Below are 72089 nucleotides of genomic sequence, written 5' to 3'. Positions count from 1 at the left end.
TTGCATTTTTAAATTGTCCTTGATTTTTGAGGGATCAACCAAAACTGAAACTAAAAAAAAAATCCTATTTTAACTTTATGTCATATATTGTGCCACCAAGAAAAAAAAGTCAGGTGTCAATTCTTGCCACTCCCTATTTCCTGTTCCTTTCCCTTAGATAAATACTTACATGTGCTATTTCAAATTCCATTTGAGTCTTGCTCTATACCTACTTGTCATATGCTTTAGATTATCCCTGCCAATGCAATACATAGGTTGCATGTTATCAGATCAGATTGCCATATTTTAACTAACAATATTAAAATGATTTTTCTAAATTTACATATATAGAAAGTAAATCTTTGATATTTGTATTTTCCCAATATATGGTTCATGTAATACAAAAAAAATTTTTTTTTCTAAGTGTCTATAACTAGTACTTAACTCAAGTACTTAACCAATACTTGCTTAAAACTAGTACTTAACCAGTACTTAACACTAGTACTTAACTAGTACTTGCTCTTTGACTTCTTCTTCAAGAGCAGAATTGTGTGAATACGTGTGTGTGTGCATATATTATGTGTTGAAATTACTTTCTAGGCCCCAGATGGAGCTACTTCTACCTGGGCACCACCTCAACAAACTGAAACTTAGGTAGCTTTCACATCCCTGTAAATGTTCCACTTGACCAGAAATGCAGGATATTTAAGCAACCAATCTCCAAATGCCAACCCAACTCTGGGGTTTATACTTATTTCTTGTTTCTTCTCACTCCAAACATGGTGGCCCCAGCCAATCCGGTATTTCATATTTTTCTCTCCCTTGCTCTTTATTCTTTATCCTGTACAAGCTTCCTGCCCCCCACCCCATTTTGTGGTTCTCTGGGCTCTGAGGAGAGAATGTCTGCTTCATGAAGCATTAAATAAATACTTGTTTGTATCACCTAAATTGTCTTTAATCACTTTTAGCCTGTGTGTGTGTTTCTGTGTGTGTTAAATTAATTTTCCAAATAATTTACTCTACATTCTGTATTTCCAATTCCAGTTGGTCTGAGAAGTGATTTGAAAACTGATCACTGAATTTTATGGTGATTTAGCCTAAGTTATTTTATACATTCAAATTATTTTACTTTGATTCCATATTGTATATGATTGAAACTTCCTGAAGATTTAAACTACAAGAAATAATGTATTATTGTATTTTTGTGAAAATGTATGTAAGGGAAATTAGTTCCCAATTTTCCTTATATACTTTCCTAGAAGATAAATTCACAAGTATACGTAGTGAAATTGACCTTGATTGATCATTCATGGCATGTTATTTCTTATTTTAAAACTAGAGTTAGTGAGGGGCGCCTGGGTGGCTCAGTCGGTTAAGCATCTACCTTTGGCTCAGGTCATGATCTCAGGGTCCTGGGATTGAGCCCTGTGTTAGACTCCCTACTAGGTGGGGAGTCTGCTTCTCCTCCTACCCCCTGCTCATGTTCTCTCTCTCTCTCTCAAATAATAAAATCATTAAAAAAAAAAAAAAAGAATCACAAACCCAAATTACAAGATTATAGTAAGGAGAAAAGAGAATTAATTGGGCTTATAAAACTTAGACAACCAGAAGCTTGCCTGTTCAGGCATTTTTTATACCAGGCATTTAAGAATGCTATTAGTTCTCTCTTCCTTTCTGTTCCTACTCTGAGCACTTCTCTCTGAGTGTAGGGCTCATTGTCCCCTACTGTACACAACTGAACATGTATGTGGGGAATACTGGCACATGGGCCACCTTACATAGTTTCAGAATTCGAGGTCCTAGAAAAGAAAAGAGAAAAATCTTTACTTGTATATGGTTCCAATATACTGACTCCAATTGGCCTAACTTAATCATTTATCATTTGCATTGAATAAAAGAACCACGGATCCCTAAATAAAGGCTCCTTGGAAGACAAGAGAAATGTTCACATTAAATGAAATGGGCTATGGCTGCAAACTATGATTTAAATTTGTCAATTAGCATAGCCACAAAATAAGCTTGAAAAAATCATTAGAGCCATGAGAATCCCATTCAGCATGCAAAATGTTCATTAGCCCCTGATGCATTTATTCAGTAAAACATTTATCCTGTATGATACTGCTGGCTTTTCTAAATGGGAGATTGTGTGTAAGCCACTACGAAGAACCTCATTATGGTCTTTTTTTTTTTTTTTAAGATTTTATTTATTTATTTGACAGAGAGAGACACAGTGAGAGAGGGAACACAAGCAGGGGGAGCAGGAGAGGGAGAAGCAGGCTTCCCACCAAGCAGGGAGCCTGATGAGGGGCTCGATCCCAGGACCCTGGAATCATGACCTGAGCTGAAGGCAGACGCTTAACGACTGAGCCACCCAGGCGCCCCCCTCATTATGGTCTTATTTCACTTTTATTTAAAGTAGAAGAGCAGAGATATGTAATAGGGCACTGAGAATATTTGAGTCTTTATGCTGCTTCAATTCCTTTCAAGACTGTATGCCTGGACAGCAATGGTATCTCCTCCCCAGGGCACTATATGGTAAAACCAAGGTCGGCAAACTTCGGTTAATAGGGCCACATGACAAATGCTTTCAGCACTGCAGCTATAGTCTCTGTCTCAACCAATCAACTCTGTTGTATAGCAGGAAAGAAACCACAGACAACTTCAAAACAAGTGAGCATCGTTGTGGTCCTATAAAGCTACTGTAAATGAAAGTAAGATTTTCCAGTAAGAATACCAAGAATAACTTAATATTCCATCTATTAACACATGTCAACTTCCATAGTGCTATGATTTAAATGCAAAAAGAGATGAAGCATAGAGGTAAATTTGTAGAATTTAAAAATCATAATATAAATGTACCTTACTAAGCTCTGTCAAATAATCATAGCTAACTCTATTTATAGTTTTTATTTACCTTAAAGTTTTGTGGGGGTTTGTTTTGTTTTGTTTTGTTTTGTTTTGTTTTCTCTTGGTCTTATTTCTTACTTTCTCTCTTTTAAGCTCTGAGTTTTGGAGAGTAGACTTTTTATAAAAGCAGTCTCTGACTTGAACAACCTTTCAGTCTGTCCAGTATCAACAGGAATAGTTTTACTCTCAGCTGCAATTGTCACATGGCATACCATTACTTCTAGAGACCATTGTAAATGACAATTTTTTTCTCTAGTCCATTTAAAGCTTTGTTCATTTCACATAGGTTTTCGGCTTTAGTAAAACAGATTTACAGAAGTAAATTATGAATGTGATAAACAAAATAAACAAAAATAGAATCCTTCATTACTGCATTTCCCATTGATGAGAAAATTCCTATTCCTTCTAAATTTGTACTTCATCCTGGGTGTGTATCATTGATTTATTTTATTTACTCAAGATTGTAATCTCCTCATTAGGTAGTATTATATTTTAGCCTATTTCAGATCTTTCTGCAAATTACTGGTTTAAGTTTTCTTTTATTTCTCTCCCTTCCTCTTTCTTTCTCTTTCTTCCTTTCTTTCAACTTTTCATTGAATATATATGTATATATGTATACATATACATATATTTGCATATGTGTATATATACACATACATATATATTATACATATATTATACAATTATACATATATATTATACAGTATGTATAATATGTATATGAGAGAGCATATGTATATAGAGAGAGCAAGGTTTATCTCAAAAAACTGGTTTGTGTGATCATGAGGGCTATGAAATATGTATGGCAGGCTGGAAACTCTTGGGCAGAAGCTGGTTTTGCAGCCTGAATGAAGAGTTTCTTTCTCTTCCCAGAATGCTCTTTTATTTATTTATTTATTTATTTATTTATTTGAGCTTGAGGCCTTTGCTTTTGAGGCCTTTATTTTTCTTGAGGTCTTTCATCTGGTTGGGTGAGACCCATCCACATTACTGAGGATAATGTCTTTTAGTTAAAGTCAACTTATTATACATGTTAATACATGTTTATAAAATACCATCATAGTAAAATCTGTACTAGTGTTTAATTAAACAACTGGGCACTATAAGCCAGTCAAACTGACCCATAAAACTAAACATCATAAGTATCTGTCAACTCTTGAATAGACTTAGAAATTTCAAGCTAAAATTAAAAATTATTACTTAAGTTGGCAAGTGCTTACTATCTTCTCATCTATGCTATTCTCCACATCTTGTCTTCCATATATCCCAGTTAGAAGGTCTTTCTCCTTGCTGAAGAGATTATGCTCAGGAATCAGTTGAAAATTCTATATACTAACAGAATAAACAATACTACATTGTCTTACATGACAAGACATTGCTAAACCACTTTAAAGATATTCCACCATGCTTAATCCTACCCACCCCACCTCCCAGACAACTCACATCAACTCAGCTCTTATTTTGGAATCTCCCTTCCTTAACTCTGCTCACCCTTGACTTTGAATCCTGTTAGGCACCCACAGCAGTCAATGACAGAAGATTGGAGCAACACTTTTAGAATTCTAAAGCTTTATTTATTTATTTGAAAGACAGAGACTAAGAGAGAGCATGAGCAGGGGGAGGGGCAAGGGAGAGGAAGAGGAAGAGAGAAATAATTCTCAAGCAGACTCCCTGCTGAGCATGGAGGCCAACGTGAGGCTCAACCCTAGGATGCTGAGATCATGACTTGAGCTGAAATCAAGAGGTGGCCACTTAACCAACTGAGCCACTCAGGTGCCCCAACACTTTTAAAATTCTAAAAGAAACCTGATTTTTATCTTGAATCCCATATCTCAGTCAAATAATATCCATCAAATATGAGGTTTAAAAAAGGTCATTTACAGAACTGCTTAGATGAAAAAAATTTTATATCCCACAAAACTGTTCAAAGGAAATGACTAGAGGGTGGAAACCAAAAGTGAAGACACTGTGGTATATGAAAAATCACATAGCTTGTCCATTAGTTCAGTGAAAAAAACTAAGGAAAACAGCAGGCCTGAAAGGTAATTGGGCAAAATTAGAGCAAGATTCATAAGCAAGGGTATGTTCACTTTAAAGATTAGAAAGAATTCTAAAAACCAGATGAAGTTTTGGAAATGACAAAGGAGAAATATTTTCCAAATTACAAAGAGAAATTGGAAAGGCAACCAGAAGTCCTAGGAATGAAAACAAAACAAAACAAAAATCCTGTGCAACAATGCCATTGTCTAAATATGAATGGAACTAACATGTAATGTAACTTGAGCAATTAGTGGAGTTTAAAAAGAAAATCTACTTGACCTTGCTCCCACGAACTTTCTCCTTTGAGTGGCACAGGGCATGAGCACTGATAGCCAGAGAGAAGATGCAGCCCATCAGATCTCACTAATTAGATCTGCAGTAAACAATATCTATATAAACATATCATATTAAATGTTATTTATCCATACTAAATTTTTAGATAAAAAATACTAAGCACAAAAAATTTAATTATCTTTAAATAAATAAAAATAAATTTTAGTAACCAAATGCAAATAAATGTAGATTTGAAGTAATGTAGGAGGGGATATATGGAAGAGGAGAGGCAGAAGGATGGGTGAAAATTTAGATAATCTCTTTTTATTGGGAAGAGGAGAATCAATGGACATTTATATTGATAAAATAAGATACTCAGATTTAAGTTTATTGTTTGAAGCTTAAAAATTACCAGTTAAGGCAATAAAAATAAGGCAATTATCAGAAAGGAGGGGCTTTCAAGCATGGGGAATGTAAATCAATTAGGTCTCCATCAATATCATTAATATTAGGTCAATGGTTAATGAATGAACTTGATTAATCAGGAAATAATAATCTCAGAGTCTTGAAGATGTTGAGAGAGTAGGAGGACCATAGGCTTGCACTGTCCCACAAATACAACTAGATAACTATCAAATCATCTTACATACCCCAGAAATCAACCTCAAGAACAAACTCCACAACTAAAGGTAGAGAAGAGGCCACATAAAAGAAGGTAGGAAGTAAAGCAACGCAGTTTGGGAGAGAAACAGATCTTGACCACCTAGATGGGGAGGGAGCTATGGTAACAGAGAAGGGTAAGAGACAGTCAGGGGAGCACACAGGGAAAACTAATCCCCATAGCAATTGTCTTAGAAAGTGAGACGGGACAAATTTCATGAGTTCTTGCAACCAGAGGGGCTTAAAGCCTGGAGTTTAAAAGGTAAGTGGGTTTGACTTAGGCAGAGCCTGGAGGCATTGGGGCTGTTCTTAGACAGAAAGAAGAGCAAACAGTCCCTGGATATACAGTGTGGAAACAGCGATCTGAAGAGCACCTGGGACGTACAGTGGGGAGGTTACTTGCTCATCTTGGAGTGTATCCCAAGGAAGCAGCATTCGTGGAGAGACCTCCTCCAGGAACAAGGGAGTGGCTGGCACCATTTGCATCTCCCACCCTTCAGCATAAGCAGAGGGTCACCTACAGGAACCAGGACAGCACCAATACTCACTACACAACTTGCTTACACAAGTCCCACCCCTCATGCTCTGGGAACCACCCTTCCTTTTCTGTCTCAGTGAAGCAACCCCTTGCCTAGAAGATTGGCCTAAACCCTGCCCATACTGTGTCTCCCAATCTGAGGGTTTTGCAGAGCCTTGCTTCCAGTGGTAGTGGTGACAGGTCTCATTTCATAAGCAGACCAGAGCACACTTAGTTAAAACTCACCACAATCAGACCAGGGACCAAACACTGTGCACAACAAAGAGAGTCTCTGCAGATGACTGGCTTGAAGAATAAAAAGGCCAGAATAACAGAGTGCATGCAGCACACATTTGAAACACTCCCTGAAGCACCAGGCCCTGGAGAACAGGGGCCAGTACACTTCAGGGCACTACAGGACGTCTCCTTCATTACTCTCAAGAACAGGAGACATAGCTGACTTTCTTAACACACAGGAGCAGGCACAGAGACTTAGACAAAAGGACAGAGGAATTTATCCCAAATGAAAGAACAGGATAAGGCCATAGCCAGAGATTTAAGTGAAACAGATATAAATAACATGCCTGATAGAGCATTTAAAGTAATGATCATAAAGATACCACTGGACTTGAGAAAAGAGTGGAAGACATGAGTGAGACCATTGATACAGAAGTAAGGAATAACATAGCAGAGATAAAGGGCTCAATAAACAAAATGAGAAACAAGACTGATGGAATGAATAGCAGGCTGGAAGAAGCAGAGGAACAAATTAATGATCTGGAAGATACAGTAATGGAAAGTAATCAAGCTGAGTAGAGAAAACAGAATTATGCAGGATAAGAATAGACTTAGGGAACTCAGTGACTCCATCAGACATAATAACATTCTCATTATAGGAGTCCCACAAGAAGAGAGAGAAAAGGGGGCAGAAATGTTTATTTGAAGTGATAATAACTGAAAACTTCCCTAATCTGGTAAGGAAACAGATATCCAGATCCAGGAAGCCCAGAGAACCGCCAAAAAATCAACAAAAGCAAATCCACACCAAGACATATTATGATTAAAATGGCAAAATAGAGTGATTAAAAGAAGAAGAAGAAGAAAAGCAGCAAGACAAAAGAAGACAGTTAACTATAAGTGAAACCCACTAAGGCTATCAGGGAATTTTCAGCAGAAACTTTCCAAGCCAGAAAGGAGGGGCATGGTATACCTTGTTAAATGCATGAAATCTTATGTGATAAAAACAAAATAAAAGCATACACACATAACAATAACTACCACCACCAAAACAGCAACAAAAAATTACTTTCACAATGCCAAATTAACTGACATTTCTCTAGTGAAAGATGTTAGGACACCAAGGTCAATGTTAAGAAAACATCATTTAGACCAGCAGGATCCTAATACCTCAGTAATTTATATCCTTAATGTAAGTACATATAGAAACATTAGAAAATAAAATGTTTGTAATAAAAGTAGAATAGGCTCACAACTAGACTGAGAGAGCATAGCCTTTTTTTTTTTGTAATTCTGTATTAATTAATCCATTATTAATTTAGAAATCTGTTCCTTTTTTAAAAGATTTCTTTTTTCTTTTTAAAGATTTTATTTATTTATTTGAGAGAGAGAGAGAGCACAAGTAGGCAGAGCGGTAGACAGAGGGAGAGGGAGAAGCAGACTCCCTGCTGAGCAAGGAAACCAATGTGGGGCTTGATTCCAGGACCCTGGGACCATGACCTGAGCCAAAGGCAGACGCTTAACCGACTGAGCCACCCAGGCACCCCAAAATATTTATTTCTTTATTTTAGAGAAAGAGAGGGAGAAAGAGAGAGAGAAAGAGAGTGAGCACTAATGGGGGGAGGGGCAAAGAGGGAGGGAGAATCCTCAAGCAGACTCCCTGCTGAGAAAGGGCTGGACTACGGGTTCCATCCCAGGACCTTGAGATCATGACCTGAGTGGAAATCAGGAGTTGGAAGCTTAACCAACTGAGCCACCCAGGCGCCCTCTTAGAAATATATTTTTTAAAAATTGTGGATTTCTAACTCTCCTCGGTGAGTATTACTTTAAAATTATGATGCAGTGCTAGGTAAACATGGATGGCACTGTGGTTTGTGAGGTGTGCAATCAGAGACTGGTAGATACGGTGAACAGCCCACTTTGAGAGATACATGGCCCCATTGTCACTTATGTCAAATTGGGTCCCAGGTAAAAAAAAAAGGATACGGGGCGCCTGGGTGGCTCAGTTGGTTGGGCGACTGCCTTCAGCTCAGGTCATGATCCCAAGGTCCTGGGATCGAGTCCCGCATTGGGCTCCCTGCTCTGCGGGGAACCTGCTTCTCCCTCTCCCAATCCCCCTGCTTGTGTTCCCTCTCTCGCTGTGTCTCTCTCTGTCAAATAAATAAATAAAATCTTTAAAAAAAAAAAGAGGATACAAAATTAACCAATACTACTATTTCCCTATGATTTTCTTATTAGTTAAGATTCTATTGTTCAAATTTATTCTTCATTAGAACTGAACAGTACTGTACTAGGTATCTTATCAAAATTCCCTCAGAAAGCATACCCCATGAAGCATTTCTTTATTGGTTATTTTGTAACATTTGTTATAATATAAAAATGCTAATTCCCTACCTTTAATAACTAGCAGTTCAAAAACACTACAATTACAAGTAGTATGATCAAGAATCCCTTTTACATTCTCTTTATTCTTAACTTTGTGAATCATTAATTTCTCTTAAAATAACAAAATAAGATATTTTGTTTTAATAAAAGAATTGCAACTGAAATTGAGTGATACTATTAGTCATGATTATTCTCAATAGCAATTGTCTTTCATGAAAAATATTGAAGTCTCACCTGAGAAATTGTGTAAGATTTAGAAATGAATTTTTTCAGCAAATGTCCTTAAAGTTGTAGAATATAATAGATTACTTTAAAGGGAATTATCCTTTGAGTACAACATGTTTAAACTATATGGAAGCCAGCCCACATTATTAAAGATGCTCTCAGAGGAATTCACAGTGTGATTTTGTGTATCAATTGACTTCATCTGGATCTGAAGTTAATTTGGCCTTAATTTAGCACATCTCTTGTGATGGCAATTAATTTGGATGAAAGTTCTTTGTGTTAAAAATTCCAATTCTAATGTTAATAAATTGTCATAATTACATTTTCAATATGGACATATAATTTTACATGTTTATATTCTTATTTGTCAGGCATCACATAGTAAGACTAAAGCCAGGAAATTTTATCAAAGAATGCCTAGAAAACGTTTTGGTAGAGGTGCCTGAGGCAATTGATCTAACCAAATTCCAGAAAGCTGAATTAGACTTACATAATTTTATGTATATATATATATTTTTAAAGATTTTATTTATTTATTTGAGAGAGAGAGAATGAGAGAGAGAGAACACCTGAGAGGGGATAGGGTCAGAGGACGAAGCAGACTCCCTGCCGAGCAGGAAGCCCGATGCGGGACTCAATCCAGGGACTCCAGGATCATGACCTGAGCTGAAGGCAGTCGCTTAACCAACTGAGCCACCCAGGAGCCCCAATTTTATGTATATTTGTATAAGATATATCAATCTAAATGATTAAACATAGAATAAATTATTACATTTATTTGAATACTCTCAAATTTCTAGTGGACTGGTATAATTTAGAGAAGAGATTGTTTTAAAATATTATAACGTGTAGTTATAATAGTATAACATGTAAATATTATAACATATGCCATTGAAATTTCTAAATGTCATTAAATTAGAAAATGTTCTTAAGCCTACTTCTCTTGCCTTTTAATGATGTTAAGATTGATTTTTTTTTTTTTTTACAGTTAGCCAGGAGAGAATCAAAACATTTCAAAGTTGAAAACTTTAAATAAGGTTAAACCGAAAAAAGTCCAAGTAAGTTTAAACCACAAAATAAATCCCCACTGTCATATAACGTATTTCCAAGTAGTTTTATGTGGATCAGTATAGTCAGAAAATAAATATTTTAGAGAATAAAACAGCAAACATTTTACTGAATAGTTTTGTCTTATTACTTTCTTTCTAGAAAAATTCTGATTTCTGCATTTCATCAGATTAGTATAAAGTTCATCTACCTTGGCTATAAATAAAGACAGCAAAGCGAATCACCTATTCTTTGACCAAGAGTCAGGGATTTCTCTCTTGCTTTTGCCTTTGCCTAGCCTGCTCTTCTCTCGGGAATCTGCATGACTTCTATTTTTTTTTCTATTTTTTTTATTATGTTATGTTAATCACCATACATTACATCATTAGTTTTTGATGTAGTGTTCCATGATTCATTGTTTCTGCATGACTTCTAAGCTCCTCACTTAGCTCCACACCATTCATTCCATACTCCCATGTGATTTTTTTCAGGGTAACTTTTTCTGACTACTTTATGAAATAGCCTAACCCACCAGGCACCCCAAACATAGCCTGTTCTCCTTTTTATTTTTTTCTCCAAAGTAGATACCATTGCCTAATGTGCTAAACAATTATATGGTTATTTTCTGTTTTTCTCCCCCAAAATGTAAAATCGATGGCAGTAGAAACAGTCTTTTCTACCCTCTTGCTATCCTTTAGAACAATATCTAGCATCTAATCATTGCTGTATAAATGCTTTTGAGTGAAAATAAAAAAAAAAAAAAAGAAGAGAGGGAGCAAGGAAAGCAGGAAGGAAGGAAAGGAGGAGGGAGAAAGAAAGAGAAAATGGTGAAAAAAAGAGGAAGGAGAAAAGGAAGGAAGGGAAGGGATAGGAAGGGAGGAAGGGAAGAAGGAAGAAAGATAATGAGCTTAACTTGTTATTTATGAATATAACCTCTGATAAATATGTATACTTGCTGACATATGAAGAAGGCTTTGAATCTCTCAGCGTCTTAATCAGGAATCAGATGGAATACTGAGAAAGTTACATGAAGAGACTAATTACAACAGGATAAGAGGTGTGTAGGAAACCTGGGAGGTAGCACCCCAAGGTCGTTGACAATGGGGTTCTGTAATGATGCCTAGAACTGAAGGACTTGACCAAACCCTCCAAAGGGAAGTAGGCATTCCGGGCCAGGGCCACAGGGAGAGATGTAAAGGAATAAATAATCTGACCAGTTGGATCCTTGCCTCCAGTGTTCTTCTGATGCTCCCCTTTGTGGACCCCAAACAGAAGCCGGAAAGTCAGTGAGGTGTTGCCACAGGTTAAGTCCCCGGTGAATATTTGAGGACAGATTGTCGGGTTAGACAGATTAATTCACACTTAAGGAACTTTCTTTGCAAATCCTGGGCCTTTTATCCAGATGTGCAATGCTTGCTTTTTTTTCTGACTACTTTATGAAATAGCCTAATTATAAAGAATTATAATTCTTTAATATCTAAGTCAAAATGAAAATGAAGGGAGGTGATCAAAAAGTAATAAAACCTAGAACTGTCCCACAGATTTTCTCAACTTAAAGAGATTCATTTGGGGATATTTTCTAGAATATGTACTAGTATGTAATATAAACTTCTTAAGTTAAAATTCATGTAAATTTCAAAAATGTTTGCCTTTGTAAATAAAGCTTCTTTAAAAATTTTCTTTTAACACTTTTTTCTTCTTGCCCACCACTTTTTTTTTTTTTTTTTGAGAGAGAGAATGAGAGAGCACAATTGGTGTGGGGTGGTGAGGGGCAGAGAGAGAGGGAGAGAGAGACTCTTAAGCAGGCTCCACTCTCAGTGTGGAGCCTGATGCGGGGCTCGATCTCATGACCCTGAGCCAAAATCAAGAGCTGGACTGCTAGCCGACTGAGACACCTTGGTGCCTCAATGCCCACCACTATTCTTATCAAGCATTTCAGCAGTCAAGAGAAATCATGATCCTTTTTTCATATGCTTTGCCTGTTAGAATGAATATATGGAAAATTTTTCCCACTATGTTGTCTTATTTTTAATATATCCAGTAAGAACGTGCTCAATATGGATGCTTATAGTACTTAATTCAGTTTATTTACTAAAATTGTAAGCTGGAAGATTTTTTTGTCCCAAATCTGTAAACAGGATAATATATTAAAAACAAAACAAAACACAAGTCCATCACCTCTTTCTCAATGGCTATTATCCTTTTCCCCCTTCTAACTCCAGTTGAATTTTTAGTTTTCTCCTCTGGAAGATATTCAGTCTGATATTGATATTCCATATGTAATTTCTTTTTTTAAAAGATTTTTATTTATTTATTTGACAGAGAGAGAGAGAGAGATCACAAGTAGGCAGACAAGCAGGCAGAGGGACAGGGAGCAGCAGGCTCCCTGCTGAGCAGAGAGTCCTACATGGGGCTCCATCCCAGGACCCTGGGATCATGACCTGAGCCGAAGGCAGATGCTTAAGCATCTGAGCCACCCAGGAGTCCCGATATTCTATATATAATTTCAAAAAAGTATCTCTCTGTTTCTCTCTCTCTCTCTTTTTCTCCTTCTCTTTTTGCTTTGGCAGGCAAAGCACAGAGTTCCACCAATGAGATGGGACTTCATGAGGGGAAAAAGAAATAACGCTGTGTTTGGAACAATATAATTGGTATGTGTGGTCTGAATGTGAAATTAAATCTGCCCTCTTGGTTTGATATCCCAGAGAGGAAAGAAGGAGGGAATTGTGGATTAAAAAAAAGAAAACCAATCTCAGATATGCCATCTTTGCACAAAATAGTAAAATGTAACCCAACACAGAGGAAAAATGTAAGTGGAAAGACATCTGCAGGTGCCTTTGTCAGCTAAGGATGTACGGAAAATAAAATGCTACAGATACTCACATTTTCCCATGATATGCTGTGGAATGTTTCTAGTGATTCAGAATTAATACCTGTTAGCCTGCACAAAGTAATGCCTAAAAGTAAAATTGCCAAAGAGAAATTTATAATAGTAGAATGTAACACCAAATTCCTCAGCTCTAGGTGCCTGGAGCCCTTTATCTATCTTCTGGCTTTACCCCATCACCAGATTTCTGGAGTAAGATTGGTCCAGGATGAGCTCTCCCCATTCAATTATGTGTAGTGATAGAAAAAGAACTATTTGGGAAACTATATAAAAGCACTACACAACTAAAGGGAAAAAAGGAGTGTGATAATGATTTTCACAGAAATAACCCCAAACCAATAAGATGACACTGTTAAAAATGTGAAAACTTTGAAGAAAAAACCATTGCTTATGAAATTTGAGAACCTAAATGCAACATGGCCTCGGTATTTAATGGTTTCAGAGCAGATCTGCTCCAGGAAGAAATTATACAAAACCAGTAAGAGATCAGTTTTGAGCTTGCAGAGCTTAAGAAATGAATGCCAAAGAGAAAGAAAGGAAGGAAGGAAGGAAGGAAGGAAGGAAGGAAGGAAGGAAGGAAGGAAGGAAGGAAGGAAGAAAGAAAGAAAGAAAAAAAGAAAGAAAGAAAGAAAGAAAGAAAGAAAGAAAGAAAGAAAGAAAGAAAGAAAGAAAGAAAGAAAAAGAGAAAGAAAGAAAAGAAAGAAAAGAAAGAAAAGTTATCTGGAACTGAGGATTGTATTGTAATGGAAAAATAAATAAAAAAGAAAAGGAAAGAACTCCACTGGCAATCCAATCAGAAATATGTTGCAGTGGAAGAAAAAAAGTGGAAAAAAAAAGTGAGGTAAAAAAGACAGAGAAGTGAAAATTAGAACATGAGCAATAAATATGACAGGAGAAATTGATTCTGCATTGGCATAATTGCTATTTTGAAGAAGAGAACAGAAACAATAAAACTTAAACATATACACAGAAGAAAAATTATCATTAAAGGAAACGTGATTTGAATGAAGGAAGACTTGAATATATAGATTGAAAGAAGAGAATCTGACTCCTGGGAAACATGATTCCAGTTGATTAATACGAACATTGATTTTTTAAAAAAATTGCTAGAAATCATCAATAAAGAATTCTCTGAGCAACCAGACCAGAAAATACACACACATGGGGAAACACTTAAAAAGGGAAAGATCAGGCTAGATTTAGATTTCTCCAGGGCAGCAGTCAGTGATAGAACACAGTGGAAAAATTTTTTTGAATCTCAGGAAAAGAAAAATCACACAGATTTTTATTTTCAGTTAAAACCCCATCCAAGGTGAAAAGTAACAGAAGATATGTTCAAATATGCAAAACTGAATGAATTAGATGCACTCAATCGGTTCTTGAGAAAAATTACCAGGAGAAACAATTAGACAACAAAAAGAAACAATACAATAAATAATGGTGTCTGTAGCAATCAGCACAGAAAGAAACAAAACAAAACAAATTTCTAAGCATACCAATTAGTTTGGAATATAATGAGAAATTGGATGCTCTAATATAACTTTTCTATAACTGTATATATATATAGATATCTATATATATAGATATATCTATATATATATATATCTTATTCTCTAGTTCATCTGTATATTCATGCATAAATAGAGAAATAGTAAAAGTGCGAGAGAGAAAAATCTGTCATCATAATTAATAGTGAAGTACATAAGCCTCTCAGGAACATCAGGAACAGAACAAGGTGATGACTGTTATTATTATTTAACATTATAGAAGTGTCAGCCAGTTCTCTGACTCAATTTATGTTATAAAAATTGGGAAGGATGAAAAACATTATCACAACAGATGTAATCTGAAATATGCCCATTTGACTAACAAGAATTTGACATAATAGAGGGTCACTTTCCATATTTTCTTTTACTGCTGGGAGGCACTTCTTTGCACGATTGAGCTTATTGGGATTTCCCAGCACAGAAAGGTGAGCAGCCAGGCAGTTATCTTCCAGGTGAGCAGTTGACACCATGGCATTCAGGTCTTCTTTCAGCCTACTTTAGTTTTGTCAGGGCAGAGTAGTTGCAATTTCATGCAACATTTGCTTTGCTAATATTGATTTATTTTGTCTCTTCTTTTGTATTTTTTTGCATAAAAGTTTCAATTACATGGACTATCATATGATTTTTTTGTTTGTTAACTACTGAAGAAATTGTATACCCATAATGTCACTTAGAGTTAATGTCCTAATGATGAAAATTGACCTAGGTTTGTTTTTCCAGGAACAAATTGCTCTTTTAAGTAAGGGGTAGATTAGATGCACATATGGATAATCGTATACTTGTGGAACCTAAGATAATAAAATTTTAAAAAAGGAATTCAATAAAGTGGTAAGTTACATAATTGTTAGGCAAAATTCAATAGTTTTCCTCCATTAAAACATCTCTTAGGAAAGATAATGGAAGAAATATTTGTATTAATAAGAGTGACAGGAGAATATTATGTCTATAAATAAGCTTAATATTAATGGGAAACATTTAACCTTTGAGAGATGATTGTCATGAGTAATGTGATGATCTGCCTGGATGTCCCCTTCAGGGCCAACACATCAATTTCACTTGCTGCTAAAAGTAGCAGCAGCTGAATATTCATACCTGTGCCTCTCACTGTGACTTGTCCCTGGCCACAGGGAAATGTCTCCCCAAGGTTACACCTCCTTCCAGGGCTCTGCCCATAGTCATTGACTGTGGAGGAGAGACAAAAGTTTTCCTCAACTCCCCGAGGGTCCCTGGCTGGGTCTGAATGTCACATGAACACAGACAGGTTTATAAGAGAAAAGCACATGGACTTCATGGAATTTTTACATTACGTGGGAGTTTTCACCAGGGAATGAAAACCTGAAGAAGTGATCAGAGCAGGAAGGTTTGATACCTTTTAGACAAAGAACAATCACTTTGTGAAGAATTGACAAGACACACGTGTTGGGGTGAGGGATCGTAAATGGTGAGGAAGTAACTAAGAAGGTATGGTTAGTTTAACAAAGTTTGTTTATACAGATTTCTCTGCCCCGAATTCCTTGTGTCTAGAGATAAGAATGTCTTCCTTTCTCCTGGTACAGGGAAGGTACTTTTCACATTCGCGATTTCTCTCCTGCTTTCAGGGAAGAAGGGCAAGTGCGGAGGGACATCAGAGTGGCCTTCCTGCTTTTGCCGTTTTCTCGAACTCCTTCAGCTTAAACTATTCTATATACCAACTTGCCATATTTTGGGGTTGCATGTCCTGAACTCCATCAACGGCTGATATGAAAATATGAAGGCCTGTCTTCTTGCCTCAGTTGGGGATACTTACGAAGGGCCATCCCAGCTTCATAGCACCTCGCAGAATTAGCTACGGCCTTATGACAAATACACTGTGAGTCCGATTCCCTTTGGCCTAAAGCTGCCTCTCGGTCATGCCTTTTCTGTTGCTTTCTTAGGCATACCTGGAACTGGCATTTTCTTGTGCTCTTAGGTTGGAGCTGTGGGTGTGAATAGAGGAAGCAGAGGTTTTAATTCAGGTGTTCTTTACAGGTGTTCTGCCTTAGCATCATCTGGGCTTACTAGAAGAGACCTACATTCAGAGCTTGTCACGTGCTTGCCTGGATCAATAAAGGCATTTTTTTTCCCTCGTTTGCCATTTCTCCTTCATAGAGAGACCCACAGAAGGGGACCCGGGATCCCAAATGCCATCTTGAATTCCGAACATACATGAATGAGTTTATATAGACATGGACAAGTATAACCTTAGTGTCCTCACATTTATAAACATTTCAGAGTCTCTATTCTTTGTCCAAATAAATAAGTTCCACATATGTCTGAGAAGATCTAGGAAGTGTTTATGTGGGATACATTTTCTTCAGCAGAATGAAAAATTTTGCTGCTACTGCAGAGATGAGAAAGCAATACATTCTGCTTTGGGAATAGTGACTCGCAGAAAGAAACACATAAATTAGATCTTTGAAGCAATGTAGAAGGATAAACAAAGTTTCACATTGGCTTTTATGCTTAGAAACCTCAATTTACATCTCATAGGCGAAAGGAAAACCACAATTTTATTTCAAATTCCAGAAAACTATAGTTTTTCATAGTATGGGGACAATGCAATTTAATTGTGGCAAAAAGATTTTAACCCAATTTTTAAGTTTAATTATATATAAAATGATTAAAATCTATGAATAGTTTTTTTTTTCTTAACATATATTGCATTATTTGTTTCAGAGGTACAGATCTGAGATTCAACAGTCTTGCACAATTCACAGCGCTTACCAGAGCACATACCCTCCCCAGTCACTCCATCCCTCCCACCCCACCTCCCACTCCAGCAAACCTCAGTTTGTTGCCTGAGATTAAGAATTCCTCAAATCAGTGAGGTCATATGATACATGTCTTTTTTTTTTTTAAAGACTTTATTTATTTATTTGAGACAGAGAGAATGAGAGAGAGAGAGCACATGAGAGGAGGGAGGGTCAGAGGGAGAAGCAGGCTCCCTGCTGAGCAGGGAGCCTGATGCAGGACTCGATCCCAGGACTCCAGGATCATGACCTGAGCCGAAAGCAGTCGCTTAACCAACTGAGCCACCCAGGCGCCCGATACATGTCTTTCTCTGTTTGACTTACTTCGCTCAGCAGAATACCCTCCAGTTCCATCCACGTCGTTGCAAATGGCAAGATCTCATTCTTTTTGATGGCTGCATAATATTCCATTGTGCATATATATACACATACCACATTCCTTTTGATGGCTGCATGATATTCCATTGTGCATATATATACACATACCACATCTTCTTTATCCATTCATCTGTCGATGGACATCTTGGCTCTTTCCACAGTTTGGTTATTGTGGACATTGCTGCTATAAATATCGGGGTGCACGTACCCCTTCGGATCCCTACATTTGTATCTTTGGGGTAAATACCCAGTAGTGCAATTGCTGGATCGTATGGTAGCTCTATTTTCAACTTTTTGAGGGGGGAAATTGGAGGGGGAGACGAACCATGAGAGATGATGGACTCTGAAAAACAAACTGAGGGTTCTAGAGGGGAGGGGGGTGGGAGGATGGGTTAGCCTGGTGATGGGTATTAAAGAGGGCACGTTCTGCATGGAGCACTGGGTGTTATATACAAACAATGAATCATGGAACACTACATCTAAAACTAATGATGTAGTGTATGGTGATTAACATAACAATAAAAAAGATTTTAAAAAATAAAATCTATGAATAGTTTTATTTATGAAATACCACTGACTTCATTTTTGTTATGTAAAAGGAGATAATATGCAAACTTTCTACACCTTACATTAGTTAATAGATCAAAATAAGAAATCGGGAAATGTATGCAAAAGCATTAAAAATGCAGTCTTGGGTGCCTGGGTGGCTCAGTTGGTTAAGCGACTGCCTTCGGCTCAGGTCATGATCCTGAAGTTCCTGGATCGAGTCCCGCATCCGGCTCCCTGCTCGGCGGGGAGTCTGCTTCTCCCTCTGACCCTCCCCCCTCTCATGTGCTCTCTCTCTCATTCTCTCTCTCTCAAATAAATAAATAAAATCTTTAAAAATGCAGTCTTATGAAAATTCAAAGTACTATTGTTATCACTTCAAATATTTATTACTGTTATTGACATTATCACCATTTCAAAATATTTATAACCTGCTGCAAAAATTGAGATGTCAATAACTTAAAAAAAAAGAAAAAAATTAAAAGACTGCAAGTTCCTTGAGGATAAAGACGGTCTCATTTCTCTTCATGGTCTCTATGTATTACACCATGGGTAGAATACTTTAGTTCTTGACTGGCTATGGTATTAGCCAGGGTTCTTCAGAGAAATAGAATGAACAGAATATATACTGATGAAATATCATTACGAGGAATTGATTCATGTGATTATGGAGGTTGAGAATTCCCACAATCTGCTGTCTGCAAACTGGAGTCCCAGGAAATTCAGTCTGAGTCAAAGGGCCTGTGAACCATGGGAGCTGATGGAGAGCAACAGAAGATTCAATGGTATGTCCTAGCTTAATCAGTGAGGCAGGAAAATAGGGATGAACTTCTCTTTCCTCTACCTTTTATTCTATTCAGGCCCTCATTGGATGGAGGATGTCTAATCACTTTGGGGAGAGCAATATACTCTACTGAGTCCACCAATTGAAGTGCTAACTTTATCCAGAAACACTCCCACAGACCACTCAGAAACAATGATTAATGTGGGCATCCATGGCTCAATCAAGCTGACATATAGAATTAGCCATCACAGTTATAATACAAATCAGATAGATAGGGATAGATGGATGGATATTTATGTGGAGATATATTTTATAAATGATATGATGTAAACATAAAAAATAAAGTTTTAATATATACTATATCTAGTGTATAATGATAAAGAAGTTATATCATTTTATTTTGAACATTTTATAAATGCTAGCAATTATGAAATATTTTATTTGAGTTTTGTTTTTATTTTTTTCATACATTGTTTTTAAAGCTAATATGAAAATATGTAATATCTATATGTGCTTCTGTTTTGTTTTTTTTTTTTAAGATTTTATTTATTTATTCATGAGAGACAGAGAGAGAGAGAGCAGAGGGAGAAGCAGGTTCCCAAGGAGCAGGGAGCCCGATGCGGGACTCGATCCCAGGACCCTGGGATCATGACCTGAGCCAAAGGCAGACGCTTAACCATCTGATCCACCCAGGCGCCCTATATGTGCTTCTGTTTGCACTGCTACATTTGCTCTCAAGAGTATTTTAGATCTTTAAATACGTTGTACTCTGTCTGACCACAGTGAGCATTATGATTTATAACACATTTTAAAATGTATTTTAATTAGATAAACAGTGAATAATTGAAAGAACAAGATCAGCCTGCAGTATATTCTTTCATTTCTCTTACTGAAAATATAGGAACCTAAAAATATGAAGGCTTTAAAATCAATATTAAAGCATTCATCTTGAATTTATATTGTATGTTAGGCATTAAATAAAATTTGCCTCTGTCTTGTGAAGGCAGATCCTCACAACCAATGCATTTCCCGATGAGAGCTAGAAACACTGGAAATAAGTTTAATACTTTCAAGTCACTGACTCTTTGTATAGCATCCTGGTGTTCCAGTTAATGAAACTGTTAAGTGTGTCTCAGGGCAAGATTTGAAAAGACTAAATGACATCAATTCTTTAAACAGAAATATGTTGAGGGCCCACGTCATGTCTGGCACTGCGCTGGACACAGGGGACACACCAATTGTGAAAAGTGCAGTTGTACCATATGCATTCATGAAGCTTTTATGCTACTGTAACAATGTACTTATTGAAATATTGCAATTCAAATTGGCTAGATATTTGTCTACATATAGAGGAATGTGTGGATGAATATCAGCATGGGCATAATTTAATTCATATTTGGTTTAGCCTATTAAAGCATTCTATGAAACATTTAGGTTGATTTTATGTCTTTGGCCACAGAAAAAAATTCAGGTAGTATTATTGATTATTTACTAATGAAAACATCCCAAAGAATTTGGCTTTGCATCTGTGAATGATAAATAATTGACCAGGAATATGATTTAGTCTTGCTTGTTACCTGTAGATTGACAGCAATCCAGATACTGCTCACAGCATAGCATGAAGCCTGTGTTCAGAGGACCTGATTCATGGGTCCCTTTATTCTGTGACTTGATATGTACATCAAGCCTTCAAATTAATGACAATATTCCTATAAGATTTGTGTTTTGGTTATTCAACTATTCTTTTTCCTCCATATCCCCACTTCCATCCTCCTCTTAAAGTATGGAGGCTGGATTTTGCAAACCGTATCTCTCCTTTGGCAGATCATTCCCTACTGGATTTTGCTAATACAGGTCACTAGAGGAAGACTCGAAGGGAAGACGCAAGAGAAAGGACTTAACTCTGTTGAACTGTTCCTATCAATGTCCTCTTAACAGCGATTCTTCAGTCTACCCCAAGCAATTTGTCTAGTTTTCAATATTTTTTCAACTATCCCCAAACCAGCCTCATGGTAACCCTCAGAGACCATCTGGGCAGTGGTCATATGTAGGAGTCCCAGTTTCAAACAAGCCCAGGTCCAAGTCTCTGACACACCAGCCACAGGTAGGTTATGTCTCATCTCCAGAGGTCTGGGCTCCCTTCTGAGGGCTCTCCTGTAAGGTTCTAGGCTCAATAAACCCCAACCTCTGCCCTTTCTTCACAAAACCCTAGAGACAGCAGCTTCTTCCTGCAAATATAATTTGTTATGCCTGTTTCCCCTCTCTGCCTTCCTGTCCTTCAATTACTGTTTAATTTCTTATATTAATTTTCCAGTTAAAATAATTAGTATGATATGTGTTTTCCTGTCTGGATCCCAATTGGTATGGATTAACTAAAATTAGTTAAATTGGCCTGAGATTTTGAAATCAACTGTTGACACAAAACATGATGGCAAAAGTAGATGTTCCAGTCCAAGATCAAACAAGAGCTTGGGGTGAAAGACTATTCAATACATTAGGGACAAACCTTTAAATAGATGTCTACCTTATTTAGTAGTTACCATTCATCCCTTGTTGCGATTGAATTACAAAGAATATTGAATTCTGCTTATGGTAGTCACTGTGAAGTCACTACCTTTGCAAATGCAAATAATGCATGATTCTTTACCTCAAAAAGCTAGTCTGAAGAGAGATACAGTTATTTTCTAGCAGTATGTACACTTTTATGCATGGATGTAGTGTTTACACAACATACAATATTCAGAAATATTACAGAGAAGTTGGTGATTAACTGCCTGGCTGAGGAAAAGCAGTCAGCCACAGAAGAGGTGAAGACCCAGACAGAATAAATGGATCAGTTTGATCCAGTCTCTTTATTGTGACCCTAGTACTTTCAGTGAATTGAAGAAGTTTCAAGTAGATGAAAGGAAAAGAGCATTCTGGAAAGGGGATGTTTTCAACAGCCTGCCATGTACGCAAACTGCAAATTTGTGGGGCGTTATCTCAGGAAGTAGTGCCCCAGGAAGGGAAGAGTTGGGTCTAGTTTGGAGGTAGATAATCTAAGAAGTTTAAAATTATTTTTAAAATGATGAGGAACCATTGAAGAATATAAAGTACAGGAGTAAAATAGCCATAATATTGACTCTATGGAAAAGTAAAGATGGAGGCAGAAAAAGAAGTTATAAAATTAGGTCAAGAGTCCACGTGAAAGATGAAACCGAGCTTAAGGAGGTGTCAACATAGATGGTGAGCTGAGGGCAGTTTGGAGAGGTATATACCATCATGTAAATGACTGTAAAGGGGAGTGAAAGAGAAGTGCCTAGGAGCATAGTAGGTCTCTGGTTTGGATTAATGGTGTCGAAAACCAACGTAGGACATTTAATGAGGAATTCTATTTTGGAGGAATGATAGAAAGATAATTTTAGTATTCAGTGTATTGTGTTTGCAGGTCCTGCATCTCATATGCAGAACCACTCTAAGCAATCATGAGCTGTTATGCACACATGGGTAAGAAGACTTGCAGCTTGGAACACAGACTGGGGAGTTAAATATATATTCAACTGATGTTAAACTAAGCAACTCAATGAGGATTCCCAGGAGCACATACAAAATCAAGGACAGAAATCTAGGGAATCCCAATTTTGGCAAATGGCCCAGTGCACTAACTCTATACTATGCACTTAGTTAACTAGCTTTGTAAGACTTGGAGTTAACAGCATACCTTGAGTAAATTGTGGCATATCTATGTTTTACGTTTCTTAATAGGATTGAGACTAGAATTATTTTTAAAATTCCTTAGTGTTATATGTACACTAAAAGAATGAAAAATAAAGTTGGTCAAAACAGATTCTCAAACCACATATATAGTGTATATAGTGTCATTTCAATTAAACTACATATATATCTATAGAAAAAAATGACACTAAGATATAACATCTTAATGTGATCTCTACCTGTTAGGATTCTTGGTGTCGTTTCTTCTTCGTATATTTAGCTATTTATCAAAATATTTGATACACACATATATTTTTTTAAACCTCAGAAATGTAAGTATGTTTAAGACTTTAAATATCGTTGATGAGATTGAATAAAAACTGTGACCTCAAATGGCATTATTGACCAAGGTCTTGGTGTCTACAGAAAGTAGATAATGTAAGAAAGAGGGTTCTCTAGGGGCGCCTGGGTGGCTCAGTCGTTAAGCGTCTGCCTTCGGCTCAGGTCATGATCCCAGGGTCCTGGGATCGAGCCCCGCATCGGGCTCCCTGCTCAGTGGGAAGCCTGCTTCCCCCTCTCCCACTCCCCCTGCTTGTGTTCCTTCTCTTGCTTTGTCTCTCTCTGTCAAATAAATAAATAAAATCTTTAAAAAAAAAAAAAAAGAGTGTTCTCTAAAAATATATATGCAATGTAACCATCCCTGTGACTTCCACTTTGATCACCATAGTCTAAACCGCCAGCCTACCTGGTTGATTGTTTGCTCTCACTGACTAACTAGTCTCCTTCCTTCCATTACTGTCAATGGCCAGAGCCTATTTTCCACACAGCAGCCAGAATGTTATTTTAAAATGATAATTCAGATTATGTTACTCCTTAGCACAAAACTTAAAGACCTTATTTTGCATTATTACTACATTCATAATTTGGCCCTCAACCCCGTCTCTGAACTTGACCCATAACACCCTACCCCACATGTAAGTCTCTTCCAGGAATATTAGTTGCTTTTCTGGTCTGTGAGTATTCCAAGTCCACTCCTATCCATGTCCCTTTGCTCTTGATGTTCCTTCTTCCTCAAATTTATTTAGATCTCAGGAAAATATTAGTCCCTCACAGATGACCTACCTGAACATTTTGTCTTGAATGTTCTTTTCTTTACTCTGTGCCCCCTTACCATACTTCATTTGCCTATGTAGACTTCAGCCACTGAGATATTATCTATGAAGAAATTTATGTGTATTTGCATATGTTGTTTCTCCCCCAACAGAATTGGAACTCTGTGAGAGAGGGACCTTATTTTTCTTGTTTACTAGTGAATTATCAGTCTTTAAAAAATCAGACTTTCCAATAAGTATTTGCTGAATGAGTGAATGTGTTTTTATAGAAGTGCCTGAGTAGGAGCTAGTCATTTTTGAGTGTATAAGTACTTGCTAAAAAAAAATGATCAGAAATTCACAACAGAAATTGCTTTAAATGACAAAAGAAAAAACAATATTTACAAGAAATTTACCTGTAGAGCTTAAAAAAATTCACTCAGGCATCCATCTGCCTTATCACTGAAGACTTTGATTCATGAAATCTAAGTTGGGTAGGAGGGTTTTTTTATTATTATTTTGTTTTTTCTTTTTGAAGTTTCAGAGTTGAAATACTGGTGATTCACTTCAGAAACTATTTACAAAATAATATCTTTTGACATAAAAGAACACATGTTCAATTTTTTTTAACTTAATAATTAATTTTAGCATTTGGGCTGGACAATTCATGTGTAAAGATATGCAATTAATTTTGAATTACAACTCTCAGTAAAAATATGAAACTTTGTAAAGTATAATTGTGAACTCTTGTATCATATTGGAGAAATGTTTCTGCAGATTTAGCATTATGTGTTTTGATTTTCATTTTATATTCATGGAAGTTCATGCTATAGCATATTCATAAGATCTAACAATGAATTTTAACGAATAATTAGAAATACGGATTCACAAATGTTCATTAAAAATGTGTGACTATGTTGGAGTGTTATGAAAAGCAGCAACTGTCCAGGCTTAACAGCACATTTTTTCAGATTTTAGTTCATTGAACTCTTCTAAAGATATGTTATTAGCATTACAGAGTAATTTTTTAAGGTTATGGTCAAGTTGCTTACACATAAATTTAAACATCATCACATTAAATCCAAAGTCTCTTTTATGTGACAAAATATTAACATACACAAAATCTACTTCATAAGTAAACATTTTGAGTAGGATAGGAAAATTTAGGTACTTTTTCTTAATCATTTCATGTGACAGGAAGATCTGTTAACATTTATCTGAAAGCTGTGTAGTACTGGTTCAGATATGGGGAGACTCAAAATAAGCTCTGAACTGGTTTGTTTTGCTTTTCCTTTGCCTGTGAATGATTAGGGACACTCACCCTCTCTAAAGAGTGAAGTGAGGTTTCCACTCCCTCAGTGATGAGATAATACACATGAATTCCTATGAAGATATAGACAAGGTAGAATTCTACAACACTGAAGAATTAAACGGATAAGACAACCAATGGCAAAATTTGATTGGCTTGTAAGTAGAAAGAAGATGGAACTGGGTGGGGGTGAGGGTTCAGTGCTTGGTCTATAGAGCCTTTACCTCATGACAGCCTGAAAAGAGAAACAAACTTCATTCCTTGCTCTTATAATTTCCACATCCAGGAAGAGACTGAAAATTCTTTAAAAAAAAACAGGTGGGTAACTAATGGTTAGAAAACAGGTGAGAGCATACTTATTATAGTCTCCAAGTCAGGTTAAGAAAAAGAAAAAAAAGTCTGGTAGGAATTTAGCCTGGATGGACACTATGGTTTTTAAGAGATAACATGTATTTCTTGCGTTAAGAAAAATATCCAGAGTTGGATATAAGGTAAAAGGATGAACTAAATGTCTTTTAAATATCATACTGGAGCACTGTCTTACAGGACCACCCAGGGACTATTTAATTATCTAAGGAAAGCACTCTTTTGTGTTTTGTTTTTTTTTTTTGACTATTTATCATTGATAAGAGCCCAGACTCTATGGTGTTACATGTTTACTTGTATATTTTTTTCCCAATAAAAGTGAAAATGAATTCTGTTTATTAGAGAAGATAACTCCAAAGGTTCAGATTTTCACTCAGTAGGATAGTAAATTGTTGTCTCTAACTTAACAAACTTACCATTGCATGCCTTCTTTGACTATGTAAATTTTCCTCAAATCCCCCCCTCAACCAGCTCTACTATCCTGCTGTCCTTGCTAGATAAATCTTTATTATATACACAGTCTATATTTGTAAATTATATTCTAACACTACCATAGTGATAAAAGGAAGATACTACTTCAGGAGAGTGGAAATTCTCTAGGTTTCTGCTGTTGAAGATCTAAACAGAGCTGCATGCTTAATTTTCTTTGTTTGGAGATACACTCCCATCTGGATTTCCCTACCTGCCTCTATAATCTGGTTTCCAATGCTTTTTTCTCCAAAAACTAGCTTAAAAATCCCTCAAAATCTCTTGTTCTTTTAATATCCATTCTATCCACATGAACCCAAACTTCTGCCTTTTTCATGACTGTCCAGAGGTAGCTGCATGCTCCCATGTAGAAAACTGGTTAGACTAACACCAGTTTATATTCATGGTTACCTAGACAAGTAGAATAGCAGTCTTACTATGCTCCCTCTACCAGTCTGCTCTCCATATCCTTAGAAATTCTCAGCAGGTGCCCCTTCCTCCTACTCAAGGAAAGTAGAAACAATAGGACATAAATTTTCTCTACTTCTTGATATAAAAATCTGTAAATATATAAACCTACCTGAATTTACCTGAAACCGCATCCTCCCTTTGGTGATTAGTAGTAGATAAATGATTAATAATGTTAGGTTTCCACTAAACATATAGATTTAGGAACACATAATGAGAAATAGGTATATTTAATAATAATAGGATACAGAAGTGAATGGTAGGAATATATTTTGTAAAATGTTATATAGGAATATTGCATAGGAAATAATATTTGAAAATACAAATTATTCAGAATGGTTGTCTCCTGTGGAGTTTTTGATCATTTTAATTTTCTTCTTCACATTTTATGTGCTTCACATTCTAACTCTCTTGATCCTTCAAAAGGTATTTTTGGGTCTACCCAGTTTGTGATTTGTTTTCTTAGAAATCTAGATGTAATGATGCTTCCTCAGGTTCTATTGAAAATATTCCCCTCTTCAGAACTGGAGGTTTTTCTCAGTTCAAGGTGGGCTTTTTTTGTTTGACTGCTGTGTTTCCTTTTGTTTTTGTTGTTATTTTAGTTTTACTGGAGGATACTTTTTGCTGACCTTTCTATACAGCAGTCCCAAACCCAGCAAAGAAGTTCATCCCTACTAAGTCACATATTTCTTTCCCAGGGATATGAAACTCACTATATGTGAAATGTTTCCCTTTTATCAAGTATCTTAACTTAATGATCTATGCCACACAGTCTTTCCAAATTTACAGAAGAGATAAGTCAAACTGTCAGCTGAGACATCTACTTTTATAACCAAGCAAACCTTCTTCTAAAGAATTTTTAGGTGATGACCTCTTAATTTTACATACAATTTGATATTGGGGACAAATATTATACAGGCATATTAATTTTTAAAGCCTCCTCTGTATTCTTTCCTAGGCAGTCAGAGAGATTTTTATAAAGCTAGATAAGCTTGTAGGCAGGGTTTTAAATTATCCACATTTATGAGTTAATAGATTTTCGTAGCAACTAATCTTTCCAGTGTATCTATTTGAACATTAGTTATACAAAGAACATGAACACTTGGCAGGGTTTTTTATTTTAGGGTGTGATGTCTAAATGCTAGCAATAAATATTTTAGTAGTTAATGAATGCTTTAAGAATTAAAACATATATTTCAGTCTGAAATATAGCTATTCTAACTTCTTCATTTAAATAATGTCATGTAAAAATAAATGAAACTAAATAGGCTAACAATATTTTAAATCCACCAGAATTAATGGAATGGAAAAAAAAATAAAAGAAGAAAATGACTTGGGGAGTCAGCAAAAGAAAAATCCCTAGGCTTCTGGAGATTAAAGTGAATTGGGAAGCTATGGTAGCACCTTTCTTTCATTGAATTTAAATGATATATTTCTTCACATATGTACTGCATTTAAAGATGTATTACAAAATGGAATTTTAAAATGATACCAAATTTTTTAAAAATGAGAGTCAAGAAATTCTAAGATGCTTGACTCTTATGTGGAATTACATATACTTTGAAATTCTTTTCTTCTTGTGATTAAAGAGAGACAAAGCCTGAACGTCTTTTGTTAATTGGTTCAGCCAGCGTTTATTAAACACCCACCATGTCTAAGTTGTTACACATTCCAAAATTCCTTATGATAATGCATGAAATGTGTAATACATTGAAGATATAAAATGTGTGCCTAAATAAAAATGAAAAATACTTTGATGAGTAGAAATAAGTTTACTAGGATATCTTAAACATTTTAGAAGGAAGATGTCCTAGTAGAGGCCTCATTTCTAATCAGCAAATTCTTTTTCATTTTTGTTTAGAAACATTTTGCATCTTCAGTGTATTGTTATACATTTCATGCAAAGAAAAAGTGAGACAAATAAAAACCAAATTCTTAGAGAACGATCTGGTGGATGGGAGGATGGGTTGAACAGGTGAAGGGGATTAAGAGTACACTTATAGTGATGAGCACTGAGCAATGTATAGAGTTGCTGGATCGCTATGCTGTGCACCTGAAACTAATGTACCAATGCTGTTAATTATACTTCAATGAAAAAGAAAAAGTGTGGAATTAATATAGGTGTTATTGCTTAAGTAAAAATTACCTGATGTTAATTTAACAAGTTAGGGTGGAGCTTAATCTTCTTTCCCCCTAAAATATGGACTGGACTTAGTGACTCACTCTAAAATAAAGAATGAAGAGGGAAAAAAAATAGTAACTTTACACTGGGGCAACCTGGAACAACTTCCTTAACTAAGTGATCAAAGTTAACAACATCAATCCCAGTGGGTGGACCTCAGGTACTTTCTGACATGACATGATGACAAAGGTACTTGACTTCTGTGGCCTTCTTCCCCAAAAGCTATAACCCCAATCCAATCATGAGATAAGCATCAAATAAACCCCAAATATGGAAAGTTTTACAGGATATTTTTCCTGTACTCTCTGAAACTGTCAAAGTCATGTAAATCAAATATGAGAAACTCACAGAAGAGGAGACTAAGGAGACAGTCAAGACACAACATGGTATCCAGGATGGGATCCAGAAACAGAAAAAGGACATTGATAGAAAAATTGATGAAATCCAAATAAACTATCTTTTGCTTAATAGTAAACTTAAGAGTAATGTGCTAGTGATAATTTCTTAGTTTGACAAATGGACCATGGTTGTGTTAACATTAATGGAAACTAGATAAAGTATATATGGAAACTCTCTGTACTATCTTTGTAACTTTCCTGCACATCTAAGTTTATTCCAAACTAAATGTGTGTATGTGTGTATATATATAAAATATATACACACACACACATATATATATACTCCACCCTCAGAAGGTAGAGTATCTACAGATACAGATACCATTTGGAAATCTAACAGTAAGAAGACAGGCTCTCACTATCTATCATTCAATAGTTATTTTTAAAAACTCAGATACATGTAATTTCAAAACCGCTAAGCTATTATCTGTGAGAAATAAATTTATTAGACTGCCATATTTTTGCACAGTTCTTTTTTGTTGTTAACCTTAATGTTTCCAGTCAAAATACCATTTTCCCAACAGTACTTGGGTCAGCTCCATTTTCACTCCACTCTCTGCAGTAATGTTATACATTTGTAATACAGTAGATTCACTTTTCTCACATTGTGTTCCGTCACTAGACCTCTTGACATTCTGGTTGATTCTTTTCTATTCTTTTAAAACTTTCATACATTAAAGTTCATGCTTTGTACAATGCATTTCCTTAATTTGGACAGCTGCATAGAATGATGTATCCAGCACCCCAGGATCATATAGACCATTTCTACAACCCTAAAACATCCTCTGTATAGCCCTTTTGTCCTCAAACCACATTCCATGTCTCCAAACCCTACCACTGATCTTCCTCTGTTCCTATGGATTGGTCTTTCTGGAATGTGATATGAATGGAATATTACAATCAATAGCCTTTTATATTCTGGTTTCTTGCACTGGGCAAAATGTACTTAGATTCAAACATGTTTTTGTATTAATCAATATATATATATTTTTATTATTAGAGTATAGCTGACATAAAATAGCTATATTAGTTTCAGGTGTACAACATAGTGATTTGACAATTCTATGCATTACTCAATGCTTACCAAATTAAGTGCAGTGCATACAATGTTATTATAATATTATTGATTATATTGCCTATGCTGTGCTTTTCATCTCCTTAATTTATTTGTTTTATAACTGGAAGTTTGCACCCCTCCATCCCTTTCACCTATTGTGTCTCTCTCTCCATTCCCCACCTTCTGGCAACCACTAGTTTGTTTTCTATTTAGTTTGTTTCTGGTTTTTCTTATTTGTTTTTTGCTAATTAGTTTTGTGTATTTTAGATTCTACATATAAGTGAAATCATACGGTATTTGTCATTCTTTGGTCTGACTTATTTCACTTAGCATTATACCCCATAGGTCCATGCAGCATCTTGTCAGAAATGGCAGGATCTCATTATTTTATGTGGCTGACTAATACTGTTTATATATACCACATTGTGTATATATATATCACTTCTTCTTTATCCATTCATCTATTGATGGATACTGGGTTGATTTCCATATCTTGGCTCTTATAAATAATGCTGCAATAAACATAGGGGTGCATATATCTTTTTAAATTAATGTTTTCATTTCCCTTGCATAAATAACCCAGAAGTGGAATTACTGGATCATATGGTACTTCCATATTTAGTTTTTTTGAGGAATCTCCATACTGTTTTCCATAGTGGCTGTTCCAATTTACATTTCCACAACAGTTCACTTTGGGTTCCCTTTTCTCCATACCCTCACCAACACTGTTATTTCTTATCTTTTTGATACTAGTCATTTTAACTGGCATAAGGTAATATCTCACTGTGGTTTTGATTTGCATTTCCCTGATGAGGAGTGATCTTGAACATCTTTTCAGGTGTTTGCCATCTGTATGTCTTTTAGGAAAATGTCTATTCAGGTTCTCTGCCCATTTTTAATTGAATTTTGTTTTGGTTTGAGTTGTATATATTTTTATATATTTTGGATATTAACCCCTTATTGGATATATCATTTGCAAATATATTCTCTCATTCGTTGTTTGGCTTTTTGTTTTGTTGATGGTTTCCTTCACTGTGCAAAAGCTTTTTAGTTTGATGTAGCCCTAACTGTTTATTTTTGCCTTTGTTTCCTAATATATTTTTCTTTTTATTGTTGAATAGGTACTCCATTGTAGAGAAGTATCAGTTTGTTTCTCCATTTTTCTGTTAACAGACATTTTAGTTGCTTCCAATTTTTGGCAATTCTGAATAAAGTTGCTACAAGCCTTCACAAACACCTGTTTGTGTGAATATGAGTTTTCAATTTATTTGAATAAACATCTAGTCATGGGATTGAGGGGTCTATTATGAACTATATAAAATTTTCCAAACTTCCAAAGTGGCTATTTTATTTGGTATTCCCACTAGCAATGGATGAGAGTTCTTTTTTGCTCTCATCTATTTGTTGTTATTTAAAAATTATTTTCAACACCAAGATTCTGCCATATTCATTTCTTTAATTCAAGAACTCAGCATAGTGTTAGTCATTTGCCAATAATACTAAGAATATTGCTAATATTAATGATAATTTGACTAGTTACTATGTAATAATTGACTTGTTCAATACTAAGAACACACAAATTTAAAAAATAATCATGCAAATCACTTTATATCTTCACATGGGTTGTGTAATGTAACCTCAAAACAACTCTGTAAGTGGATATTATCATTATTTTTATTGTTATCATCCACATTTTCCAGGAAAGGCATATGAAACGCAGACCTCTTTTTTTTTAAGTTAAATTCAAGTTAGTTAACATATAGTGTATTATTAGTTTCAGGGGCAGAATTTAGTGATTCATCAATTGCATATAACACTCAGTGCTCATTCTATAAAGCGCCCTCCTCAGGAAGCACAGACCTCTTTTTTTTTTTTTTTTTTAAAGATTTTATTTATTTATTTGACAGAGAGAGACACAGCGAGAGAGGGAATACAAACAGGCGGAGTGGAAGAGGGAGAAGCAGGCTTCCCGCTGAGCAGGGAGCCCGATGCGGGGCTCGATCCCAGGACCCTGGGATCATGACCTGAGCTGAAGGCAGACGCTTAACGACTGAGCCACCCAGGCGCCCCAGGAAGCACAGACCTCTTAAGCAACCTCCTCACCATCACAAAACTAGTAAGTGGTGGAGCCTAGATTCAAATATTCATAAATCATAAACCAATTTGATGTTATCAGCTTCAAAGATTGTTTTAAAATATTACCATTATATCCCTTACCCATAGTATCTCCACAAATTATTAATGATGTCTGAAGTCCACAGGACTTAGAACAACAATAAAGGATACTAGTCAAGAAAGTTAAAATAATGGTTAAAAAAAGAGAAATCTGCCTAAGTGTCTTTCCTGGCTCTGGGTATAGGAGCTTTGCAAACTGACATACATGATATAATGTCTCTCTACCTCCATCTTCTCCACTAGAAAACAGAATTAATAATTATTACTTCATAAGGTGTATGGAACAATGCCTCAAACTTGGTAGCACATGATAAGTTTCACCTCTACTGTTAGTATTTGCTAATTTTATTTGATATTATAAAGTATGGGTAATACACGGGTAGAATTTTTTTTTAAATTGTTATTACTAAGTAATAACTTGCAAAATATATTTCTCTCTTTCTCATCTCATATTTCAAAAAAATAATATTTTCCAGTTAAAAGAAGACAAAATTGTAAGTTCTCTTTTCAAATATTGTCACTTTTCTAAGACACAATTATTTGTGAGGTTCATAACTTGGTCCCAGCCTTGAAAAAATGAAAGGTAAAAAGTAAGCTTAGCATTAATTTTGATATGGGTATTGCTGCAGTTTGTTAATTACCTTTCATTTATGTATTTTCTGCAAGTTTTATAAAAAGGTGGGGAACAGAGAATGTTGACACAACATGAAACTGCTTTAAAATATTAATCTTCCAGGGCACCTGGGTGGCTCAGTCGGTTGAGCATCTGACTTCGGCTCAGGTCATGATCTCAGGGTCCTGGGATTGAGCCCCACATCCAGCTCCCCACTCAGCAGAGAGGCTGCTTCTCCCTCTTGCTCTTCCTCTGCCCTTCCCCCTACTCATGCTCTCTCTCTCCCTCTCTCTCTCAAATAAATAAAATCTTTAACAAAATAAAATATTAATCTTCCTTTTGAGTTCAACTTCGCATTTGTATTTTTCTTCCTGCTTGACATATAGAATCCAAGTTAACCTCATAAAGAACTATAAATTCAGATTACTGACATTTACACGAAAGTGAAAAAATATTCTAGATTCAGGAATCTATGACATGAAGGCAGGTGACACTTCAATTAGCATAGTCCAAATTCCATTAAACCTAGAAGTCATCTCTTAAAATAATATAATTGTCCCATTATTTGATTTTATAACAGATGTTTTAGTAATCATCATGTAGGTAACAACATCTATAATAAAATAAATCAGCAAGTGGTCTTACAAAATCTATGATATAAACTGGAAAATATAATGATATCTAAACTAGCAGAAAATTGTATTTTGGAAAATATGTATCTGAAAAAAATATCTTCGAAAACTATATTTTGGGGGCACCTGGGTGGCTCAGTTGGTGAAGCGTCTGCCTTCAGCTCAGGTCATGATCCCAGGGTCCTGGGATCGAGCCCCGCATCGGGCTCCCTGCTCCGTGGGAAGCCTGCTTCTCCCTCTCCCACTCCCACTCTCCCTGCTTGTGGTTCCCTCTCTTGCTGTCTCTCTCTCTCTGTCAAATAAATAAATAAATAAAATCTTTAAAAAAATTATATTTTGGAAAATATGTATCTGAAAAAAATATCTTAAAGATTAACCTAAAATAAAACTATAAAAACGATTGTCATACTCCAGCTACCTTCAACGACACTAAGTCCTCAGACACCTATAGAAGGTGTGATGAGTTTTCAGCGTCTATGGTATATTCATCCCTAGGTGGGGTGGAGAATCTGCTTTTTATTTGGGGTTTGATTCTTCTGCTTTAAGTTAGTTAAGCTGCTAAACATGCAGTTCTTTGGTACTTCATTAATTTTAACTAGATTTTGTTCAGTTGTAGATTATCATAGTTCAGAAATTACAAATAACACCAGCGATCAAATTATACTCTAGACACTCAAACTTTTTCTAGAGTTTTTCCACTAATTTTCCCCTCTAGTGGGAGTCAATTACCAGTCAGTCTAAAGACCTATTTGGAAAGACTTCTGTGTTCCACTTGAATAAATATTCTTATGATAAATGTAGCAAAAATAAAACAATCCCATTATAAAAACGTAATATATATATTTTACAGCTTTCCACTATATTTCCTTCCCAGACAACTTTCCTAGAATACCCTAGAGTTTACTGAAAAAAAGTTTTGCAGAGAAACATGATATTGTGTAAATCTAGCTAATCCTCTAATTTATTTATTTATTTAAAAATTATAATTCTAGGAGTAAAATGAGTTAGGGGTTGACCTAGACATAGGTCCTTTGTGCCCTTTTTAGTCTGTGCTATCTCCCAGAAAAAGAGAGTCAATAGGCAATTTCATTCTAATTTATTTCTCTGCCTCCAGTTGCACCCTGATATATTTTCCAATATTTCACATTAATTCAAATGTGTTTTTTCCAAGATAATAAATTTGAAGAGGAAAAAAAAAAGCTAGGTAGGACCATGCCAGGTCACAATTAAAATAATTTCCAGTCAACCATGAATAAGATTACCATGAAGTCATTATAGAACTTCTGACAGTGTCCATAATTAAGCCTATGGGCATATATAAATCTTTTTGCTCATATACTCTCTGAATTTAAGAAGCTGATTTAAAAAATAAATAGCTTCTAAAATTTCTAATTCCTAAACACTTTCTGTCAATAGTATAGACTGATGGCTACAAATCCTGGGCTCAGTAAATTACAATATAGGGCTAAGCTCTATTTTCTATAAATGTTTCCATGCATGTTTGCCTTTAGCAAGTTCAGCTACTGCTAAACTTTGAGTTAGTGCTTTATATGTTTTCCCCTTTTGTTCTTGTTAGTGCAAACAGTCTTGATATGAACACAGAGTATGTTGTGTATTTAATAAACTTTGATGTGGAGTATATAATCAGGAATCAATGTGAACAAACTGTACAACTTTAGTTCCAAATGCAGAAAGTTTAAGGTAAATATACACAATTCTCAATTTGAAATAAGTAAATGAAGATTATCCTTACACAAATCTAAAATTATTCAGGGATCCCCAATTGACAAACGAGCTGTATTTCTAAAGATTTTTTTTAAAGTTTCCTTTTGGGAAGAAATTAGTGTTTCCATTAAAATGCAGTAATAATTATACTGGTTGGTTTCCCAGGCTATAGTTTAAGCTGTATCATGATAAATTAGTAGACTTTTGTGGCCAGGAATAACATTCTATCATTTGATCATTGCAGCCTTATTTGGGTAATAAGGTTTTGAAAATATACAGCTCTCTCTCTTGTCTTCTCTCTTCTGCCTAATATTCTGTGTCCCATTGCCTCAACCCCTGACCATTAGGTAAAATCAGAATTTTTAATTCTTGTGATACAGAACATTCCTACAGACAATAATTAAAGAATCTACTGGTTGATCTTGATTGGCTATTGGGGACTTCAAGATGAGATGACTTTCAACTTCCTTTTAATGCTGATATTGAAAATCCTAATTTCTCCTTTTAAATAAATTTTACCCTGAGAGTAACAAGAGTCTGTACAATGAAGTAATGATTGACAAATGCTTTCAAAGAAGAAGGCAATAATTTTGCTGTGAAATACTGCTGTAATAATTGTTAACATATCTATTGCCATAAAGATATCATCATTGGTATGGATAAATAGATTTATAAATAGTTATTGGTGTAAATATGTATATTAATTTGCAGTGATAATATATTATAAATACTTCTGGCCATTCTATGTGTATAGTAAGTGTTGTCAACTAGCTGAATAGAGTTAATCCAAACAAGTCATAGTAAGTTTATCAAATGTTTAACTTTAGTGATAGTATGATTATTTTGAAGAACAACATAACAGTGTTAACAGGAGATAGTACGAAATATAAAGTGGTGGCACAGAATGCTAAAATTCTGTATCCTCCTGGGTGGTATTCTCAATTAAATTTTTGATTTAATTTTTAATGTAATAATCTGACTAGAAAGATATAGATATACAATTTCCTCTGCAACTCCCATTTTCAAGATACTATCAATGAATACTCTAAAAATGCCTACCTTTTACAGTTTAACCTCAAAAAATGAGATCTGGACATTAACATTTAGATATGCTATCAGTGAAGGTATTTTAGTTATATGCTTACATATGAATTAAGATATACAATTTTAAAAATGTTTAAGATGAGTATAAATCAGTCCAAGCAAAATTGAGAATAAAACATTTTAATATTTATTTTTAATCCCTCTTTTCTATTCCTTTTTCTTCTTCACCCCTGGCTTCAGGCATTTACCAATGTGTTCATGCTCTCTCTCTTGCACTAAAAATTACTTTCTAAGAAAACCTTCTTGCAGTATGGGATGCCTAAGCAAACCATGAACTGTGAAGTGGAAGTTGGCCAGGTACAGATGGTGAGAAGACATTTAAACCTAAGGAGCAGCATGAGCAAAGGCCAGCGGTGTGAGAAAGCATGACCTAATCAAGAAAATGCCAGTAGTCAACCTGTCACAACCTTCAAAAAAAGACATAGGCTTTATCTTCCGGAGAGAGTTAATGACTATATAACTTATAACAAAGAATGCAAATGTGGTTCCATTTGCTGAGAGTTGAAATTGTACTAGTACTAGTGCTGCTCTTGTTATTGTGATTTCTGGCGGGGCAGGTTGGGGGGAGATTTAAAAGCAGGGAGTGGTTCTATATGTTAGTTGTCTTGTTATTGTCCTGGGAAGGTGATCTGAGTGGCCTCATATATAAACATAACCCACGTTCCAAGGTAGCCATGAAATAATGAATTTGTTTTCCTGAAACAAATCAAATCCTGATAGGATATTCATCCTGCCATTCTACAAGTGCTCTCTGCTACCTCCGGTCAATTTGTGCCAAAATCTGGAGATCTAATCAGTCATTCACTAATTTATCAACTAAGTAAACACTTATCTAGTATTTACTAGAGCAGTTCCGGGAACTGTTTTCCTGTCAAGCATATAGTGTTCACACAACAAGAAAGTCAAGGGCCTCACCTCATGGGATTTCTATTTTAATAGTTTAAATTCTAGCACTTATGACTGAGATGTCCTTTGTTCCAGTCCCTTCAGGTTTGAAAACTGGGCTGCTTCTTCCGTATTGTGCATGGGACCCAAGAATCCTTACCAAAATGGTACATGCCACTTGCTTGGGACACTGTCCTAGAATAGAGTTGTGCATTCCCAGTGCTTAGAAGACCAACCAATATTTGTCTTCTGTTTCATGACATCATCCCCCCCTCTTAGGAAGTTCACCAGAGATGTTCTTCATCTTTTCCTCGATACCACTGTCCTATGGAATCAAGTCAGTCAGGTTAGGTTTTAACAAAAGAGGGGAGAGTTTTTAACCTAAGGTTGCTTCTTCTCATCTTACTAACACCACCAAAGTAGGAAATTACAAACCTTCTCTACCTGAGGGAAGGAAACAAGGAAAAGTATGTAAGTTATTACAAAAACGCATATCCTCTGAACTACTGCACCGTAAATGTTAAGGTGAGTATCTGTTTCTTACTTTTAGAGTAGTCCTGTGCTGTTGTAATTCTATAATCTAAATTCCTTATATAGTGGATCAACACTCAGTCAGGAAAAGGAAAAGTTTAGCAATTAGGGAGGAACAAATATTAAGCTGATAGTTGAATTCAGGCAAACGTGAATCTGAATAAGAGCCACCTGCAGGGGTCTGTAAACAGATGGCTCTGGAGGGTGACTTGAGGGCTTTGAAGATCTGGGACTGGGTACACAAACAACTGGTAGATATAGTAGGGATAGAACAAAGGATTTCACCATGATATAAGCATTTCCTTGAGAGTTCCAGTGCTTACTTGTGAGGAGGAAAACCAATGAAAAAATACTAGCTAACATTTTCACAGCATTACTGTGTGCTAAGCACGGTTCTAACCACTTCACATGCAGTAATTTAACCTCCATGGTAATCTTACGTCCAATTTTCAGATGAAGGGAAAAAGCACAGGTAAGTTACATAAGTATTCTACAATGTGGTTAGTAAATGACAGATCCAGTAGTCAATCAAACCCAGCAGTGTGGTTCAAGAGTATGTGCTTTTAAACACTAGACTGCCTGGAGAGATGGACTACCTAAGATTCATAGCTTGGTAATGATGAGAAAAACATCCCCTGAAATCTAGGAGTTGGTCTGGTACTCTTAGCTAGACTATGGTGTTCTTCTGTCAAACATTATCAGTTTCACAAAATAGCAACATCAGATAACGTCACTCTGTGACTAGGATGATTTCCAACAAAGCAAGACCACTTTGTAACCCTGTCTGAAACAGACAAAACATGAACAATGTCTGAGCCACAAAAATGACCAGACATACCCCTATCCTGGCTAATAGAAATGACTGCTGCTTCTTTAATAATTATAGCTCGCTTCAATCCAGTTTTCCTTCCTTCTAGAAAAGACTGATTAAGAATCAATTACCCACTGGCTCAGTCGTTAAGCGTCTGCCTTCCGCTCAGGTCATGATCCCAGGGTCCTGGGATCAAGCCCCGCATTGGGCTCCCTGCTCCGCGGGAAGCCTGCTTCTCCCTCTCCCATTCCCCCTGCTTGTATTCCCTCTCTCGCTGTGTCTCTCTCTGTCAAATAAATAAATAAAATCTTAAAAAAAAAAAAAAAAAAGAATCAATTACCCATGCTTCCTGAAGGCATCTGATTTAAATAAAAACCCCACTGCCTTAAACTCACCCTAAATTGATCTATCATAATAGTTTTCTTTTCTAACACCCTTACACTGAGACTCCCCATGGTGTGTGTTCTTTCACTTGTAACAATCATTAAATCCAACTTGTTTAACTACACATATTCCTGGTGGTCTTTGTCTGGAAGGAATTGATAGTGACTATAAATTGTTATTTAGGCATTCGAAACAAGTGAATCTGATACTAACTAGTGAAGTGGAATAGAGTGGTTACACAGAAACATAAAAAGTAAAAAAAAGAAATTAATAAAAAGAAAGAAGATGGGCGCCTGGGTGGCTCAGTTGGTTAAGCGACTGCCTTCGGCTCAGGTCATGATCCTGGAGTCCTGGGATCGAGTCCCGCATCGGGCTCCCTGCTTAGCAAGGAGCCTGCTTCTCCCTCTGACCCTCCCCCCTCTCATGTGCTCTCTCTTTCTCATTCTCTCTGTCTCAAATAAATAAATAAAATCTTTAAAAAAAAAATAGAAAGAAGAGCATATACAAAGAGGAAGTGAACAGATGATAGCGATAGAGAGAGAAATAGGAATATATATATGTATGGAGAGAGAGAGAGAGAGAGTAATTCCTTCCTTAGGCTCCCTCAAGGGCTAGGGCCTGGAGAAAAATATTTTGCTGATGATTATAGACTTTACAAAGCATTGCTTCCCCAATCCTAATATTGATAATTTTATATTATATAACCAGACTTTAAGGCATTATTCTTTCAGTGGTAATACTGAAAGCATTTTCCCCTAATTATAAAGTGAAAGATATTCAAGAAGTAGATAAGGGGGCATATGTGAGTGCCGGAGGGGTCTTCTGTAGCCACCCAAATGTCACACAAACACAGTCAACTCTGTATACTTCTGATGAAGCAAGCCTTTAGCAATAAAATTCAAATACTAAATAAACAATTTCAAATATATATATATTTCTGTTATAAATTGCATATGAAAACACTATTTCAGAGGTAGCTTAAACAATATAAGAGCTTAGAACCTCACATTCAAATTGTAATACATATGCCTATTTCTCAGCAAAATTATGTTGGAAATACAGTTCAAGGTTAAAGCATGAAAAAAGGTAATAATTATTAGCATATATATATAAATTACATTTATATTATTATTATCACAGTATGTGTCTTATTGTGGTGCTAGAAAGTAGACGTCATAAAAGTTCACAGTTGCCCATTCTTCTTCACAAAAGAGTGTTAACACATAGACCTTACTTGAGAGAAATGATTTTGAGGCTGTCTCTAAGCCTAGCTTTCTCCAGCAATGAGATCATCAGGTCAGCTGAATGTCACCTTAGATAAAAGTCAAACTAAAACCCTGATGGAATTAAATCTACTGCAATTTGCAGTAAGAATAGTCTTTGGTAAAACTCTGTTCATCCTTGTACATATCTATTTATTTTAAGAGGTGAAATGTACAATGTATTACCCTTTGTTCTTCTAGTTCAATACAGAGAAGAAAGTAAACTGAACTTATCTGGAAATGCATGTGTTGATTACTGATATTATCTACTTCAACACAAAACACTCCAATTATAACTTAGCCTTTGAATGTGAAGTTGGCTAAAATTAGTCCACCTGAATTGAAAAACAAAACTAAATAAACACCAGAGACCAACTCCTTCTTCCCTCTGTAACATTTGAGGGAAACAAATTTTAGGGAAAGCAAATCACACCCTTCTCTACCTATGTCATGCAGAGGCAGAATGAGAAATAGAACTTTGTTCTAAATCTTGATTCAGTGCTTTTACCATTTGTGTGTGTCTGGGCATGTCTGTGTGCATGTATGCATGCATTTTGGTTGGATTTTTAAACAAAGCAATTTTATATGACTGAATTACATATAGTTCCTATGGAATATGATAACTGGCCAATGATAGTTATAAATTATACTCATTTAAATGATTAGGAAAATATATGTAGAAATGTAGATTCAATTATAAAACCATATGTACAAACAGACAACATGGAATATACCAGAAGAATTTATCTTTTGAGCAATGGTATATTCTGGACAAATAAAAAAAGAGGAGCTGACCAAATGTGGTGGTTGATTAGGAAAGGCAAACAGCAAAGATTTGTAATACATTTTCATTTTAACTAAAGTAGATCTTTTGTTTTATAATCAGCTTAGTACAAAAGAGAAAGGCATTGTCAACAACATTTATTTATTTATATTTTTTCCCTTAAAGATTTTTTATTTATTTATTTGAGAGAGAGAGAGAGAATGAGCAGCAGGGAGGAGCAGAGGGAGAGAGAGAAGGAGACTCCCCTCTGAGTAGGGAGCCTGACTCAGGGCTCAATCCCAGGACCCCAGGATCATGACCTGAGCTTAAGGCTTAACCGACTGAGTCACCCAGGTGCCCCCATTGTCAACAATATTTAACTGTTTTTGGCTTTCTAATATAGCTGGTAGGAAATTCAAATGTAATACAAAAAAAATGGATTTTACAGGAAGCTATGGAAAAGTCAGTTGGCAATTTCTTTTGTTGCTCTTTTAAAAGTAATACATTATTTTTCTCCACTTTAAGTGCTTTCTTATATGTCTCTCATTTTGATTAATCATTTTGAACTTCATAAAGTCATTATGAACTTCATAATATTAAAAAAAATTTTATATGGTCTTTTTTCAAATGTATAATGTTGGAAATCAACAAGAATAGCTTCAAATCAGTGGGTCAATGTCTTTCATCAGTTTTGGAAAATTCTCAGCAGTTGTCTTTTCTGACCCATTCATTCTTTCCTCCCACTCTGGAACTACATTATCTGGAATCAATCATGTTTTAGATCTTTTCATTGGTTCTCTTATGTGTCTTATGTTCGTGTTTAGTTTCTTCTATTCTTTTGTGTCTGTATTCTTCAGTTCTGATATTTCCTATAAACCCATTCTTCAAGGTCACTAGTCATGTCTTCTGCTTTTCCAGATCTTTTAAAGCAAACTAGTAAGTTCTTAATGTTGCATACCATATTTTGCAAGTCTACAATTTCCATTTTAAATAGATTCAGTTCTCTCATCAAACTCTTTATACTGTCATCTATTTTCACACTACTAAATATTTTTGTAATATTTTTCCTATTGCTATAGTCTCTTTCAGGTAGCTCTGATAACTGAACCATTTGTGATCATCTTCTTTTTTTCCTCTCTCTAACTTTGGCCATGTCATCTTTTTTGATATGTCTAATATGTCTATATATTTATTATTCTGTCTTGAGTTATTTTTCTCTGCTTTAAGAGTTTTTCCTATGATCTCTGAATTTTTTCATTGTTTAAAATTTTTTATTCAAATTCCAGTTAGTTAACATACAGTGTAATATTAGTTTCAGGTGTACAATATACTGATTCAATACTTCCGTATATCACCTGGTGCTCATCACAAGTACACTCCTTAATCCTCATCACTTATTTCACCCATCCCCCCCACCTACTTCCCCTCTGGTAACCATCGGCTTGTTCTCTATAGTTAAGAATCTGTTTCTTGGTTTGCCTCTCTTTCTCTCTTTTTTTTTTTCCTTTGCTTGTTTGTTCTGTTTCTTAAATTCCATATATGAGTGAAATTATGCTGCTATTTCTGATTTTAAGTGGCCCCTGACTCTTTTATCATTCTCCAGTGAGGATCCAACTCTCCCCCGATAGAGAATACAGTGACTACTCACCTTAATAAAACATGAATGGGGGTGCCTGGGTGGCCCAGTCGTTAATCGTCTGCCTTCGGCTCAGGTCATGATCCCAGGGTCCTGGGATCGAGCCCTGCATCGGGCTCCCTGCTCAGCGAGAAGCCTGCTTCTCCCTCTCCCACTCCCCCTGCTTGTGTTCCCTCTCTCACTGTGTCTCTCTCTGTCAAATAAATAAAATCTTTAAAAAAAATAAAAAATAAAAAATAAAAATAAAACACGAATGGTGTTGACTCAAGGGAGGGCTGTAGCCTTGGTAAGTGTCAGTCTACTCTGGTAGTTGCATGAACCTCCATGGCTTTCAAATGAGAATTATGTTTTGGTGGATGTACAGATATGGATTTGCGTGTGCATGTTTGTATGTGTTGCAAAGAGAAGAAAGGGCTAGAATACAAAAGTAAGAAAACAAAAGTGAGATAATAGTGACTGAATATAAGAAAATAAAATTTAAAAATTTTAGTTTTTCTACAGGGAGGTAATTGATTTCTTTCCTTTAGTCTTGCCTGACACGATGTGTCTTAGTTTTACTGTAGGTCCAGTAAAGATACAATGAAATACTATTTTGGATATAATCTGAACAATAAATATAATTTTTAAAAATGCTTGAGAAACAATTACATTCATATTTTTATATTAATAATTGGCACTCTTCCTCAAAGTTATAGAAAATGTTGATAATTTGTTATCTAAAATTTTTAATACATTTAGATTCGAAGGATTATAATTTTATATAGATGTTATTAAAATAGATTATTTTGGAATACAAGTGCTCTGAAATCTCAGTCAAACCTCCCTGCTATTAATAATGAAATAGTAATAAATTTTTCAAAGTTAATTAAAAAAGTATAGAGCTTTTTAAATTTAAAATTTTTATAAAATATATTTATTCTCAAAATTTTATTACCCAATACATGTTAGAATCCTAGAAACTTTATATGTAAGATACCATTAATTTATGTATTTAATTATTTTAAGTTTGGCATAACAGTATTTCTTGCTGTTAGCACAATATGACATCCAACTTTTTTAACTGAGACACTTTAGATTGACCAATTTACAACACACTGGCAATTTTTCCTGTTTCAGTCTCTTTAGGTAAATCTAAGCTCAGTTTTGCTTATTCAAATGTTATCAAGGAAATCTGCATGCTTTATACATATGTTATCCATTAACCTTGCGATAATTTCATTCCTTCAAAGTTTTGTCATAACCTTAACTTTATTCTTCCTATTTGCTTTTGTTCTCTTTTCATTTCTTTTCTTTCCTTCATTTCTGTAGTTTTCTGGAATTTTTTACAATGTCAGTCTGTTCTAGGTAGTTCAAATCCTTTCTTAAATGAAAAGTTTCATGAAAGAACAATTCTTAGGAGGAATTTAAGATATAAATGCTTTAGTTTAATAATTTGGAGTCCAAAAGTATTGTTACATTTTCTATTTCATTCTATTCAGTTCAACAAAGTGTATGAGTGCTACCTTTATTCTTTTTTACTTGTATTTTTATTTAATCACCAGTGAATGTTAATTTGTGAGGACAGTGGTAAATATATGTTAAATATTTATTTATTTATTTATTTTTAAGATTTTATTTATTTGACAGAGAGACACACAGCGAGAGAGGGGACATAAGCAGGGGGAGTGGGAGAGGGAGAAGCAGGCTTCCCGCCGAGCAGGGAGCCTGATGCAGGGCTCGATCCCAGGACCCTGGGATCATGACCTGAGCCGAAGGCAGACGCTTCACAACTGAGCCACCCAGGCGCCCTATGTTAAGTATTTATGACTCTGTTGAAGGAAAGTCAGTCCTTATTCATGCTTCTTGGGGCTGTGGTTCAAAAAAATAATTCTATCATAAAATGAGTCATCAACTAGGAGAGACCATTTGACAAAATTAGAGCTTACCAAATAGGAACATACATATTCACAAAGAGTGCATAACTTAGCATGATATCTTCTTGATTTTTATTTTATTTTTTTTAAGATTTATTTATTTAATTGAGAGAGCGAGAATGAGAGAGAGAGAGTACACGAGAGGGGGGGAGGGTTAGAGGGAGAAGCAGGCTCCCTGCCGAGCAGGGAGCCCGATGCGGGACTCGATCCAGGGACTCCAGGATCATGACCTGAGCCGAAGGCAGTCGCTTAACCAACTGAGCCACCCAGGCGCCCTATCTTCTTGATTTTTAAACTTCTCTTTGTGATAATGATTTCTTTCATTATTTCATACATTTTTAGATGCCAAGCATCATCTTTTTCTCATTTTGCCTTATTTATTTAAACATTTCAGCATATGTGTTGCAAATATTTAAAAATCACTTATATCATTTCTCCATGTATTATTCTGAATGTCTGCCATGTTCCCAGCACTGTTAGATAGTAATTCCTATAAAATATGTTCAGCATTGATTTCAAAGCTTAAATAAATGGGTGTGCCTGGCTGGCTCAGTCAGTAGAGCATATGACTCTTGATCTCAGGATTGTGAGTTCGAGCCCACATTGGGTGTAGAGATTACTTTAAAAAAATAAATTATTTTTAAAATACTTAAATAAATGAAAATTGCATGTGTGACTATGATAAAATAGTCATTTTCAAATGGATATTTGTCGAAATAGGTAGCATGAGTTGTTAGGATTAGAATAATAGTATTCTTATTTAAGCAAAAGTTTAAAGGTTACCTATATTTTAGGAAAGAAAGGTGAAAAAAAGTAGACATCTAAATTTAGAGAAGGCTAGAGTTAATGCTCCCTTTTTAAGCATAACTTTCCACATTCAGTTATTTACTTACTCTTTTATTACAGGTTGGATTCTCTAGGTACATTTTCAAAAGTTCATATTATTTTCCATTAAAACTCAGCAAAAAATGTTATAATTTTTTGAAGACCAGATGGTTTGCTAAATGATCTGTAAATTATTAAGTTCTATTCAGGAATGTATCATATTGCATAAAATAAACATAATAAGGTGAGTAATACAAAAAAGTGTTTTTTCAGTAGTTTTTATGAACACATTAAATGAAAGTTTCATATTAATTTAATAGAAAAAACTCTTTCTGTAACACAGACATAAAAAAACTAATTAGTGCATGCAGTAAATGTAGGTGAAGCCAATATTCGTGAGAGTTTTGTGTAAGTACTCACTGTTAACAATTTCATTTTTCTTATTCCTCTTTTACTACAACAGGGACTTCCTTAGATTTTTCTTTTCCATGTGCGATATGCTAAGGACAGTATGAAAAAGTACTGATTTGATTATTTTAACTCTGACTTTCGTTAAAATATCTTCATGTATGAATATCTGCCAACAATGCTAGTAACAGCTAGATCAGTTTATCATCATCGGCTCTATATATTTGTTAGGTTTTGGTTTCATGAGAATAATTGTATGTATAGTAACCCTAACTATATTTGTTTACATCATATTCTCTTGGATATAGTACCCCAAGTGAGAAGAAGATCTATTTATTTTAGGTTGCTAAAAGTGTACTGCATTAAATCACAGTTTTAGAATTTTTTCAAATCACAATTCTATAAAAATATTTTTTTTTACATCTGGAAAATAATTTGCAAGTTTAAATCCTTACTGATGATTCAGGGCTGAGTTAGCTATCATTTATTGAATTTTTAGCAAAAGTCAAATGTGCTCTATATTTTACTATATAGGATATATAATGCCTTCCTAAGGTTAATATTATTATTTGTGTATACATACAGTATACTAGGCTTGAGAATGTTATTTTCTTATGTTATCAAGGTAATGAGTTGTAGAGCCCAAATTAAACTCAAAGGCTTCAAAAGTTATGCTGTATTGAGGCCTGTGTTTGTGCAGATTTGGGTTAAGCTGAATTTTCTCAACCACACTGCAAATATGCATTACACTTAAGCTTAACTACGTAGCTGAATTATTTTCTTTAAATTAAATTCCAATTGTGAATGTTTAGATATTTGTTTGGGTCCTGATGACTTAACTCTCACTCAGACCACATGACCAAGAATTATTTTTACCATGTTATTATATTCTGTGTGGATATTTGGAGAACTGTGAATTTCAATTGTCATGCATATCATAATAACTTTCACATGTGTTTTTGTAATATTTGAGAAAGCAATAATTCAATTACTATGTCATGCCATAGTTCACATAATCTGTAAAATTATTCTCACATATCCTATTTCACATTTCAGACTAAAATGAATCCTATAATGAGTCCTATGATATGGCCATTTAATCTAAGCCAGGTGGTCATGAAGTCCAGCAAATAAACAAGACATGGAGAGAGTCGACTAGAATGATGTGTTTTCCTTCCACATAGAACAGAGTCTGGCATAGCATGGGGCATTCTTGGGGCAGGTATTATAACTACATAACTGAGAAAGAGTTTGGCTCACACATATCCCTAGTCCAAGAGAGAAAAATAAATAGAAACATGTATGAGTGGGCCAAATCTCCTTGAGTCTCAAAGACCAAGACAAGGGACATGATTGCACCCCAAACTGAGATGAAAGAAATTTAGGAGATTAGCAAGTAAAGAGCCCATCTTCTGGCATCTTCATAAAGAACTGACCATTTTCCTGCTGTAGTACATGACAAGTACCGCTTAGAATGTGTCTGGACTGTTTTCTGGGGTCTCCTAGCAGGTGATCCTGACATCCTCTGAATTCACATTGACAAGTAATAGACTCCTGATTCTGGTAATACGGAGAATTTAAAAATGAAAAACAAAATCCTAACCAAAATGCACATAAAAATATATGATAAACCTTATTTTAAATAAATAAGTGAAATTGGTAAAAAAAAAAAAAGTGTGACTATCAGGGTCTGACAGCAAAAAATGGAAATGAAATCCATAGTAATAAGAATGTTATCTGAAACAAGATTGGCCCTGACTTCTTTTAGAGGACCTGAAGTTGTAAGTATGAATAATTAAGGGTGATATCAAATTACTCACAAACAATATGTTAAAATATCGTCAGATTGTACAGACAATCGATTATAAGGAACATGTCTAAAATATAAGACAAAAATGTTGTAAAGGGTTAAAAATGCTAACCAATGAAAACTAAGGTAGAGTAACATATATAAACTTTTACGAACTGAAATACGCACACATAAATTGAATTACATGAGGCATGTAGAGAGAGGCAAAACCTAAAACTAACCAAATGATCATAAATCATAGGAAAATTTGATCAAGCTCACTAGTAATCAGGAAAATCCAAATTGAAATTGATATGCAATAACATTTTACAAATATCAGACTTGCAAAATTTAGTCTGGAAATAAAGATTGCTGGTAGGTGAGGTGGAGCAGCAGGCATCTCACACGCTGCTGGTCAGAGTGTAATTTAGTGTAACTACTTTATGGTGCAATTTGGCTGGGAATATCTAGTAAACTTGAAAATGTGCATATTTTGTAATAGAGCAATTGCCCTTTTAGGTATAATTACCCAGAGAAACTCTCATAGATGCACCTAAGGAAACATGTAGAAAATGTTCATTGAAAATGCATTTGTATTAGCAAAACACTGGAATCAGTCTAAATTTGTAAGATATTAAGGTGATGATTGATGAAAAGGCTGATATTACTGAAAGCATAATGCCATGCATCAACATCTATGAACCTCAACTTCCAATAATAAATTGATAATTATATATACAGTGCAATAATACACATACGCATACACACAAACACAAACACACATATATATGATTAAAAAAAAAAAAAAAGGCCAAACTAGATCTATACTATTTATGAATCAGTAGTTATTTAGTAAAATTAAACACAACATATAAAAACAGTAAATATCAAAATCAGAAGTGTTTTCTACCATGCTTTAGGACAAAAGATGAGGTTGAGACTGGGAATGAGTATATATGGTAGATTAATTATACATTTGTTTTTTAAAAAGGAAAATCAAGATATGAAACAAGCTTGACAAACATTTGAAAATGTGTGATGTTGGCACAGAGTTGGTCACTATATTACCCTTTATAATTTTCAATATAATTGAACATTTTCATGCAGTAAATGATAATAACACCATAGGATCTCGTATCCAGGGAATTAAAGAAGAATAAGAAAATTAGAAAAGATATCTAGGAAAACAGTCTCCGAAATCTCCTTCTGAGCATACCCTAAACAAAGGAAAAATACTCATAACATTTGAGTCCAGTGCATTAAAGAACTTCTCTAGAGCTCAAAAATATAAATAAATCAAATTCTGTCCTCATTTTGCAAAGAAGGTAGAAACTAGCAAGACTTAAATTAGTGAGCTGGAGAAACAATGATAAAAATATTTGAAGTCACAGAAAACCACAAGGCTTGAAAAGGGAAGTGATAAACCCAAAGGCTTAACATATATATGAGAGCAATTCCATCAGGAGACAAGGAAATAGATGAAGGAAAGAAAAATACTCAGCAAATAACAGAAGTTTCCCTGGAACTGAAGTAAAGACCCGAGACTTCAGGTTGAAAGTGCTCATCTAATTCCAGAAGGGATTGATGAGAAGGAGACACAAATCTTGGCAGATCTTAGAAAAATTCCTGACCTAGAAAAATTTGAAAGTGCAAAAATGTCCTATTGCTACTGGAGAGTCATAGTAAAGTGAACTCTCACATTTTGCTGATGGATAGGCAAATTGTTGTGGCATTTCTAGAAAGCAACCTGCCAACATCTCTTAAAAATAAGATGCACATATCTATTCTTCTACCCAACAGTCTTACATGTGAGAATCTACCACAAATAATTTTAGAAAATACAAGTAGCTAAGGATAGAAGTAAAATGTGTTTATTAGAACACCGTTTCTGTGGGACCCCAGTAAATACGTCAATAAAGAAATGATTGAAAAAAATATGGTGCATCTACCTAATGGAATAATATGCAACTTCTAAAAAGAATTAATACAAAATATACCAGCTGACTTCAAGGGATTTCCATAATATATTATGAAGTTAGAAGGACTAGGATAAAAATAATTTTGTATCATGTATAATATTCTACATTTTTAGAAGGCAATTAAAGACCATAACATTTTGTATTCGTGTATATGCATATGAATGTTTATGTCTATGCTTGGTTAGAGGTATTATACAAATTTATACAAATAAAATACCCATATAAGAAAATGATTAAAAAGTAGAAGGAAGTTATACTTAATGCTAATGTAGGTTGTGGGTTGTGATGCAATTTGAGAACAGAAAAGGCATGAACAGCAATGACAGAAGAAAAAAAATTGCCTTTGGAAAGAAAACATGCATGATATGATACTTTGGATATAATTGTATATAATGGGTATAGATTAAGAAATATGTAGATTAATATAAATAGTAATTAATATTTATATAACTATGAGTCTAAATGAAGGACTCTGAAAAAAATAAATTTAGATCTAAATAGATTGCCTCTTAAGGGTACCCCTATTAGGTGAACAGAGAAGAAACAAACAAATAATCTATGAGTATCATGGTTGCATATATTTGCGTTAGCAAGGATACACGTAGGCCATAAACATGAGTTACCTGTAGGGTAAGATAAGTTGGACCAGAGATGATTGGTTAGCTTTGTCTTAACTCATCTTGCTATTAGGTTGTCATGTATTGAAACATTTTTATCTCTTTTTTTATTTGAAAAAAAAATATGTAAAATAATTAAAATTATTCAAAAAATTTCTTGAAGAACTTTAACCTAAATGTTATCAAATTCCATTGCAAAAACTGAATTTATATTTAATTCAATAAAAGTATAGATATTATAGGTACAAAATTCTGGGAGGCACAATGACTTAATGATTTTTTGTTCAAGTTTTAAAATCAAAGAAACTGGGATCATATCCTGCCCCTGACACATATTATCTACTGAATCTTGGAAAATTACCTAATGGCTTCATGTACCAGTTCCCTTGTATGTAAAACACAAATAACAATAGGAAGAGTGAGGATAATAATAGATGATTAATAGTATTTCTTTAAATAACACACATGAAATTCTCAAACTGCCTGACACACATTAAATGCCAAATATAGGTTAGTTATTGTAATTAAGAAGGAAAAAGTCTTTAGTGAGAATAAGACAGAGACAACTAACACTAGCTCAGTGAATACTACCTGTGCGCTACAAAGTTCAGAGGATTTACAAATGTCCACTTGAGGATTCAGAAAGACTAAGTGATTTTGCCATTGTCACTCAGATTGTCTACCTCAAAATTTAGATTTTCCAATTCTTGGTCCTGTGATCACACACCTGGGACATTTTAAAAGCCCTAATTTACATTACTGATATATCTCTGAGTATGTATTATGAAGTGTCTTCTGTACATTTGAGTAAGGCCATTTGAAAATGAATCTTAATTTTGAAAATTGATAGTATGAATAGTTATGCATTCATTACAGGTTTATAGTTAATCTTTTGTTCGTGGTAGATATCAATTTTGTACATTTCAATTGTTGAATGTTTATATTGATTTTTTTATTTGCAATCTTCACAGAGATGGATTATCTTCAAACATTGGTTGTAACAATATTTTGCCAATGCTGTTCAGTAAGGACTGGGGAAAGTAAATATATATTTGGCTTTGCTCATGGCTTCCTCTTATTTAGATTCAGACAAATACAAGCTCATTTAATGTTTTATCTTGTGGAAATCCACTCTGGTTATATCGAAGAGCTGTGTGTCATGCCCCATGCCCCCAGCTATCACCTCTGTGGTTGCTCTGGTTCTCTCGGGGCTTACTACCCAGAGCACTTAACCCTCTGAGATAGCATGTTAGAATCTAGACTTGGGAGTTTTTATAATTATATACAAAGTATTTTATAAGCTCAATGACATAGTAAAATCATTTAAAACAGGAATAATTCCCTTCATTTCTTCTATAGCTCCCCAGTTTGGAACACATAATACAATCATTGAGTTTTTATTTTATGACTTAAAGGTGAAAAAAATATCATCTTTTAGATGCAAGCATCCTAATTAATTCAAAACTGGTGCAGGTGTTATGACTATGTCTAGGAGATGTTTTCCTTTTTGTTTGTTTACCTTTTTTTATTTAGGCAAAGGACTATTAAATATTCAGAAAATACTTTGGAATTTTTTTACTAAAGTGGGGTTAATATAAAGATATTGGAAGAACTAGAAGTTCACAGCATGCCCCAGTTCCCGAATACTTGGGGAAAAAAAAAAAAAAAGGCTTATTCTTAGAATTACAATTAAATACTAATGGACTTTGGGGAAATGTTACAATTTTCTATTTAGTTCACAGTAACTAGACATAAGAATTTTATCTAAGTCTAAGGAAAAATGCTGCACTTTGACTTCTCTCCACCCTTTCATTATGCCAGCAAGCCTACCTTAGGGAGCAAGTTCAAAGTGAACAGCTAGCCATTTGAAACTACCTTGATCATGCGTGTCTTCCGTGGCGTTGTGATAGCATAGTTTACAGATCTTGTGTGCACAACAGCTCTGAAATTACTTATAGATCATTTTTTAAAAAATATTCTGAACATACATGGCGATCAGAGGACTCTATTGTAGAGTCCTACTGATGTTGGATAGCACTTTATGGTCTGTTATTTGTCTCTTTCACGAAATGGGGACCATTGCCTCATTCAATCTTAGTTCTTAAAGTAAATAAGCATAACATAGGAATAGGAAGTGACTTTTTTTACTGTTTGCCATTTTTCAAATGCTTTATATTTGTTAAGTGAAATATCCGTTTCTTTAAGATTTATGTATTTATTTTAGAGAGAGAGAGTGAACTTGAGCAGGGGGAGGGGCAGAAGGAGAGGGAGAGAGAGAGAAAATCCTCAAGCAGACTCCCTGCTGAGCATGGAGCTGGATGTGGGGCTTGATCCCAGGACCCGAAATCATGATCTGAGGTGAAATCAAGAGTTGGCTGCTTAGCCAACTGAGCCACCCAGACACCCCGAAATAGCCATGTGTCTAGCCCTCTACTTGTATAGTAGATCTCATCCTTTAGAGTATGTCTCAAGTAATATTCCCTTCTGTCTCTACATCATCAGTCTTTCTCTCAGATCTTACATCATCAGATAAGAATATGAACATGTTACTTCTCTGTTCAAAGTATTGTTTATTGAGCCCATTATCCTTTACATCTACTGGCACATTTCTCTGCTACCCTTTACAATAAAATGTCTTAACAAATTTATATTGCATATATATGTGTGTGGGTGTGTGTGTTACACATACATATATATACACACACACATATGTACAGTTAATTTAATATATATATTTAACTACACTTCTTTTTGCTCACAGAAAAAATACCTCTTGTCAAGATCACCAAGAATCTTTATTTTATCTTTAAAGATAATGGACAATTTCCTTTTCTTAACTAAACAAACATCTCATTGCATTTCACATATTTGTCCATATCCTTATCCTTGATGCACATGTTTCACATGCCTTCTGGGACACCACTCTCTACTGGTTTGCCTCTTGCCCACCTGTTTGCTTCTTCTCAGTGTCTTTTGCCAGTTCTTCTTCACTGTTTGGGTCAATAAATGTTAGAGAATCCCAAGACCCTTCTCTTTCTACATTCATTCTTTCACCATTTTGTGATCTCTTCCAGCCTCATGGCTTCAAATAGCACATATAAACTCTCAATATTATCCCCAGATCAGCTGTCTTTCTTAAAATCTGGGCTGGCTTTATATGAATTTGATGGCTATCAACAAAAAGATGGAATTGAAGATAAGATAGTGAAAGAGTGACCTAGATTGGTAGCATCTGGCCTTGGTTTATCTCTACCAGCTCCATCTCACCATTCTCCTCCTGGAATACCACATTCCAGAGTATTTAAGAATACAGTTCAGGGGGCACCTGGGTGGCTCAGTCAGTTGGGCAGCCAACTCAGGTCATTGATCTCAGGGTCCACAGATTGAGCCCCGCATTGGGCTCCGCGCTCAGCAGGGGGTCTGCTTGAGGATTTTCTCTTCCTCTCCCTCTGCCCCTCTCCCCGCTCTCTCTCTCTCTTTCTCTCAAGTAAATAAATAAATAAATCTAAAAAAAAAAAAATACACTTCAGGACCTTAACAAAGGTTATTCCTTCCCATGGCATGCTCTCTGCCCTCCACCACCACTAACCCATACCTGGATCTTTCAGCTCAGTTTCATGAGCCCTTCCTTATTATATACATATAATATATAATATATATAACTATATATATATATATATAGCTATAGTTATATATTTACATATTTTTCTGATCACCTAAATAAGTTCTCTATTATTCTCTGTCATTACTATATCATTCCCATCTGTTGTATCACAATTGGTATTTAGATATTTAGATAATTATTTCCTGATTTTTGTTTTTCTACTTCAGTAGTGTGTATGCTTCATGAGGGCAGAACCTATGACTGCTTTATTTACCAAGTATACCCAGTTCTTGGAATACACTAAACAGTCAAAAAGATTTGTTTAGTGTCTGACTGAACATTGATCATAGAGGGATAGATAAGATAGTTCACTTAAAATAAAAAACAAGGGGCACCTGGGTGGCTCAGTTGTTAAGTGTCTGCCTTTGGCTCAGGTCATGAACCCAGGGTCCTGGGATCGAGCCCCGCATCGGGCTCCCTGCTCAGCGGGGAGCCTGCTTCCCCCTCTCCGGCTCCCCCTGCTTGTGTGCTCTCTCTCGCTGTGTCTCTCTCTCTCTCAAATAAATAAATAAAATCTTTAAAAAAAAAACAAAAAACAGGCTAATGAGGAAATAGAAATACCAAGAAAGGTGGTATTATGGAAACTAAAAGAAGGGAAAGAGTTTTAAGAGGGATTGCATTGTCAAGAATGACACACGTTGCTTACGGTAAGGTAAGACAAAGATTGAAAAGTGTCCCAAGACAGATGGCAATGAGTTCAAAGTGCCACCTTCAAGACAGCACTTTCCATTCTCATATTCCAGAATTTTGAGAAGTTAATAAAAGATCATAAAGTAGAGAAAGCAAGTGAATATAGACAACATTTCAAGATTTCTCTTTTCACATTAAGATGAGCAAATTAGAGAAGATATAGCAGTAGCTGGAAAAGGATGTGATGAACAAGAGATTTTGTTTTGTTTAAATTGCTTTAAGGTGACATATACAGACACCACTTATTCTGAGCTTTGTTTACCCCCAGTGAGGTAGGATGCTGGCCAGCCAGTGGAGGAGGAGAGCTTACAGAGAGCACTTTCAGAATAACTCATATTTAATTACATTACACAGGCATATTTCAATCAATAGTAAGATTATAAAATAGCCTAGGTAGAATACCACATTTCACATACATAAATTTTCCCAGAAAATTGCATACAGAACTTTCATTTTAGCCTTTAGTTTATAACAGGGCTTTAGAAAATATTTCTCTAGTTATGTTAATTATTACTACTACTTGGTTTTAATACAAAGTAGGAAATTTTAAAGTATGATTTCTGCTTATCTTTAAACAATGCCCAATAGGAATATTCTGATTTCTTGTCCTAGAATATGTGACATGAGACATCTCAAGCCTGGAATCACAAAACAAAATATAGATAGAGGCTCATGCCTGAGAGAAAGTAGCTTAATAAATGGCACACTTGCATGTTTGATTTTTTTTTTTCTTATCCTGTTGCACCAATTACATTCTCTAGTACAATGTTAAATAGAAGAGATCATAGCCAACATCACTTCCTGAGCTGAGGAATATACTTTTCAGTATTTCCCAATGTATGATGTTTGCTCTGGATATTAAGTAGACCTCCTTTATCAGTTTCTGTTTCTCATTTGCAAAATCATTTTTGATAAACCATATATTTGTATTATTTTTTATTAGCTTATTTTTTGTAGCTAAAGGAAAGAGTGCATGTTTTACTTTTCTCCAAATTTTGTTGAAGCAATGAACTACATTGATTTTCAAATGTTAATCCAAACCTACATTCCGGGAATGAAAACAGGTTTGTTGTGAGGTATCATACTTCTCTATTACTGGATTTGATTTGCTGATATTTTGTTTAGTATATTTGCATCTATGTTCATGAGAATGACTAGCCAGAAATTTTCCTTTTTTTAAATAATGTCTTATCAGGTTTTGATAACACAGTTACATTATGTTCATAAAGTAATTTGGGAAATACCTTTATTTTTTGGAAAAATGTGTGCAGGGAAGGTGATATTTCTTCCTTAAATTATTAGAATAATTCAATATTCAAGATATCTGGGTGTTATCTTGAATGAATTCTATTTGTTGGAAGTTTTTAATCATAGGTTCAATTTTCAATAAGTAAAGGCCAGTTTTAAAAAAAATTTGTGTATTTTGGAATTTGTGTATTTTAAGGAATTTATAAATTTTATAAAGTCATTAGGTTTATTAGTACAACGTTTTCTTGGTTTTTTTTTTGCTTTGTTTTGTTTTGTTTTTAATTTTTTTATTATGTTATGTTAATACCATACATTATATCATTAGTTTTTGATGTAGTGTTCCATGATTCATTGCTTGCGTACAACACCCAGTGCTCCATGCAGAACGTGCCTGGTGATGGGTATTAAGGAGGGCACGTACTGCATGGTTTATTAGTACAAAGTTTTTATTCTATTCTACTATTTTCTTCTTAGTGATTAAAGTTTTTAGTGGTATTTACTGTTCACTCCTGATGTTGGTTATTTTTACCTTCTCTTTTTTTTTTTTTTTTCCTTAACAGTCTTTTTGAGTTTATCAATATTATTAGTTCCTTTCTAAGAACCAATTTAGTTTTCTGGAATCTATTTTGTGTTTGCAATATATTATTTAATTTCTGCTCTTCCTATCATTATTATTGTTTTTATTTTTCTTTCCTTCGGTTTAACAATTTGAGTGTTAAATTGAGAAATATACTTAGGTCATTGCTTTTTCAACCTTTCTGATTGCTAATGTTTTTAAGGCTATAAATTTTTCTCCAAGCACTGCTTTGTCAGCATCCCATGGATTTTGATATGCCATATTTTGACAATCACTTAATCCAAAAATATTTTCTAATTTCCATTGTGGTTACTTATTATATTTGATAACATTTTAAGGGGATTGATTAATTTCAACATTTCTAGTAAGCTTTATTATCTATTTTTACCTTGATTCCACTGTAACTAGAGAATACTCTGGGGCTGATTTGAAGGTGGGTTTTTATTCCTTGTGACAGTCATTCTTTCTGCCCTTATTACTATTTGGTAGTGCTTCTGAGTGCCATCTGAACAGCTGGGATCCATCCCCAAGTCCCTCCCCCCAGCAGGCCCCAGGCTGTAACTTTTGTATCTCTAGCCTCATGAGACTATGGAATGCTCTACTCAGCTTCTTCACAGCTTTCAAATTGACAAATGACTCAATGGAAAAGCAGTGCTAAATGTCAAGTTCATTTTCTGAGTTTCTTCTCTCTCTGAGATTTTGGAACATAAGCCCTTACTGCCTTCTAACAAATTGTTTTTGTTGTTTATATCATCCAGAAATAAGGCTGATTTAAAGCACTGTCAACAATTCATAATCAATAAAATCTTACTTTTTAAACACTGTGTTCCATTTCATGTGTTTCCTTTTGTTACATTTGAACAAAAGTTGGAACTGTTTATGTCCAATAAACATGGGATTGATTCTAAAATTTAGTGCTTTAGTATCCAAAATTCATAGTATGCTGCATTTTCACTTATTTTAATGAGATTACAAGAGCAAAATATTTCATTAATTCATCGAGAAAACTCTTACTAGACAAAGATGTCTATATTGCTGGAGTGGACCACTTTGCAATAACTTGAATCTTATTTTATCTGCTTACATAGGACAAAATAAATTTTCCCAGGGAGAAAGCCATGTAAGAGTAGCAGTAAATAACTTACAAAACCTCAGGATATACTAAGATCAAAACTTTTAAAGTCTTAAATTATACTAACTTTCCATACCATATTACCATGTATATATTGTTTCCTGTAATTCTCCCATCATTTTTTATTAAAAACAAAAAACCACTGAGTATGGTGCATACTTGTACTATAGGGAAGAGATTATAGGACTTCATTTATAAACTCATGCACAACTTTTTAAACAGGGAGTAAAACTATACCGAGTCAAATTAGTGGTAGCAGGCATATTAATTTTAAAAATCCTCAGCTAGATTTAATCTTAGCTAGAAAAAAGAGTATGTGCCTTGAAATACAATCTCACTAAGACATGTATATTTGAAATCTCTCAGGCACAATGTTATGAAGGAAATCAGAACTTCCTTACTTTAAAACTCAGGGATTAAAAAAATAAAACCACACACACACACACAAAAGCAAAACAAACAAACAAAAACACAAAGACAAAACTCAGGGATAATTTTCACGTTTCATACGTTAGAATTTAACCGGCTATATCTAAAATAAACGGCATTGATCCCTAGTACGATTAGAAATAAGTATGTTAATTATAACATTCTAAAAATTAGAAATAAATTTTACGCCCAACATATAATGGAGTTTGGTGTAGTTACTTATTTTAAGCAATAAGTAAGTAAATGAATAAGTAAATATAACATGTATTGAGTACCTAGTATATGCTGGGCAATGTTTTAAGTATTTTTAACTTTAACATCATTTGATTTATGTTGCCTTGACTTTATTCTCCCAGAATTCAGAATAGTAATTACATAAACAGAGCATTTCCTGCCCACAAAAGGTATAATTCCAGGCTTATTCCTATAAAGGAAAATATTCACAATAAAAGGGAGAAATAAAGGTATTAGATCCTTAGCTATTTTTCCTACCTGTGTTTATTACACTTCTTCCTTTACATACTTGTTTTTTTAATTATTGCAAACCAGCTAATAGTAAGAAAAAAGAAAACTTGTAATAATACCCTGGGATCTGTTTACAAATTCAAACATGTAGAACACACACCTGCTGTGTGAAAATAAGAGTGCAGACGCTGCTTATTGGCAAAGAGGTAAAACGATCTGGTTCCTTATCTGGAAGAGATTATGATCTGCCAGATAAGACAGGATTTAAATAAATGAATATATACAGAACTATAGATAATGTAAACATTGGCAAAAATGTCTCCGTCTGTATGAGTCTGTTCTGATATAGCGAAGAATGTAGGCAGTTTCAAAACAGGCAAAAGCTGTTTTACTTTAAACTCTTATGAAGTGAGACTCGAAATCATACTGGAAATACAGTGAGCCAAACTAGAGGATTCTTTAGTCTTCTAGAAAATTCTTCACGATTTCTTTGTATCCTTATTTGTAAGCTTTACCCCTCACTACTACCATAATTTTCATGACTCCTTAAAACAAGAAATTGTGTGTGTGTGTGTGTGTGCGCTCGGGCACACGCGAACAGGAAAGGAGTAAAAGAAACATATTCTGTTCCATAGCCCCAATTATCTATTCTTATGAATGTTTAGTAGAAACTTGGGCAATTTTTACAACTAAAACATAGCAATCATTTGTGGCACAAAGAACTGGGACTATTTTAAGGGCATCGCATTTCTTACCACCCAAACCTCCACCAAAACACAGGGAGACATTTTTCCATTTGAAATAGTTGATGCTAATTTCCTCATATTGTAATCACTCTGGATATAACTCACCAAATAGAAATAAGATTTGTTCAGAAAATGTTTATTAAGCACCAACTCTATACTAGGCACTGTTCTAGGCCAACCTGGTCCAAAAGACCATTTTCCTGTAATGGAAATGCTCTGTCCGGTTGTTAGGTACTAACCACATATGGCTACCGAGCACTTGAAATGAGATGGATACAACTAAGGAACTGAATTTTTATTTGAATTGATTTTTAATTATTTTAATTTTAACAGCCACATGTGTCTAGTGGCTGTCATGTTGGAGAGTGCATTTAGGCACTGAGATTGCAATTTCAAATAAAAGAGACAAGGTTCTAGCTCACAGGTAGCCTCAATTCTGGTAGGATCAATCAGGCAGTAAGTACCTAAATAAATGTATGCATGTTAGGGATGAGTGCTATCTAAAGTAGGGATTGAGAAGTTAGGACTTGGAATGAAAAGTCTATTTTAGAGACGATAAATAGGTAGGGTGAAATCTGAGCCCAAACATAAAGCATATGAGTGAGTTATGCTGATATATTTGGGAAGAGCATTTAAGGCAAAGGGAACAGAATGTTCAAAAGCCTCAGGATGGGAGTACACTTCACATATTCAAACAGAGCAAGACCACTGTGCCTCAAGAAGGGACATGTAGGGAGTCAGAGAAGATGAGATAGGCCACAGCGTTCAGTGCCTTCTAAGCTCTATGAAGCACTATGATTTTTCTAGTACATGAGAAGGAAGCCACTGAGTTATATACTGGAAAAAAATTCAAAACGCGTAATGTATAATTAGAGAAATCACAGCAATAAAAAATCCTGTGCTGAACATGTTACAAAGTTATTTCTAGATACAAGAACAAGTCCCTTCATAGAGGACACAGTAAATTCCCATTTGTCCTCAATTAGCAGAATAGAGGTCTTCCTCTTTTGCTGCCCCCATATCGCACACACTTAGCAGCATTTTCTAAACTTACGTAATATATAATTATTTTATGCATATTTTGCCAGAAATTTAGAAAATAGAAATAACAGTCATTTGGAAATCCCAAACTTAAGAAAATTATCTATACTTTATTTTTTTTTTCTCTCACACCAAGTTTACTGATCTCATAGAAGACTACAAAGCTTCAGCTCTAGGGAAAAATAGTATCTAGCATCCTTTGTACTTTTATTCTTTAGTTTTTTTTATTATTTTGTCAGTTATTTTCTTATTCTTTTCAATTTGTTTTTTAATTCTTTTTAAATTTTTATATACTTTCTTTTCCTATTTCCTATTTCTAATCATCCCGTAAGTCATGGCAGAGTGAGTTCTCAAAAATTGTTCCCATCCAAGTCAGTAATGACTTTCTAGCTAAATCTAGCACATGTTTTCTTTATCCTACTTGATTTCTTGGCATCATCTAGCACCATTAGCCCTGGTGTTCCTCTTATAATGCACTTTTATTTTAGCTTCTGAGATAAAACTCCAGCCCAAATTCTTCCAAAAGGCTCTGATTGTTCACTCATAATCTCTTTAGTGGAGTCTTGTTCTTGTGCTCATGACTTTGAAACGAAGTTCTTTGGGTTCTTGCACTGGGCCTTCTACTCTCCTCAGTTACAGTTTCCCTGGGTTATTCCATTCCATAACTTCAATTGACACTTCTGTGCCAAAGACTTCTAAATTTCTAAATCTAAATTCCACATCCACTCATTTGCCTCAATGTTGCCTAAAATACATGGTGCCTCCGATGCACTTTTATCCTCCTCACTCTTCTTTCCTAAGTGAGCAATATCAAAATATATACAATTGTTGAATCCAATTCTTAAGGTTCCTAAGCTGTAACACTCATCCTAATTACTAGTTATGTCTTTGTTACATGTGATATGTAGCAGACACTGCAACCATTACGACACATCAAGGAAAAATGAATCACAGACCCCAAAATCAGGTGTCATAGTCCAATATTTGACTCTAAAATCCTTCACGATTTGATTTACATTTTAATTTCGGTTCCCTTCAGAGAGGATGGTAGAAAATGTTCTTGTCTCTGCTTCCCTCCTTCCACTGAAGCTAAGTCCATTTCGCTGGGGAGGGCTGACTTCTATCCTACCATGGAATTTGCAGAGTGAATCAGGTTGTCACAGAAATAACACACGTCCAGTAGCTCACTGGGCAATGACCATGGTGTGTGGTTATTCTTTGTTTCTTCTGTGCCTCACCTGAGAACAGAAACTCTCTGTAAGAACTGTCCATGGATCAAGCTGCCCAGATACATTCATACATTCATTTTCTCTCAAGGTTCTTGACATCTTTCAGGTTGTATTGGCTGACAGACTAAAAAAGTCCCATTTCTTCCACTTTGCTCTTCTCCCTCCTACTCAGGATGGTTACTTTCTGGAAATGAAGCAAGTAGCATCACGACCACACATTGCTTCTGCCAGATTGTGTCATATACCCTGAATCATCTTTCCAGAACCTATTCCACAAAAACACCGGAGGCTCTAGACATTTAAAAACAGAATCCAGGATATTAAGGCTGTTTCTGTTTTATTTATTTTCACTTTTTCCTTTCTGAAAGCAAAGAAAGCTGATGATGGTTGAACAGGAAGAAAGGAAAAATTACATATTTTTAAAAGTCTTGAACAAGCATCTCAAAATATTACACTATGACATATATTTTAATTTCCTATACGTTGTCTGTATTTCTCAATCACTCAAAACTCAGCTCAAGCTAGAACTATACGTAACTCCTTTGCCTTTATATCCTTATTGATGCCAATGTCAGAGATATTGAGGATGGACATACATTTATGGATAATATAAATGGATATTTATTATAGAAAACCCTTTTCTGTCTTCTTCTTCATAGGCAGACACAGTTTCCATGAGTTGTGGCAAAATTGCTTATCCCTGTGGCCAAACAGGGAATAGAATTCATATCAAAGATAAGGAAGGGCATTGCCCTGATTCAAAACTCTTCATAAAGATTATCAAAGCTCCGAGAGTTACATTTAAAAGAAAAATTATTCAGAGTTCAGATTTAGATCCAAATGAGAATTTTTAGGAAACTAACAATCTAAAGCAGAGCAGACAGCTATCTTAATATCCTTTGGAGGCCTTTGGCTTGTTTTATTGCAGATTTAATCTTTTGGATGTGTTATTAGGCATGAACCAAAGCCAAACATGTTTAACTAGCAAAGCTGTGCCGTTATTTCAGAATTGCTCAATGGAATGTGTTATTACAGATAGAAAATGTTTTAAATCTGTTATAGTGAGTGCATTTTTCTTAGAAACCATACATGTGTTTAGAATTAGAAACAATACTATTTATTTGAATAAGAAAATTAGGTTGCTAGATCTAGTATTTAGAACATCAGGTCACAGATTTTTATATTTTAATTTGTTTCATGGATCAGTTCATGCTTATAATACACTTGAAAGCTGAGCTCTCTGATTTATATTTTTTAGTGGATAATATTCTGAAATACTTCTATTGAAAATACTTCACTGATTTATTTCTAATTTTAAATACTAGCTATATACCTCTAAGACTGAAGTGATGTCCTTAGTAGTGTGTGATAGACTTTTACTTCATTTATTTAATAAACAGCAACTGAATGCCTCGTCTGTTCTATGGAACTTTTGGATAAAAATCTTTACTGCACCTCCTTGCAACATATATATTGTTATTATCTAACCTGTCCCCCATTTTGTTTACTTAAGAGTTAAACCAATTAAAATAGGCTGATACAAGCTGAGACTTTTTTTTATTGGCTTGTTCCTTCTTTGTGGTAAACTGCATAGAATTAATAAAGGGGTGGGTAAACTGAAGCTAAGGGCCAAGTATAGCCTGCACGTGTGTTTTTTTTAATGCATTTTCTTTTTTGCTGTATTTTTTATTGAGATATAATTGACATATAACATTGTGTAAGGTTGACGTGTGCAAAGTGTTGGTTTAATACATTTATATATTGCAATATGATTACTACAGTAGTGTTAGCTAAACAAACCCTTTATCATGTCACACAATTCATTTCTTTTGTGTGTGTGTTGAGAACAGTTAAGATCTAGTCTCTTAGCAGCTTTCAAGTTTATAATACAGTATTGTTGACTATAATCACCATGTTGTGCACTAGCTCTTCAGAACTTATTTACCTACTGGCTGAAAGTTTATACCCTTAAACAACATCTCCCCAATTCCCCACCCCTCAGCCCTTGTTAACCCTCTTACTCTATGTTTTCACAGTTCAATATTTTTTTTAAGTTCAATATTTTAGATTTCACATATAAGTGATATCATACAGTATCTGTCTTTCTCTGTCTGACTTATCTCACTTGGCATAACACCCTCAAGGTCCATCCATGTGTAGCAAATGGAAGGATGTCTCCATCACATTTTCATTATCCATATGTCTGTTGATGGACACTTGGTTGTTTCCATACCTTCGCTACTGCGAATAGTGCTTCAGTGAACATAGTTGTACAGATATCTCTTCAAGACATTGATTTCAATTCCTGTGGCATATAACCAAGAGTGGGATACCTAGATCATATGGTAGTTCAATTTTTAATTGTTACCCTAAGAAAGCCATGCCTCCTTATTCTTGTGCTGTCTATGGCAGCTTTTGTGTTATAACTGCAGACCTAAATAATTGCAACAGAGAGGACATGGCCCATGAGTCTAAAATATTCACTAACTGGCCAACCAGTTCAGTGAATCTGTGACTTCACCAAGTTTGCCAACCCTCGCTCTATTAGAATAATTTAAAATGCAAATTCGTATATTTCTGTGTAACAATTTGTCTTGCTGTAAGTAGACTACTAAACATATATTGTCACACAAGACAGGGCATGGGATGACCACAGATATGAAAATATGATAAGGGTGGGAAAAGGGGTTACTGGCAATATATAATTTCAGGAGGAAGAATTTTGAAGAGAAAATAACAGCTGGTGCAAATATAGGCAAGAGTTGCCCAAGGTAAGCAAGCAGGAGGGAGGTTTTATTTGTAGAGATTTGGAAGGAACAGTTATAAAAAAAGTAAATTGAAATTTAGGTCTCTGTTTGTTTTGTGGCCATATTATAAAGGTGAGCTATCTCACTCCTCCCCCACCCCCACAAATGTGGTTGAACATAAATACTGATCATGCCCACTCATATAGCAAGAAGGTATGGAAAGGTTTCTTGCTGACAAAATGAGGTTTATTCATTAAGGGAGAAAGCAGGACCAAAACTGGTCCAAAACTGGCTTGAGGAAGAGGAGGAAAAGGAGACTGGCTTGGGTTTTGTTGTTGTTGTTGTTGTTGTTGAAGTAAGTTTATTTATATATTTTTTAGTAATCTCTACACGCAACGTGGGGCTTGAACCCATGACCCCAAGATCAAGAGTCACATGCTCTTCTGACTGAGCCAGCCAGGGACCCCTGGCTGGGGTTTTATAGTGATAAGGGGTTGGGGCTTAGATGAGCCATGATTTCCATGTCCCTCCACCAGCACCAAAGGAAAGAGCACCAGGGATTTCTTATTAGCTTGCCTGTGTGGTCAGAGGGGGAAGGAGTGGTGAGGCTTAGCTGTCCCCAGCCAAACATCAAAAATGGAGTTATCTGAATATTCAGCTCTTTTTGGGAAATCACACTAGAATATAAATATGGGATTTGAGTTTCAGTTTTGTTTAAATAATTGGCATTTGGTCAGGTCTTTTAACCTCAAGTTCATACTTGTGCAAAATGGGAATAATAATATAAGGACTTCCTACCGCACAAAAGTACTGTGATGTTCAGGAGAAATATTTGTGGAATAACACTGAGAGCTAAAAGGGAGGGGTGGAAAGTGTGCTATTGTATGTATGCGCTTTATATTCTTGGGGTTGCTTGTTTTAAATATGGTGCTATTTGAGTACAAAAATAGACTATGATTATTTGAGTGAAATTTTGTAGATGGCTCTAGGTATTTTTGAAGGTAATTGCAAACTTGCTTTTGTTTCCTTTTAGCAGCAATTTGTCTGTCAGAAAAAAAAAATGTTATTTTGAAATTACCTGGGTCATCACTTCAGCCGGGAGAAAGAAAGGATAGTGTCATGACCTTCTGGTTACATTTTGACACTGTTGTGTTATAAAACAAGATAAAAATCTTCACCACCACCAACAAATTATTGAGCAGTGTATCAGTTGCACGGCTCGAATAGACTCTGTAAAAAAAAGTCTTCACAGGAATTCCCCACGGGTTCCGTGGAAACAGGATAAATATCTTCTAATTGAAACACTTTATAACCATCCCTACATTTTAATTTATGGCTGAAAATACCCATTTTCACAGCAATCCATTTGACATTTACAAGCTGAGAAAGAATATGCCTTCCTTGCTGTTACTGGTTATAAAAATGATAATAATAAGAATGACTCGGAACTCTTGCAACCAAACGTTGACCTCCAAGCTCACAAAAATGAAGCTAAAGAGATTCTCAATAGTAAATCACCACAGCAAATTTTCTGGTACATATTTTTAAAAAGACCCTACATACCTGATTTTAAGAACAAGTTACACTAAAATCTGAAACTCTTTAAAAACTCTAAAAAATTCTCATGAAATTGTCTATTTCCAGATGTCTGTTATATCGGATCTCTTGTTTTAAGTTGCCATATAATTGACAAATAGCGATGTCGTATCAGGGGATGTGTTTTATGTTTAATATCCCTTCTTAGATGCTTCAGGACAAGCAAGACATAAACAGATCACTTATGTATTTTTAATTCTTAAAGAAAGCAATATTACTAGATTATATCATTCCAATAATAATAAATTTTGAAATTTGTGTCTCCTAAATTCTCTGATTAAATTCACATCTTCATTTCACTCTTTTTTTTAGGCAATTAGAAATTATTTTGTTGAATATTCTTTTTTTTAAAAAAAGATTTTATTTATTTATTGGAGAGAGACAGAAAGAGAGACAGAGAGAGCACATGAGAGGAGGTAGAGTCAGAGGGAGAAGCAGACTCCCTGTGGAACAGGGAGCCCGATGCAGGGTTCGATCCCAGGACCCTGGGATCATGACCTGACCTGAAGGCAGACGCTTAACCAACTGAGCCACCCAGGCGCTCCTATTTTGCTGAATATTCTTGATAAGTATACTTCATTATAGATATCTACCTTCTCTTGGCATTAAAGTAGTATACTACCTTAAAATTTTAAAATACAGAAAATTTTAAAGATTTTTTTTAAAAGGAAAAATACTTTAGAAGTATTATATTTTTCCCCACTTTTTATCTAATTTTTAGCTTAACCATAATTCCTAGCATTCTTTATGTCTTAATGGAATGTAAATTGTAAAACCACTGATAGGAAATATATTCCAATGTACAAAATTCTTTTGTTATCGACAATGGTGAATAATTCTGTCTTTTAGCATTGTGTCAGAAAAAATAAATACATTCATAACAATTTCTCCTCATCATATTGTGGCAGAACAAAAACTATGATGTTATCTTAAGTTTCGGCATAAAGAAATAAAGTCATCCATTCATCCTAATCTTAATGCTTTTGGCTAACATACAGGAAAAAAATCCAAATATCACTGGTTGTGGTTTAATGTGTAGATTTCAGGTACAGAAAAGCAATCTATATTTTCTCTGCCACCATTTACTTTGTGTAATAGATGGCTGCATTTGGGTGCAATGAAAGTTGCTTCTATTGTCTCTCCCAAAGAGGGACCATACTCCTAAAACAAGGTAAGATTCTACAATCGACATAGGAGGTTCTGTCCTAATATTTTGTAACCATACTTCATATCTGTTAAGGTTACAGCATTCATCTCCATGCTTGTGCATTTTAGAATAAACTAATATAAGGTGAAATACCTATTCCAGAGAGATCACTACGTGACAGGAATGCATTAGAAAGGAGGTGGAGTTCTAGAAGCATTTCCATTACAATCTGTGCAACATGAATATTCATTACATCATATACTTTACAAGCCATTGACTTTATAACGTTGCAGTAATAATGAAGTTATATAGGACTATTGCTACAGCTGATGTTAAAAGGTTTTGATATTGGAAACTTCCCCCTGTCATTTTGCATCTCAATATAAATGACTATCAGGATGTTAGTGCTTAACAGATGACCTCTGAGAACATTTTATTAGGTCTCAATGATTTCAACTTGGCTATATGTATTATTTACATAATAAGGTTCTGCTTGTTCACAAGTGGGCTCAAAGTGAGCTATACATTTTATTCTTCCATACTTCACAATTTGTAATTCATGTATGTAGTATGCACTGTACTATTCACTCTGGATGCAAAAAAAAGAACAAGATGGACATGACTACCTTTTCATAACATTCACAGTTTGGTAAAGCGGATAAGAGAGCTAAAAAGAGTGTACTGAATTCTCTGTTGTGGGAATTACATGATTAATTGAAAGCAGGGAATACTGAAAATAGGCTATTATAGAGTTTCTAAATATAGCATACTGCCACTTGCCCCTCAGGTATCCTACCCAGGCATTGCTAATTGATCACAGCATTCTGCCAAGATCCCAGTCATGACCTTGTCATTTTCAGCAGAGTAATCCATGCAGTATTTGTCAATCGAAAGTAGTTTGCCAGCAGGTAAGGCTCTTCACAATCTAGTCAAATGCTATCACCCAAGTCCAATAATATCATGTCCTTCTTAAAAAAAAAAAAAAATTCAACTCTCCCCTTTGTCTTTCAGGCATGTATTTGTGCCCCTCTGCAATGTGACTCCAACTTGCAAGCATACTACCTTTCACTGGCAGAGACCACTATTACATTATAACTGTAATTTGATCTTTCCAATCTCAGTTTCTTTGTGAGATGGGAATAAGAATAACATCCACCTGACAGGGTTGTTGTGAGGTATAAAATAAATAAAGTATATATTAAAAGCCCAAAGTCCCGGCTCATAGTAAGTGCATTCTATCAGATGCCCTTTTTTTAAAATATAAAAATAATTCATTCAGCTTAATATACATACAGTTGGATAGATATAGACATAATTATAGCTATATAAATATAAATGTGTTAGTAGACGTAGAGTATTGCCTAGCTCTATCTTCTGGGACGCCTAGAAGCAATGACACCTCAGAGCATGGAGCTTACTAAGTGGCCAGACTCGGTTTCTAAATATAATTTTCTGATAAAAGGAACAAGGGCACTCAGTGTTATTCGTGACTAATGAATTGTTGAACACTACAACAAAAACTTATACTGGCTAACTGAACATAATAAAAAAATAAATAAAAAACAAAAAAGATGATATGTATTGAATCATACAATGTGTATCATGTATGTACACACAGAATAAAAAACAAGGAACAAGGGCTATTAGAGAACAATGGCTAATTGTAGGCCTTAAGCATGAAAAATGCAGATTGAGTCTGGAACATCTTTTAGTACCAGAGAGTAAGTTCTAGGTGTTCAGAGAAGAAGAGGACACTTTAGGCATGAGACTGAGGTGGGCCACTCCATGCAAATAAGCAGAAAATTATTAATGAATGGCCGAAGTAACAGAAGGTAAAAAATGACTAAGAAACACATTTCTCTGAATATTGAGCATTATATAAAGTAAAACTAGAAAATGATACTAAAAAAGAAACCTCTTTCTCCTCTTCCTATTACTGCTATTATTTTAAATTAGATTTGTGTTCTTGCTTTAGAATATACAACATGATTTGTGAATATAATTTTATTCACAAGTTGTAAAAATACCTAAGAAAATGCTTCAGAGTATTTATTTTAGGAAAAAAAAAATACACAACAGTGACTGAATAAATTGAGCAAAGATAAATAAAAAATTTAGGTGATAATCAGGCTCAAGTCTTAAGTCGCAGATTTCCAGCAACAGAAAACTTGATAATATGAGGGTTTGAAAAAGATTTGAACGCCAGATTTCTTCATTTTGATTTTATGCCGGGGGAAGTTAGAATCCATCGTTTTAGAGCTATTAGTCTAGATTGTATGGATGTATTTGGGGAGCAATATGAAGTATAGAGTTACAAAGTCATTCATTCGGCAATTCAAGCTCTTCTGTGTCCATTAAAGAGAGTCTCAAAAGTAAATCCTAAATAGGAGTAGTTGGGAGAAAAGAAATAAAAAGGAGAGCTGTTAGAATATTGGATATAATTAATTATCAGGAAAGAATTTTGATGGAAAGAAAGGATCAAGGGTGATACAAAACTTGGATGGCACGGAGAATTGCGACATTAACAAAAATAGATGTGTCAAGAGGATGGAATGTCTTACGGATCTCTAGCCATATTTTTGGAGGTTTGCATGAGAACAGCAGATGGTTTTGGTAGCCACAATTATTTTCTATAGGGCATATTAGCACATGTTTGGGATGAGTCCAGATACAGAAAGACACTTCAAAAAAATTCCTAGTAGAACATCATGAACCTCGTTTGAGAAAGTTAGATATATTTGGCAAAGCAGCAGTCGTATGGTAAACTAAGGTAGGTAAATAAATAAATAAATAAATAAATAAATAAATAAATAAATGGCAGAATAGGCAGAAAAAAGTGCACTGAGGATACACGGAAGCAAAATTTTGGACATGGAAGTATCACTGTAGATACGTGGGCACTGGTATTTTAAGAGATGGGCCACCTGCTGTACCACAGAGGGTGATGCCGTTCCTGGGCCTTTCTCACTCACCCTCAAATGTAGTTCCATTCATCTCTGTGGTATCGTTTCCATAAAGTAAGGCTGAAGTCTCAGCCAAAGAGTCTATCTAGCACCTCTGTATTACTTTTATTATCTTGTGATTAGCCATTATATATTAGCCAATAATACTGAGAGATGAATGCATATATATGGAGTTTTTTAAATATCTTAAATGATCTGAAAATCCTTTTTCAAGTACTTTTTAAAAAATATCAAACTTATTTAAGATAGAATTATTTTGGTAGCATGTAATAGATTTTTCTGCTTTCTTACGCAGAAAATAGTGAACATATATGAATTTTTTATTAATGATTCAATGTGATCAACATATTATTGTCTAAATAAATATAATGAGATCTAACTCCTATCTGCTTTGTCAATGTCACTCTGTCAACAATGAATGGTTACTTTCCCTGCTGTCAGTGGGCTTGGCTCTAAAATCCCCACCACAATCTAATTTATTATTTGTTTTTCCTTTAAAAATAGTGACAAAACTCTGACTTTGAATATTTAGCAGAATGAGGGAGTTAGGAGTAAGTTGCAAGGTTTATTTTAGTGTGCAGTTTGTTGTTTTATGGTCAGAGGAATGAAACCTTCCATATGCAATGAAAAAGTTTCAGCCAAGAAGAGAGATTCAGTTTAAAACTGATATATTTTCAACATCAGAACCAAAAAACAAAAATGAAAAAGTTAGATCAAGCAGCCTTAAAGATTAAATATGAAGTAAATAAAACGTGTTTTCTGTTTTTATGTACTTAATCTTGCTCCTAGTATTCATTACGCATTCTTAGATATGGAGATAGACATAGAAAGAACCTACTTTGAATTCTACTTTGAACCTGAGAATTAATCTTTAAATACACATCGTAGTTGTTTTAAAAAGGAGTGCATTTGTTATACAAAATTATTAATCAAGTTAGAAGACATGCTAATCTTTGTTTTAATCAGCTACATTCTAACAAAGTGAGACATTTTAACACAAAATCACCACCATCTATCTAGTGGCCATTTATTAAAGATACAGGCACGAGAGAACATCTAGCAGCCTCTAGAGCCCTGATATTACAAACCCACAAGTACTAATAGATAATTCAATTGTAACAACAACAACAACAAATTGTGTCATTATTATTGATGAATCCATATTTATCTTTAAACCTAGGACAAGGCTAGGCACTGGGATTCAATTATATGTAGGAAACAATGTACCTACTATGAAAAACAGTATTTATACAATATTGTGTAACAAAAATCCATTAAGCATAGTTCCTCACACAAAACAGGAGAGACTATTAGATGCACAACTAACTAAAATGTGACAAGAATGTGATACACACCAAGATAGAAGCACAAATAAAGTGCTATCAGAGTGTAAAGAGTGAGAGAGAAATTCTATGCTAGAGCAGTGATTCTTAGGCAAGGGCGATTTTGCACACAAATACCCTTCCTACATAATAAACATTTAGCAGTATTTGGAGACACTTTTTGGTTTTCACAACTGGGAGCAGGGTGGAGTGCTGTGGCATATGAAGGATAGTAGACAGGGATGCTCAGAAGCATCCTACAATGCTCAAGACAGTTCTCACAACAAGGAATTACTTGGCTTAAAATATAAATAGTTCCAAGTTGGAGAAACCCTGTTGCAGGAATTGTGAAAAGCTTCCTCAAAGAGGCCACATATTAGTTTTCCACTAAAAATATGTAGGTTTTTTAAAGGCAGAATGGGGGTGGAAAATATAATGAAACTGAGTAGCCAGTATGGGCAAAATCCATTATTTTAAAATAAAGGTCATATTCAGGGAATGAAGGATTGAGAATGTTGTTAATGGCTGAATGTAATGCACATATGAGATAAGAGAGGAGGCTGAAAAATTGATTTGAGGACCATGCCAAGACTTTGCATAAATGGATGACATATTTATGTATAACACAAACAATGTGTCTCATTTTATAACAAACTGGGATGCTTCTATAATTCTATTTTGCATTGAGTTCTTTTCTTGTTGTTTTGTTTTGTTTTACCTAGCTGGTATTTCCATGTTAGTCTGCCAGTTTTTCTCCTGAGTGATTTTATTTCACTATATAAATGCATCAGAATGTATACAACCAGCCCACCACCAATGGGAACTTAGA

This window comes from Mirounga leonina, unplaced genomic scaffold (assembly GCF_011800145.1).
Source record: "Mirounga leonina isolate KUSES-001 unplaced genomic scaffold, KU_Mleo_1.0 Mir_127, whole genome shotgun sequence".
Lineage (NCBI taxonomy): Eukaryota > Metazoa > Chordata > Mammalia > Carnivora > Phocidae > Mirounga > Mirounga leonina.
Note: the sequence above shows the minus strand (reverse complement) of the source record.